The following is a 72,089-nucleotide window of genomic DNA, read 5'->3' on the forward strand; positions in this document are numbered from 1 at the left end:
AAACTGAGACATTTTTCAGGCAAGAAGCTGGTATGAAAAAGTGGTGTTTATTGATCTACACTGCAAATAGTAATCTTATTCTTGATATTGATGATTAATGTGCTTTTATCTTTTGTTTGCAATTATAGATAAAAATTTATTGTTTCAATTTATTAAAAAAAAAAACTGACTTTTTTTTCTGTCTTGCTTGTTCATACAAGACTCTACTCTCTTCCAAATGTGCCTGCAATTGTTTGCTCTCTAGATCCTTTAAACAGCATTAATTTTGTTTTTTAATTTGTATGATTTCTTATTTATTTATTTTTTAAATTAATGTGTTTATTTTAATTGGAGGCTAATTACTTCACAATATTGTAGTGTTTTTTGCCATACATTGACATAAATCAGCCATGGGTATACATGTGTTCCCTATCCTGAACCCCCTCCAACCTCGCTCCCCATCTCATCATTCAGGTTCGTCCCAGTGCACCCGCCCTGAGGATCCTGTCTCATGCATCAAACCTGGACTGGCTATCTATTTCTCATATGGTAATGTATATGTTTCAATGCTATTCTCTCAAATCATCCCACCCTCACCTTCTCCCACAGAGTCCAAAAATCTGTTCTTTACATCTGTCTCTTTTGCTGTCTCACATATAGGGTCATCATTACCATCTTTCTAAATTGCATAAATAGCCATTAATATACTGTATTCGTGTTTTTCTTTCTGACTTACTTCACTTGTATAATAGGCTCCAGTTTCATCCACCTCATTAGAACTGATTCATATGCATTCTTTTTAATAGCTGAGTAATATTCCATTATATGTACCACAACTTTCTTATCCATTAATCTGCCGATGGACATCTAGGTTGCTTCTATGTCCTAGCTACTGTAAACAGTGCTGTGATGAAAATTGAGGTACATATGTCTCTTTCAATTCTGGTTTCCTTGGTGTATATGCCCAGCAGTGGTATTGCTGAGCTATATGGCAGTTCTATTTCCAGTTTTTTTTAAATCTCCACACTGTTCCCCATAGTGGGTGTACTAGTTTGCATTCCCACCAACAGTGTAAGAGGGTTCCCTTTTCTCCACACCCTCTCCAGCATTTATTTTTTGTAGACTTTTTGATAGAAGCCATTCTGACTGGCATGAGCTTGTACCTCATTGTGGTTTTGATTTGAATTTCTCTGATAAACAGTGATGTTGAGCATCTTTTCATGTGTTTGTTAGCCATCTGTATGTCTTATTTGGAGGCATGTCTGTTTAGTTCTTTGGCCCATTTTTTGATTGGGTCATTTATTTTTCTGGAATTAAGCTTCAGAAGTTGCTTGCATATTTTTGAGATTAATTTTTTGTCAGTTGCTTCATTTGCCATTATTTTCTCCCATTCTGAAGGCTGTCTTTTCATCTTGCTTACAGTTTCCTTCATTGTGAAAAAGCTTTTAAGTTTAATTAGTTCCCATTTGTTTATTTTTGCTTTTATTTCCATTACTGTGGCAGGTGGGTCATAGAGGATCCTGCTGTGGTTTATGTGAGAGAGTGTTTGCCTATGTTTTACTTTAGGAATTTTATAGTTTCTGGACTTACATTTAGATCTTTAATTCATTTTGAATTTATTTTTGTGTATGATGTTAGAAAGTGTTCTAGTTTCATTTCTTTTACAAGTGGTTGACTAGTTTTTCCAGCACCATTTATTAAAAAGATTGTCTTTTCTCCTTTGTATGTTTTGCCTCTTTTTATCAAATATAAGGTATCCATAGGTGCATGGGCTTATCTCTGGGTTTATCTGTTTTGTTCCATTGATCTTTATTTCTGTCTTTGTGCCAGTACCATACTGTCTTGATGACTGTAGCTTTGTAGTATAGTGTGAAGTCAGGCAGGTTGATTCCTCCAGTTCCATTCTTCTTTCTCAAGATTGCTTTGGCTATTCAAGGTTTTTTTTTTTTTTGAATTTCCATACAAATTGTGAAATTACTTGTTCAAGTTCTCTGAAAAATACTGTTGGTAGCTTGATAGGGATTGCATTGAATCTATAGATTGCTTAAGTAGTATACTCATTTTCACTATCTGGATTCTTTCAATCCATGAACATGGTATATTTATTCATCTATTTGTGACATCTTTGATTTCTTTCATCAGTGTTTTATAGTTTTCTGTATATAGGTCTTTTGTTTTTAGGTGGATTTATTCCTAAGTATTTTATTCTTTTTGTTGCAATGGTGAAAGGAGTTGGTTCCTTAATTTCTCTACCTATTTTCTCATTGTTAGTGTATAGGAATGCAAGGCATTTCTGTGCATTAAATTTTATATCCTGCAACTTTACTATATTCATTGATTAGCTCTAGTAATTTACTGGTGGTGTCTTTAGGGTTTTCTATGCAAAGGATCATGTTATCTGCAAACAGGGAGAGTTTTACTTCTTTTCCAATCTGGATTCCTTTTACTTCTTTTTCTTCTCTGATTGCTGTGGCTAAAACTTCGAAAACTATGTTGAATAGTAGTGGTGAGAGTGGGCACCCTTTCTTGTTCTTGACTTTAGGGGAAATGCTTTCAATTTTTCACCATTGAGGATAATGTTTGCTGTGGGTTTATCATATATGGCTTTTATTATGTTGAGGTATGTTCCTTAAATTCCTGCTTCTGGAGCATTTCTATCATAAATGGATGTTGAATTTTGTCAAAGGTTTTCTCTGCATCTATTGAGATAATCATATGGCTTTTATCTTTCAATTCATTAATGTGGTGTATCACACTGGTTGATTTATGAATATTGAAGAATCCTTGCATCCCTGGGATAAAGCCCACTTGGTCATGAAGTATGATGTTTTTAATATGTTGTTGGATTCTGTTTGCTAGAATTTTGTTAAGGGTTTTTGCATCTATGTTCATCAGTGATATTGACCTGTAGTTTTTTGTGTGTGTGTGTGTGGCATCTTTGTCTGATTTTGATATTAGGGTTACAGTGGCCTCATAGAATGAGTTTGGCAGTTTAACTTCCTCTGCAATTTTCTAGAAGAGTTTGAGTAGGATAGGTGTTAGCTCTTCTCTAAATTTTTGGTAGAATTCAGCTGTGAAGCCATTTGGTCCAGGGCTGTTTTTTGTTGGAAGATTTCTGATTCAGCTTCAATTTTTGTGCTACTGATGGGTCTGTTAAGATTTTCTATTTCTTCCTGGTTCAGTTTTGGAAGTTTATGGGAATCCCTTTGTGTGTTATTTGATGCTTTTCCCCTGCTGCTTTTAATATTTTCTCTTTGTGTTTGATCTTCATTAATTTGATTAATATGTGTCTTGGGGTGTTTTGCCTTGGGTTTATCCTATTTGGAATTCTCTGGGTTTCTTGGACTTGGGTGGCTATTTCCTTCCCCATTTTAGGGACGCTTTCAAACATTATCTCCTCAAGTATTTTTCATGACCTTTCCTTTTGTCTTCGTCTTCTGGGACTCCTGATTCGAATGTTGGGGCATTTAACATTGTCCCAGAGGTCTCTGAGATTGTCCTCATTTCTTTTTAATTATTATTTTTTTCTTTTTTCCTCTCTGCTTCATTTATTTCCATCATTCTATCTTCCACCTCACTTATCCTATCTTCTGCCTCAGTTATTCTACTGTTGGTTCCCTCCAGAGTGCTCTTGATGTCAGTTATTGCATTATTCATTATTGATTGACTCTTTTTATTTCTTATAGGTCCTTGTTAAACATTTCTTGCATCTTCTCAATCCTTGTCTCTAGTCTATTTATCTGTAACTCCATTTATCTCCTTTTTTGTTTGGTTTGGTGGGCATTTATCATGTTCCTTTACCTGTTGAATATTTCTCTGCCTTTTCATTTTGTTTAGATTGCTGTGTTTAGGGTTGCCTTTCAATATGCTTGAATTTTGTGGTTCCTCTTTATCATGGAGGTTCCTCCCTGTGGGTGGATTTGGGCAAGTGGCTTGTCAAGGTTTCCTTGCTAGGTAAGCTTGCATCGGTGTTCTGGTGGGTGGAGCTGAATCTCTTCTCTTTGGATTGCAGTGAATTGTCCAGTAGTGTTTTGAGGTGTCTATGGCTTTGATGTAACTTTTGGCCACCTGTGTTTTAATGCTTAGGGTTATATTCCTGCGTTGCTGAAGAATTAGTGTGGTATATCTTGCTTTGAAACTTGTTAGCTCTTGGGTGGAGCTTGGTTTCCATGTACCTATGGAAGTATTTTGATGAGATCTTATCGATAAACGTTCCCTGGAGACAGGAGTTTTCTGATGTTCTCAAGTTTTGGATTTAATCCTCCTGCCCATGGCTTTCAGTCTTATTCTTACAGTAGCCTCAAGACTTCTGCATCCATACAGCACCGATGATAAAACATCTAGGTTAATGGTGAAATTATTCTCTACAGTGAGGGACACCCAGAGAGGTTCCTAGAGTTACATGGAGAAGAGAAGAGGTAGGAGGGAGATAGAAGTAACCAAGATGAGAAGAGGGAGAACCAAAAGAGGAGAGACTAATCTAGCCAGTAATCAGTTCCCAAAGTGCTCTACACAGCCCAGAACACACAGAGAATTTATCAGAATGATGTAGAGAATAGAATGGGGAGGGAAGAGATAGAGGTGACCTGGGGGAGAAAAAAGAGAGTAAAGGGGAGAGAGCAGTCAAGGCAGTAATCACATCCCTGCTAACAAAGGTCCGTCCAGTCAGGGCTATGGTTTTTCCGGTGGTCATGTATGGATGTGAGAGTTGGACTGTGAATAAATCTAAGCACTGAAGAATTGATGCTTTTGAACTGTGGTGTTGGAGAAGACTCTTGAGAGTCCCTTGCACTGCAAGGAGATCCAACAAGTCCATTCTAAAGGAGATCAGCCCTGGGTATTCTTGGAAGGAATGATGCTAAAGCTGAAACTCCAGTACTTTGGCCACCTCATGCAAAGAGTTGACTCATTGGAAAAGACTCTGATTCTGGGAGGGATTGGGGGCAGGAGGAAAAGGGGACGACAGAAGATATGATGGCTGGATGGCATCACTGACTTGATGGATGTGAGTTTGAGTGAACTCCGGGGGATGATGATGGACAGGGAGGCCTGGGGTGCTGTGATTCATGGGGTCACAAAGAGTCGGACACGACTGAGTGACTGAACTGAACTGAACTGAAGTAAAAATGGATACTGAAGATTCAGTTCTTAAAGGTACAAAATTGATAACAAATACCAAAAAGTAAAGATTAAAAATCTAGAGTAGAGGTTAGACTTTCAAACATACAATAATAAAAATACAAAACAAATCACAAAATTATATATATATATATATATATATATACACACACACATATATAGATGAAATTTGCTTCAAAAAATAGGGACCTTTTTTTTTTTTTTTTGCAAGGCACGAGTGTTACAAAAATGAAAATTAAAGGAGTAATAATAACTTAAAAAAATTTTTTTAAATCATAATAGTAAAATATATCCAGGAATTTCTCTGGAGCTCTTGAGGGCAACCTGGAGTCAGTTTAGTTTCAGATAGTTCCTTGTTCCAGCTTATACTTCTCCTCAAGGTCTTTCAGTTCAGTTCAGTTCAGTCACGCAGTCGTGTCTAACTCTTTGTGACCCATGAATCGCAGCACGCCAGGCCTCCCTGTCCATCACGAACTCCCAGAGTTCACTCAAACTCATGTCGATGGAGTCAGTGATGCCATCCAGCCATCTCATCCTCGGTCGTCCCCTTCTCTTCCTGCCCCCAATCCCTCCCAGCATCAGGGTCTTTTCTAATGAGTCAACTCTTCACATGAGGTGGCCAGAGTACTAGAGTTTCAGCTTTAGCATCATTCCTTCCAAAGAACACCCAGGACTGATCTCCTTTAGGATGGACTGGTTGGATCTCCCTGCAGCCCAAGGGACTCTGAAGGGTCTTTTCCAACACCACAGTTCAAAAGCATCAATTCTTCGGCGCTCAGCCTTCTTCATAGTCGAACTCTCACATCCATACATGACCACTGGTAAAACCATAGACTTGACTAGACAGACCTTTGTTGGCAAAGTAATGTCTCTGCTTTTCAATATGCTATTTAGGTTGGTCATAACTTTCTTTCCAGTGAGTAAGCATCTTTAAATTTCATGGCTGCAGTCACCATCTGCAGTGATTTTGGAGCCCAGAAAAATAAAGTCTGACACTGTTTCCACTGTTTCCCCATCTATTTCTCATGAAGTGATGGGACCAGATGCCATGATCTTAGTCTTCTGAATGTTTAGTTTAAGCCAACTTTTCACTCTCCTCTTTCACTTTCATCAAGAGGCTTTTTAGTTCCTCTTCACTTTCTGCCATAAGGGTGGTGTCATCTGCATATCTGAGGTTATTGATATTTCCCTGGCAATCTTGATTCCAGCTTGTGCTTCTTCTAGCCCAGCATTTCTCATAATGTACTCTGAGTATAAGTTAAATAAGCAGGGTCTTTAGGCCCTTTCCAATGCTTAGTCAATGCCAACTACAGGGTTTTAATCTGTTGCACCTGTCACTTCCAAAGTGGTCCCCTCTTTTTTGTTTATTTTGGCTTCCTCTATTTGTAAGTCTCTTCAGTGTCTAATTTCCACCCTGACACAAGGGGGCAAAAGTGGTCACTTATTTAGGCTTACTTGTTCAGTTGTGCTTTGGGGAAAGAGGAACACTGAAAACAAATATCACTGGTGTGTGTGGACCACGCTGGGTTTGTCCCAGCCCATGGCACATGTGCTTTCCTGGTCTACACTGCTTCAGCTCCATGTTGCTCTGCAGGGTACTGTCCAAAGAGGGCCCTGGGTTCCATGCACTTCCCAGGGCTAAGCTCCTCAGGTTCAGGTTTTCGAGGACTCCACAAAGGTACAGACTGAGTTGGGCATGCGTTTTGTGCCATTCCCAGGTCCTAGCAGCTCAGGCAACCAGATGCTTGGTGATCACACTGTCCCAGGTGATCTGTGTGTCTTAATCTCCTCCCTGGTCTCTGCCACTTCTTTTCCTGGGTGAGCCACAAGAGCGCTGTCTCAGGTGTGCCATGTGTCTCCTCTGGGGAGCTGATTTCTGGTTGCGACCCTCCTGGCAGATGTCAACCATCCAGGATCTCAGGAAGAGTTGGTTAGCAACTGGGAGCCTGCTCACAATTTGGTGGAGGATGCTATCTCTGGGGCCGAGATTGCCCCTTGCCTTCCTGCTTTCACCTGCCTGCCTCTCTGCCTCTGGCAGGGGGATGGGCTGGTCCACAGCTTGCTAGCTCTCCTCTGGTATTCACTCAATCCTTTGTTTTTTGAGCAGGCCAGGCTGTGCCTTAAGTTAGAGCTTTTCACAGAAAAGTTCTCTCTCTCTCCCCACCCCCTTCTCTGTGACTATCATACAGTTTGGGTTGCTATCTCATGTTAGCTCCCTCAGATTGTCCTCAGGGCATTCAGGCCCAGTCCTTACCCTAAGCATGCAACCTGCGACTCTCTGTTCAGCCCCCTCTCGCTGGTATGTGAGCGTCTGGGCTACTTCTCCACTGGGAGTTGTGATTAGGCCCATATTCTGTGGGTTTTGTTGTTGTTTTTCCTCCTGGTTATGTTGCCCTCTGAGATACAAAACTCCCCACAGACCCACTGGTGACAGAGTTTCCTTGTGTTTGGAAACTTCTCCTCCTTCACAACTCCCTCCCCAGGATAGGTCCCCATCCCTAACTCATTTGTCTCTCTTTTTGTCTTTTATATTTTGTCCTACCGCCTTTTGAAGAGAATGGGCTGCCTTTCTGGGTGCCTGGTGTCCTCTGCTAGCATTCAGAAGTTTTTTTGTGGAAGTTGCTCATCATTCAAATGATTTTTTTGATGAAAGTAATCTCCCCCGGCTTATTCCTCTGCCATCATTTTTTTTTTTAATTTTTATATTAAGTGCTTTTCCATATGTGTGGGAGAGTCAGTCTGCTGGCAACTTTCTCTGCCACACCAGAGATGTAACTCACATTTAGTGATGTTATATTAATATATGATCCTGTATAAATACCTGTCACAACTTTCATTGGATTCATTTGTAGACACTTGATAATTTTAATTTGAGTAATTTTCATAAAGTGAAATAAAAACACTATCTCCAAGAATGGCAGATCTCATTGGTAACCATGGCTTTTGCTTAATGCTCTTCAAGAAAAGAATCTCTGTCTTATTTAGAACCATACATCAAATGAAGATTTATTGCCTGGAATATTAAATACTCTTGCTATTTTTAACTAAAATATATAGTATATTCTGATGTAATTAGTTGGTGATTTTCCCTCATGTTTGGATCCTTGGAAGAACTGCATTGTATTAGGGCACATAACTCATAGCTACTGATCCTTCCCTACGCAGTGATTTCCAACCTTTCCTTCATAACAATATCACCCACAAACACATTAAACAACAATACTGATGCCAGTCTTCACCATAGACCAGTGATACTGGAAATGGAATTCAAGTATCATTATTTCTGAAAATCTTCCCAGATAATTCCCATATGCATTCAGGTTTTGGTTCTTGGTTCCATTTAAAGCCAACCACCTAGGTCTTGCTTGTTTGAAGATTCTAAGGCTATAAACTGTGAAAAAAGAGCCAGATGGTGAAGACAAAATCACGCATGGGCAATTTTCTGTTCTTCCAAAATTTTACAGCTTTTACATGTATGGAAACTATTTTCTGCATTCTGACTCATACCTAAAAATGTACTGGGTAGGCCCATTGGAACCTAATATTTAAAAATAATAGTGAGATGAGGAACTGTAGATAATAGTGTTAGATTATGGGGGTTCCACATCTCAGATCATATTTTCAGACCAGGCTCCACTGTGAAGATTCTGATCAGAGTAATTACACACACACACACACACACACACACACACACACACACACACACACAGTTTGGAGAAGAATAATTGGCAGTGATTGATCAAGTTTATCAGATAAAACCTACAGGCAGAGTTAATGCACACAAACTTGGAACTACAAGCTGTTAGGTTTATTATCATTGGTGAAGCTTGTTTTCGAACATTTTTAGACCAAAACTTCCTAAGTTGCTTGGAGAAAGAGAGAGTAAAATGTGTGCTTCTGGAGTTTTAATGTTACTCTCTTTGTTCATTCTGCAGTGTATCAACCTGGGTAGGACCTTGACTACACCTTCCCCCTTGAGAGTGGCCTCTGACACCTCTCTTCCTTATTTCAGGAACTTAAAGGCTACCTAATCTTCTGGGGATGAATCTCAAGGGAGGAAACACTATGAAGTAGTTGAAGACACATCTGTGTATACTGAAGTCTTATTAGGAAACTATTCACTCTCTCTTTTCTTAGTTAAACACATTATTGTGAAAGGAGTAATAACATGAATCCTACAGATTTAGTAAGCAAATCTGTTCAACAAGTCATGCCTTTGATTATGTCACCAAAGACATACCCTGTCTTTGTTTAAAGGCATATGTTGTCAGGAAGTGTTAAACCCTATAAGATATTGCTTTAGATTTTAGATAAAATGTTGTCAAATCTGATTGTGTTGATGCTATTTTTTAGTTTTCTGTGATTCTTGGTACCTTTCAAAAAAGTCAAATTTTTCTGGTTAGCACTTGAAATTTAGATTTGTTTTTCTTGCCTGAAATCCTGCTAACTGCTCACTCATCCCACATCATCCTCTGCTTCCTAATGCAGAGACAGCCATATCATCTATCTAGGGATAATATTAGTTTCTGAACTTTTATAACCACAAGTAAATTGAACATATTTTATAAGCACATATGGATGAGAATTTGAATATCAGAATTATTTTAACAAAAAATAATTAGGCCTTCTATCCTGATTTCATATTACTAATATAGAAAGCTGAAAAGTTTTACTTTATACTTTACTCATTTAATACTTAAAAGTGTTTCAGTTAAATGAAAGATTTTTAAATCATAAACAAGTATTTCTCTTACTTGTAAAAAATGTGCTCATTTAATAGAATGTACACTGATTATCTCTCATTTTATTATAGGAGACAATTTTAGTCTCATCTGTCAGCAACATCAATATGGATGATATGTGGCTTCATAAAATACATGTGCAAGTTTGAAAGGCTAATAGCTTAGAATACATAACCACAACAACCAAACTACTGAACATATCTATCACTTCCAAAAATGTATTGGTGTTCCTGTGTGTGTGTGTGTCTTTGTGTGTTTGTTTTCTCCATAGTGTTCATCTTGAGACTAAAGGCCTGGCCTTTTGTATTACTCTCTTGCAGGCAGCTATAGGCTGAGTTCTGTAAACATTGGGGTGATAGCAGGGCTATTCTCTGTGGCATTTGGCCAGAGGCAACTCTTCAGAGAAAGGACCATAGTGAATTATCAACCAAAACTCAGGGCAGGTGTAGTGAGTGCATGGATAAGGGGAGTAATGAAGAAAAGTGTAAGACCCAAACAGTTTCCATTAAAGTCATATATTCATATACTTTCTTCTTTGGTATATATTATTTCTTCTTACCTGTCTGCCTACCTCTGTTATGAATTCTATCACTTGAAAGTGAAAGTTGCTCAGTCATGTCCAACTCTTTGTGACCCCATGGACTCTACAGCCCATAGGATTCTCCAGGCCAGAATACTGGAGGAGGTAGCCTTTCCCTTCTCCAGTGGATCTTCCCGATCAAACCCAGATCTCCCTCAATGCAGGCAGATTCTTTACCAGCTGAGCCACAAGGGAAACCCAAGAATACTGGAGTGGGTAGCCTATCCCTTATCCAGGGATCTTCCCGCTGAGGAACTGAACCAGGTTCTCCTGTATTGCAGGCAGATTCATTACCAACTGAGCTATCAGAGAACATGGCAAAAGGGAAAGAGGGAAAAGATCTAGCAATGCTGGTTGGTGATTGGCACCAAGCCATTTCCTATCTTTGTCTACAAGCCATGATTTCCCATATCCTAATAACATCTGTTAGAAACCTTTACAAAATGGTCATACTGTTCCTGTGCTGTTACCATGAAAGCCATGCTAAACGTTTATACTTCAGGATCTTGTGCACAGGTAATCAGATGGTTAGAATTAATTAAATCAGATACCTTTAGCTCCCTACTCAGAAAATTTGTAGTGTTTACTATTTTCTTGCTAGTACTTAGAACAATTTAATTCATCAGACAGAAAGGAGTGATTTTAATTAAAATAAGCTCAACACTGTGTCATTTTGTCATTGTTCCACATTCCAAGAATGCTTTGTTTTATGATCAACCATTTAATACACTTTCATGGTCAATTTCACTGACAGTGGTGCAATAGCATAATAAATAACCAAGCAAACCAATCAACTCACCCCTCCCCACTTTTTTAAAGCTGGTTGAGGGAGGAGTGTAAACTAAGAAATTTTAGAATAACTTACACATAAAATGCAGTATATAAACAGATATCTAAATGTTGATTAAAAGTCTTGGCCTTCAAAACATTGCCTCTCACTTTATAATAGTTTTAGCATTGAGGGGAATTAAAGAAGAAAGGAAGAGATCAAGTGCTTGAAATTCACATGCCAGCAAATATTTTTCTGGTTTTAATACCCTTGAGATTATTATTTTTTTTCTTCACCCTTAGAGTCTAGGGAAACACACAGCACATGCAGGACATATAAAGCAGTCACTTTCCTCTAAGACTTAAGACAAAGGATTATGTATGTTGATCTTGCTTTACTTTCTTCGGGAAAACAGCTCACATACTTAAAATACAAGGACAAGGAACATTAAATAAATCTTTTATTTATATTCCTTTTGGATGGCCAGAGACTTGGTGCTTTGTAACTAAAAGCTTCTGCAAATTGCCCCATTAGATAAATATTTTAACTGTAAAGTAGCAAAAATAATACAGGAATGGTACTTTTGAGTTCTGGCGAAGATTCTGGATATATTTCATTCTCAAATGACTTGACAGTCAGAATTCATTAAAAAATGATTGAAATGGGCTTAATGCAAAGCTAGTGGTGGTGAAACAGTTTCTTGAGTAACATGGGAATCCTCTGTACTTATCCCAAGCTGGCACTACCCTGGGATGGATGAGATGGTTGATCACACACAGTGGTCTGTCTACAGGACTGTATCAGTCTTCATCTGGCCCTAAAATATATCTCTCTTCATTTTATTATGACAATAATAGTAACAATAATAATTGCTAATTTACTGAAATATTATATTCAAGCCACTAACTATATACTTTATAAATATCCCAGTTAATCAAGGACTTTAGGGGGATAATATTCACTTCCTTTTACAGATGAGAAAACACATGGTCAAATGGTTAAATGGACTGAATACAGTCATACAGTGAATGAACACAAGTCATAATTCTGAACTGACTCTGCACACCTGAATGTCTATGCTATATGTGTTTCTCTTCTTGCTTGCAGTTATATCTTTCTATCTTGTTTAAAATTCCCTCTGTTGGAATCATTAACTGTGTTGTTTCTGGTACTTTGGTTAGCAATAAGCAGTATTCATTTGGCAGAATAGACGTTTCAATCAAACTTCAGATATTGTACACCTCAGATCCTTTATAAATCATATACATAAACGTAATGCATCCTTATGTAGAATATTATTGCCTTCAGAAGCAGTAGCAACTTAAGAGCACTCACTGGTGTCCCCTCAGCGTATCCAGATAGCCATGGTGAAAATCTACATGAGAACTTATAGAACCTATAGCCTGCTCTTCCTCTCTTGTTCACACTGTCACACAAGTTATTTTGCCAATTAATCTGCAGGCTTACCCTTAGATTTTAAGATGAGAAAAGACAAAGCTGATTAAATATTCAGTGAGAATTGTTTCGGGGGTAACTGAGTATATAATGAGAATGGTAGTTGGATGTTTTCATGAGGGTCCACAAAGCCAGAATTAGATAGAGAGTCAGTGCACAAATCCTGGGGCATGATAGACATCAGCTGACACTGACCACCACTCTGTTGTGAGCTTTGACTGTGGGGAATGGGTGGGTTCTACTCGGATTAGTTTCTTCTATAAAAAGCTACTAGTATTGGTTTATTGTACCAACAAATAACCCACTCCAGTATTCCTACCTGGACAATCCCCATGGACAGAGGAGTTTGAGGGGCTACAGTCCATAGGTTGCAAAGAGCCGGACATGACTGAAACTACTTAGCACGCACGCATACTAACAAATATTAATGCTACCCACTCAAATGTTGCAAGTGTTGAATGCAAACACTACTCAGGTCTCCATGATTTATGGAAGAAGAAAGGAAGGATTCACAGAGCCATGAAGACCAGTTTGTACTGTCATTCTTTAATTTCTGAAGTATATTTTTACAAGAGTAAGCTCTGCTTTCTGTAAGTTTGAAACATTGATCCATGCATGGGCAATTCCAGAAGTAAATGTTTTCACTCCCACTACAAACAAAATCTATTGATTAATTGGAAAAAAAAAATGTTAGTTGCTCAATTCTGTCTGACTTTTAGTGACCCCATGGACTGTGGCCTTTCGGTTCCCCACCAGGCTCTTTTGTCCCTGAAATTCTCCAGGCAAGAATACTGGAATTGGTAGCCATTCCTTTCTCCCGGGGATCTTTCCAACTTAAGGACTGAACCCAGATCTCCTGCAATTCTTTACTGTCTGAGCCACCAGAGATTTAGTTGATTCTATGCTATGCTAAGTCACTTCAGTCATGTCTGACTCTGTGTGACCCCATAGACGGCAGCCCACCAGCCTCTACCTTCCCTGGAATTCTCCAGGCAAGAACACTGGAGTGGGTTGTCATTTCCTTCTCCAATGCACGAAAGTGAAAAGTGAAAGTGAAGTTGCTCAGTCGTGTCTGACTCTTAGTGGCCCCATGGACTGCAGCCTACCAGGCTCCTCCGTCCATGGGATTTTCCAGGCAAGAGTACTGGAGTGGGGTGCCATTGCCTTCTTCGAGTTGATTATATGTAAATCACTTAAAGTCACTCCCAAGAGAAGACTTAGTGAACAACTGAGTGGATCTGAGGTCAAATGTAAAAATTGTCTGATGATCTGACAGACTAGCTGTTTAGATGTTTGTTTTACTGTCAGGAATTTATTATAACATAGGCCATATTTTTAAATACTTATTATCTTATAGATGTGTCCTCTGAAAAGGTGGAAATCTTCCCTTTTTTGGTGGTTTGTTGTTTTAAAGACTTTTAGAATAAAAGTGACTGAGAGTGACATCATTACAGAGAAGGTGACTGAAGAAAGTGAGTGCTTTAAGAAAGCAAGTCCAGGTGCTAACCCTTTACTTGTAGGACTGTGAGAGTGAACATATCTTTAATATTTTACCCTAGGAGCCTGTCTAGCCTCACATAGTCCAGGCCCATGGACTATGGGTGGCTCAGGACAGTTTGGGACAGTCTATTTTTCTGGCTTAATTAATGAGAGTGCTTTTCATTTTCAACATTTTTTGAATGATAAATTGTACATTCATCATAGTTATAGGAATTTTTAAAATCAATATTAAAGTAGAAAATTTGAAAACATTAGATAGTTATTTCTTACATTTTGTAAATTACTTCTGTCCAAATTGAAAAAGATTAAAAACTTCTATGCTTTGAGATGGGGAAACAGTGGAAACAGTGTCAGACTTTATTTTTCTGGGCTCCAAAATCACTACAGATGGTGACTGCAGCCATGAAATTAAAAGACGCTTACTCCTTGGAAGGAAAGTTATGACCAACCTCTGCATATTCAAAAGCAGAGATATTACTTTGCCAACAAAGGTTTGTCTAGTCAAGGCTATGGTTTTTCCTGTGGTCATGTATGGATGTGAGAGTTGGACTGTGAAGAAGGCTGAGTGCCAAAGAATTGATGCTTTTGAACTGTGGTGTTGGAGAAGACTCTTGAGAGTCCCTTAGACTGCAAGGAGATCCAACCAGTCCATTCTGAAGGAGATCAGCCCTGGGCTTTCTTTGGAAGAAATGATGCTAAAGCTGAAACTCCAGTACTTTGGCCACTTCATGCGAAGAGTTGACTTATTGGAAAAGACTCTGATGCTGGGAGGGATTGGGGGCAGGAGGAGAAGGGGACGACAGAGGATGAGATGGCTGGATGGCATCACTGACTCGATGGACGTGAGTCTGAGTGAACTCCGGGAGTTGGTGATGGACAGGGAGGCCTGGCGTGCTGCGATTCATGGGGTCTCAAAGAGTCAGACATGACTGAGCGACTGATCTGATCTGATCTGATGCTTTGAGATATCAGAGTTGAAAACTTCTGTTCTAGGCATTTAACAGAAGTGAAAGACTCACTCTGGGCTAATGCAGACTTGAAAAATGTTATAGAATATATAAGGCCTAAGCTGATGCATGATATATAATGCTGTTTATATATGATAAATAGTAAAATGTATATACTTTCAGGGCTTTCCAGGTGACTCAGTGGTTAAGAGTCCCTCTGCCAATATAGGGGACTGGGATTCCATCCCTGAGTTAGGAAGATCCTCTGCAGAAGGAAATGGCAACCCACTCCAGTATTCTTGCCTGGAAAATTCTATGGACAGAGGAATCTGGAGGGCTACAGTCTGTTGGATCATAAAGAGTCAGATATGACTACATGCACACACATGCACACACACACACACACACACACTCACACATCTATACTTTCAGGTTGGAAAAACTGATAAATAGTACATAAGTGTCACAGGAATTCACTTCCAGGTGGGGAAATGTAAGGTAAATATCTTAAATTTCTATAGATAAGTAGGTTATACATATAATTTTATTTTCAGTCAGTTTTTTTAATTCCTTAGTCCATGAGGCTTACAATGATATACTACATAAACAATAGTATTTTTAAGTTAGTAGCACCTTAAATTTGAACACATTTCAAGGCTTTGTCCTTTTACTTACCCCTCCCACATGTTGCACTTTTGGTGAGATGTTTTATGTACATTTTTTTTTTAGTAATTTAAAGAGATTTGTTTAATAATAATAATTCTTAAACAAAATTTGTAACACAATTTTTAAAAATCAATTAATATATAAGAAAATTATATATCACTTTCACTTCACTTACACTTTTCACTTTCATGCATTACAGAAGGAAATGGCAACACTCTCCAGTGTTCTTGCCTGGAGAATCCCAGGGACAGAGTAGCTGGTGGGCTGCCGTCTCTGTGGTTGCACAGAGTCGGGCATGACTGAAGTGACTTAGCAGCAGCAGCATTACCTTTATTAAATTTTTACCTATTCCACTGAGATTTTAATTGTTTATGTTTTCTTGTTATTACGTAGTGCCTTTCTTTTCAGTTTAGATAAGTCTCTTTAACATTTTTTGTAAGGCTGTTTTAGTGGTGATTAACTCCTTAAGTTTTTTCTAATGTCTTTGTCTCTCCATTCATTCTGAATGACAGCCTTGCCGATAGAGAATTTGCGGCTGGAAGTTTGTTCTATTGTTTTTCTTTGTTTGTTTATTCATTTTTTTTTTTTCAGTGCTTTATTGTCGAGACCAGCTCGAAAAGAAGGGTTTCCGAAAGCGCAATAAGGCAAGAGAATGAGAAACGAAACACAAGAATTCAGAGAAAAGTGAGGATCAGGGGACTAACAATGCTCCAAGGTGAAGGTGTCAAAACTGAATCCAAGCCAGCTTTATTATACTTTCAACTGTGAATTAAATAATATGCAGGGAGTTAAACTAAAACTCATGTGGCCTTCAGTTCCAAAGAACAAAAGGATCATTAACCATTGAATGACTAAGAAGCAGTAATCAATAACAAATCAGTAACTAAGACTAAAATTCTTATCTATAGATTTTCCACCAGATACATAAAACATGATTCGGAGATGCCTTATTGCCAAATTCAGATTTAAATTGAAGAAAGTAGGGAAAACCACTAGATAATTCAGGTATGACCTAAATCAAATCCCTTATGATTATACAGTGGAAATGAGAAATATATTTAAGGGACTAGATCTGATAGACAGAGTGCCTGATGAACTATGGATGGAGGTTCGTGACATTGTACAAAAGACAGGGATCAAGACCATCCCCATGGAAAAGAAAAGAAAAAAGCAAAATGGCTGTCTGGGGAGGCCTTACAAATAGCTGTGAAAAGAAGAGAAGCAAAAAGCAAAGGAGAAAAGGAAACATATAAGCATCTGAATGCAGAATTCCAAAGAATAGCAAGGAGAGATAAGAAAGCCAGGTTTGATGCATGATAAAAGATGCTCAGGGCTGGTGCACTGGGATGACCCAGAGGGATGGTATGGGGAGGGAGGTGGGAGAGGGGTTCAGGATGGGGAACACGTGTACAGCCAAGGTGGATTCATGTTGATGTATGACAAAACCAATACAATATTGTAAAGTAAAAAAAAAAAAAAAAAAAAATCTATAAATAAAAAAATAATAATAAGATTAAAAAAAAAAAAAAAAAAGCCTTCCTCAGATTTCAATGCAAAGAAATAGAGGAAAACAACAGAATGGGAAAGACTACAGATCTCTTCAAGAAAATCAGAGATACCAAGGGAACATTTCATGCAAAGATGGGCTCGATAAAGGATGGAAATGGTATGGACATAATAGAAGGAGAAGATATTAAGAAGAGGTGGCAAGAATACACAGAAGAACTGTACAAAAAAGATCTTCATGACCCAGATAATCATGATGGTGTGATCACTCACCTAGAGCCAGACATCCTGGAATGTGAAGTCAAGTGGGCCTTAGAAAGCATCACTATGAACAAAGCTAGTGGAGGTGATGGAATTCCAGTTGAGCTATTTCAAATCCTGAAAGATGATGCTGTGAAAGGGCTGCACTCAATATGCCAGCAAATTTGGAAAACTCAGCAGAAGCCACAGGACTGGAAAAAGTCAGTTTTCATTCCAATCCCAAAGAAAGGCAATGCCAAAGAATGCTCAAACTACCACACAATTTCAGTCATCTCACATGCTAGTAAAATACTGTTCAAAATTCTCCATGCCAGGCTTCAGCAATATGTGAACCGTGAACTTCCTGATGTTCAAGCTTGTTTTAGAGAAGGCAGAGGAACCAGAGATCAAATTGCCAACATCAGCTAGATGATTGAAAAAGCAAAAGAGTTCCAGAAAAATATCTATTTCGGATTTATTGACTATGCCAAAGCCTTTGACTGTGTGGATCCCAATAAACTGTGGAAAATTCTGAAAGAGATGGGAATACCAGACCACCTGACCTGTCTCTTGAGAAACCTATATGTAGGTCAGGAAGCAACAGTTAGAACTGGACATGGAACAACAGACTGGTTCCAAATAGGAAAAGGAGTATGTCAAGGCTGTATATTGTCACCCTGTTTATTCAACTTATATGCAGAGTACATCATGAGAAACACTGGGCTGGAAGAAGCACAAGCTGGAATCAATATTTTCGGTATAAATATCAATAACCTCAGATATACAGATGACACCAACCTTATGCAAGAAAGTGAAGAGGAACTAAAAACCCTTTTGATGAAAGTGGAAGAAGAGAGTGAAAAATTTGGTTTAAAGCTCAACATTCAGAAAACTAAGACCATGGCATCTGGTCCCATTACTTTATGTGAGAAAGATGGGGTAACAGTGGAAACAGTGTCAGAGTTTGTTTTGGGCTCCAAAATCACTGCAGATGGTGATTGCAGCCATGAAATTAAAAGACGCTTACTCCTTGAAAGAAAAGAAAGTTATGACCAACCTAGATAGCATATTCAAAAGCAGAGACATTGCTTTGCCAATAAAGGTCCGTCTAGTCAAGGCTGTGGTTTTTCCAGTGGTCATGTATGGATGTGAGAGTTGGACTGTGAAGAAAGCTGAGCACTGAAGAATGGATGCTTTTGAACTGTGGTGTTGGAGAAGACTCTTGAGAGTCCCTTGGACTGCAAGGAGATCCAACCAGTCCGTTCTAAAGGAGATCAGCCCTGGGTGTTCATTGGAAGGACTGATGCTAAAGCTGAAACTCCAATACTTTGGCCACCTCATGTGAAGAATTGACTCATTGGAAAAGACCCGGATTCTGGGAGGGATTGGGGGCAGGAGGAGAAAGGGACGACAGAGGAATAGATGGCTGGTTGGCATCACCCACTCGATGGACATGAGTCTGGGTGAACTCTGGGAGTTGGTGATGGACAGGGAGGCCTGGCATGCTGCAATTCATGGGGTCGCAAAGAGTGGGACAGGACTGAGTGAGCGAAGTGAACTGAACTGGGATGCCAGTTAAGAAACAGTCTGGGTTCGGTTTTCCAACCCCACGATCATATCTTGTTTCAGGATTATTAACTGTTCCCTCTCTACTTGTTCCAATTGTCTCATGCCTTATAGCATCCAGTTCTTCAATACTTATAAATTTCTTTTGCGGCCCTTGCCAGGGCTTGCTTTTCTTTTATTCTTCCTGTCTCCTACACTTTATCCCATGTCACTCTTTGGCCTATAAAGTTTCCGTAGAAAAACTGCTGATGGCCTTATGGAATTTCTGTTGTCCATAGCAAGTTGTTTTCCTATTGCTGCTTATAGGAGCCTTTATACTTAAATTTTACTTTTTAAATTATAATTTGTCTTAGTGTCTGTTTCCTTCTTCAGCTTAGAGAACTTTTTAGCCTCTGTTTCCCCCAAATAATTTTTTCTAGCTCTTTTTTCCATCTTCTCCTCCTGAGACCATTATAATGGTCCTCATACATTATAAATAATACACTAAAGATATCCTCACTTTCTAAATTCTTTTTTTCTGTTTTCATTTTGCTGATCTGTCTGAATGAGTTCCATTATTTTGTCTTCCAGCTCCCTGATTCATTCTCCTACCTTATTCATCCGCTGTTGAAACTCTATTCTATTTTTCAATTCAACTAAAACTTCTGTTTAGGATTTTCTTATATTGCTTATTTTAAATAAAGGCAGAATAGTATTATGCAATACTGAAATTTATGGACTAGTAATCCCTAATTAGGCCAACCTCCGGCTTCCTTTAGGTTTTATCCTGGCTCTTTCACTCACATGGAAAGTTCTCCATATAGATCTTGATTACATCTTTCAACATTCTTCTCTCTTGTCAATTGTCATTTTCTCATAAAAGTCTTTCTTTCCTATACAAACTAATATAGCTTTTCACATTTTGATAATCATTATTATTATTAAGCTTTTTGTTTTGTTTTTAGCATTTACTAATATATGCCTAATATTATTTGTTCAGGAACTTGTCCACTTGTAGATGGCAGAAAGGAAGAAATTAACACTTCTCCTCCATGAGGCCTCAATTCTAGGAGATATTTGCAAAATTAATGGCCTTTTTACTTTGTTTCCTCACCTTCCTCCACCTCTGTTCTGTAAAAGAACCTTGAATTTAGACCTGATAAGATGGTTATTTTGAGACATTAGTCGGCCATCTTCTTGGTAAGCCAGCTTTCAGAATATAATTATATTCTTTGCTTCAGTACCTCATCTCTCAGATTTATTGGCCTGTCATGTGGTCAGTAGAGCAAGCTTGGACTCAAACTTGTAACAGAATCAACTACAATGTTGTTCTGAACCTGAGAAAAAAGAAAAAGAAAATAGTAAGACTAATCTTGGGGATGTTTTACATTGTATTATTTTCTTCATGGTTTTTCTTTTTCTTTTTTGTATTAATTTTCACTTTTAAATTTAGAATTGCCTTATTTAGCAAATGAAAACATAGGGCAAAGTTGAATTTTAATATGAACAGCAAGGAAAAAAATTTGGTATACATTTTATATGTAGTATTTGAATTTTGGATGAACTACAACATGAAGTACACTTAAAAAAATGTGTTGTTCTTCTAGAATTCAAATTTAAGATCTTATATTTTGTCTGGCAACCATAACTGAAGTACTGTTTGTCTTGAAAATGGATTTTTGCCACCTAACACTTTAATTTTACAACCCCCTAAATTTTGTACCTGAGGAGAATATTTATTCACTGAGGTGGGGGAGGCACGAAAGAGTTACAAGCTGGATAGCACAATAAGGACACTGACAGCAAGGAAACACTAAAATTACCTACCTGCTTATCTAAAGATCAATATTATTTGTTTGACAATATCAAAGTGGGCAAGTTGTCCTAATTTTAGCTAACTAATCAGAGGTCAAATATTATCACCTGAAAAGAAGTATTGTAAGAAACATAAACATACAAAAATGTCTGAAAGTAACGTTTTGCTCTGTTTTAAGGTTTAAACCAAAATTGTTCCAGCAATATTGTCATATCCAATTTCAGTTGAATAAATCAGATATTAAATAAATCTCTAATTGTTAATAAGCTCTCTTACTAATATCTAATATATTTTTAGCAGAATCAGCAATATAACTGATAATTGTCACTTGTTTACACCAGACAGTTTTATCAAATGGAGAAGGAAAGCAGCATTTAAATATTCCCAGATAATAATTTATAGGGAGGCATACTTACTTATATATGTTTCTTTGTTTTTCTTCTTCTTTTTTTTTCTTTTCATTTGTTCCCATTAAATGAAAAGTTCCCATTACATTCATTCTGGGTATGAATGCATTAATATATACCATGAAGTAACATTTTTCCAGGGAAAAATCATGCTCTAGAGATATTAACTGCATAATATAAAGGAGAAACATTTGTAAAGTGTTGACAGGAAATACCATAGTCTAATCATTTAACTATAATCTGTAGGAAAAATGGACTTTAAAAAAGAAAAATAATCACTATAAATTGATTCAGTTACTTCCATAAAGGACATTTTAAAAAATAGAATATAGTAGGTGCAGAGAATGCAAGGTTTAGCACTAGGTTTTTTTAAAGTGAATCCTGTTGTTGCATAGTAGTTTAGTAGTGTCTGACTCTTTAAGACCCCATGAACTGTGGCTGGCCAGGCTCCTCTGCCCATGGGATTTCCCAGGCATGAATACTGGAGTGGGTCACCGCTTCCTTCTCCTGTAAAGTGACTATAAGAAAGTGCATATAAAAAATGATGGACTTTATAGTTATTTAATGGGAAATGAGAAGGAAAAAAAAATCTCGAGAGTCTTATGGCAATTCCATTCACTGAGTTTCAGAGTTAGAAAGGCCAATATTTTATGGTTGTGTGTGTTTGTGTGTGTGTGTGTGTGTGCAAGAGAGAGAGAGAGAGAATGAGATCATTTAGGACTTTGGATTTGTTTAAATGGGGAGTTGTAGCTACAATGAAAATGAAAACTTTTACCCACATCACTATTTTACCTCCATTAACAATGATGTCTCACTATTTCTGACTCTGGGATGAAAAAGTAGTCATCATCTCATCTGCAATAACAAAGAAACAAAGTAATGAATTGCACCTTTGTTTGTACATGGCTGTTGTAATTTGAATACAGTTCCTTCCATGTCACTAATAATTCACATTTACCTGGAACCTCAGCAGCATATGGCCATATTTGGAAATAGAGCCTTTGCAGGCATAGTTAATTCAGTACTTTGAGTTAAAATAATCTTGCATTTAGTGAAAGTGAAGTCACTCAGTCATGTCCAACTCTTTGTGAACACATGGACTGTAGACTAGCAGGCCCTTCCATCCATGGAATTTTCCAGGCAAGAGTACTGGAGTGGGTTGCCATTTCCTTCTCCAAGGGCTCTTCCTGACCCAGGGATTGAACCCGGGTCTCCTCCATTGCAGGCAGACTCTTTACCATCTGAGCCACCAGGTGTGTGCTGTAAATCCAATGACTGATGTCCATATATTAAAAAAAAAAAAAAGAGCAGGACACAGAAACATAGAGAAGATCACAATGAGAAAGAGCAAGGTAAAAACTGGAATAAGCATTTACAAACCAAAGAATATCAAAGATTGCTGACAAGCACCAGAAGCTATGAGAGAAGCATGGGATGCCTTCTCTCTCAGAGACTACAAAAGAAAGCAACCCTGCAGACCACTTGAGTTTTGACTTCTGGTCACCTGTACTGTGAGGATTCCCTGATAGCTCAGTTGGTGAAGTATCTACCTGCAATGCAGGAGACCCCGGTTCAATTCCTGGGTTGGGAAGATCCACTGGAGAAGGAATAGGCTACCCACTCCAGTATGCTTGGGCTTCTCCTGGCTGAGCTGGTAGAGAATTCACATGCAATGTGGTAGACCTGGGTTTGATCCCTGGGTTTGGAAGATCCACTGGAGAAGGGAAAGGATACCCACTCCAGTATTCTGGCCTGGAGAATTTCATGGACTGTATTGTCCATGAAGTCACAAAGAGATGGACATGACTCAGCAACGTTCACTTTCACCTGTACTATGAGGGAATACACTTATGCTGTTTCAAGCTATTCAGTTTATGATAATTTGTTATAGTAATCTAAGAAAACTTCTGTCACAAATAATAAATGAACAGCCATTCAGTTAGCCTATACAGATGGGTGATACATTTTAGGGCAGTACATCAAACTAAAAATTCATGCAAAATATCTTGAAATCTTGTTATTTGCAGATTCTGTTTCACTGGATGACAGAAAGGACCAGAGCTAACAAATTCCTAGCAAGCTACCATGGGTGTGTGCTCAGTTATTCAGTCTTGTCCAACTCTATGATCCCATGGACTATAGCCTACCAGGCTCCTCTGTCCACGGGGTTTTTCAGGCAAGAATACTGTAGTGAATTATTATTTCCTTCTCCAGGGGACCTTCCCAACCCAGGGATTGAACTCACATCTGTTGCATCTCCTGCATTAGAGGCCTGATTCTTTACCACTGAGGCACCTGGGAAGACCCAATGAGCTACCAGTTGATGCCTATCAGCTTGAATGAAATTTTTAGTTTCAAAGCCATAATAGTTTACAAAAAAAACTCAAATTCATAAATATTATTTGTATGGAGCTTGCAGTCTATGTAGAAAGGTAAATTATATTGATGTGAGAAATTAATGAGCAACTGAAAACATACATGATATATAGTCAATTATCAAAGAAAATAAATATTAACTTAAGAAAAGTGAGTCACCAATGTGAGTTAGAGTGATAGAAGACTTTGATGAAAGGGACGGCAGATTTGAGTTTGGGCAGGGAAATTAAAACAAAAAGAAGTAGTAACAGTAGACCAGTCAGTGCAAATTGTCATAGACAACAGCAGAGAAATTTATGAGAGAGTCTCGGTGTTAAGGGAGTGCAGTATTTTATGGTAATATAATTATTGCTTAACCACTGCATATGTCAGAAGCTTGTAGTAAGCAAAAACCAATGAAAATGTGGCTATGTTTGCAAATATTTATAGGATGAAATACTCTCTTCCAGGTCACAACAAGTAACAAAAAGCAGAATATAATGTTCTGTAAATAAAATTATTATTACTGTAAAAATATCAAATAGTGTGGGAGACATTGAATTTATTAAGATGGGATCAAAGTATGTGGTTTTTGTTTTGTTTCTTTTTTATTTCTACTGTTTCTTTTATTGTTGTCAATTCTGGAACTACTATTTCAATAGCCAGAACCTTTGGGTCTTGTACTGAAATATAGAATACAGATGCCAATTTCATTCACAGGCTCATGGGGGATTTTCCAAATATTAGGATATCTGCCATATAAGGCTAACAATGCCTTCAACATATGCCAAGGGATGCATTTGGATCAAAAGTTATATAAGTAGCAAAACACATTTCTTGGAGTAATAATTTACAACCCTTTAAAGCTTCTACTCTTAGCAGCAATGCCATGACAAAGAGCAGGAGCATTATGAGGAGAAAGTGGAAAAGGAACTTTATTCTAAATTTATTTTCTAAGTTTGTTCCTCTGGTGAATTTTCATCAGGGTATAAAAGGCCAACACTATCAATGAGACCTGAAAATATTTGATGGAGCTGAGCATTGCATCCTCTGCTCTGGTTAGCACCAATAGCACTACTCAGACATCAAACAGACAAAGAGCAGTAACATGTTCTATATAAAATTTAGATGTGAGCTGTCACTATTTAAAAAAAAAAAGATAGCTCTCTTTAATAAAGAAATATATGTTGATAGAGTTATGACAAACATAGACAGCATATTAAAAACCAGAGACATCACTTTGATGGCAAAGATCTGTATAGTCAAAGGTATGGCTTTTCCTGAAGTCATGTACAGATGTGAAAGTTGGACCATAAAGAAGGCTGAGCACCGAAGAATTGATATTTACAAATTGTGGTGCTGGAGAAGACTCTTGAGAGCCCCTTGGACTGTAACGAGATCAAATCAGTCAGTCCTAAGGAAGTCAACCCTCAATATTAATCAGAAGGACTGATGCAGAAGCTGAAGCTCCAATACTTGGGCCATCTGATGTGAAGAACTGACTCATTGGAAAAGATCCTGATACTGAGAAAGACTGAAAGCAGAAGAAGGGGATAACAAAGGAGGAGATGGTTGGATGGCATCACTGACTCAATGGGCATCAACTTGAACAGCTTTGGGAGAGTGTGAAGGACAGAGTAACCTGGCATGCTGTAGTCCATGGGGTCACAAAGAGTTGGACCTGACTTAAGGACTGTACAACAACAAGAAAGAAGCCAGCAAGAATGTCGAATCCTGGATACTACACATATATTAATATATCACTCTTGCTGTAGATGGTTTGTGTCTCCCCAAATTCACATATTGAAACCTAAGCCCAATGTGATGGTATTTGGTCTCTGGGAGGTAATTAAGTCATGAGGGTGAAACCATAAATGGAATTAGTGCCTCTTGTAAAAGAGACACCAGAGAGCTCCCTCACCCTCTCCACCATGTAAGAATACAACAAGAGATGGCAGTCTGTGAACCAGAGAATAGCATCTCACCAGACACCAGTTATACAGGTACATTGATCTTCTACTCCCCAAGCTTCAGAACTATGTGAAAGTTTGTGGTTTAAGTTAGTAAATCTACAGTATTTTTGCTGTAAAAACCCAAACAGACTAAGATGACTGTCTATCCCATTAATTGAATAGGGCTCTGCATATATATCCTCCTCTATTTTCAACCTAAATTTTTCCCCTATAGAATAGATGTTATTATTGATTGTACAGTTAAAATTTTGAAACTTGTTTTCAAATAGGAGATAGATATGCCCAACCAGTGCATTTATAAACAAAACAATAAACCACCAATGAAAATATGAACTTTTAAATATAGTTACAGTCATTTGAATAGGCACACTAGTCTAGCAAGTTTATTAAATGCAAGGCAAATATATGTAGTTTGGATATTGATCAGTGCTGCTAGTTATGCAAGAGAATCGGAATCATTCTAAATTTATGTATTGTTTTAAAAATGAGATATTACCTTTTATGAGTACACACTAAAATATTTATGTTTGAAGTTACATGATTCTTTGTATGCAATTTACTTCAAATAATAAAGCAAAAGACACGTAGGTGGGGTATCCTAGTATTTCTAATTTTTAGGTATGTTCAAGATTCTTTGTAATAAAAACAGGAAGCTATTATCTACAAAAAAAATCTTCTTTAGTGTCTCAGTCACACTCCATACTTTGTACTCTTAAGAAAAAACTTAGAATATTCTATTGCTATTGTTTGTCTTTTATGCTAGACTATAGGTTTCATTGGAGAAGGAAATGGCAATCCATTCCAGTACTATTGCCTGGAAAATCCCATGAACAGAGGAGCCTGGTAGGCTACATTCTGTGGGGTCTCAAAGAGTCAGACATGACTGAGCAACTTCACTTCACTTCACATAGGTTTCATAGTGGAAAGAGCTATGTTAATTTTGCTCATTCATGTGTGTGTGCTCAGTTGCTCAGTCATGTTCGACTCTTTGTGATCCCATGGACTGTAGTCCACCAGGCTCCTCTGTCCATGGAATTTTCCAGACAAGAATACTGGAATGGGTTGCCATTTCCTCCTCCCGGTGACCTTGTGAACCCAGGGAGTGAACCCATGTCTCCTGCATGTCTTGTACTGGCAGGTGGATTCTTTGCCACTGAGCCACCTGAGAAGCCTGCTCACCCATGTACGCACAGCAATTAGCATGATGACTATGAAAATTTGGGGGCCTTACAAAATATTGATTGTTTTAATACATTTATGAAAAATCAATATAAGTACAATAATTTTTGATGGGGTCCTTGACATTGAAATTTGAAAACAGATATATGGGATGATGGACTTAACATTGTCCCAAGGAACAGCCTTACTTCTCCTCTTTGCCAACATTATATTAGAGACCACATCAAATGTGACTGGTTAAAACTCAAATAAACCAACAGTTGGTTCTGTTTGTACTACCCTGTGGAAGCAATTCCAAAATGGCTCTTATTTCTTGTCAATATTTATTTTATATTATAGCAAGTATTGCATCTTCAGACCATAGTATCCTGCCTCTTTAAATACTGAACAATCTTTGTCTCATACAAACTGTAAAACCTGATAAATAGCCTGGTTCCATGCAGAGGCCCACTTTCACAGATGATTCGTAGAAGGACAGACTTTAGAAACTGGTCAAATAAGGCAGCATTGAGGATTCCAAATTTCCGCTGGCCCTTTAATAAATTAAGCTTTTAAAAAAAATTTTTTTTTTTTTTGTATTGATCTCAGTAACTTGGCAGAATTTCCACCCCATTTTTTCACTTTTTCCTTCCTTTCAGTAAAGCATCAGGGATTCTTGCCCGATGTTAAGTATAGAGTTATGATAAATACATTAAAATTTCAATGCTCATTTCCCTTATGGTTTATAACTCAAAGATCTAGGCAGAAGGATTAGATATAATCTTGGCAATGTGAGGGACTTTAAGAGGCAAGTCATTGAATCTTTCTGAAAACCACACTGCCCCTAATAGGACACTTCTTCACTCTCTATTCCAAATAAAATCACTTCCTTCAGGGAGAATTTTTTGTCCTTTATGTCCACTCTCTCCTATACACAATTTCTGAGTTACTACTCCAACAACACTGACCTAGAATTTTGCCTCTGCAACATGGAGCTGGGGGGATGAGGAAGGCTGCTTATTTTGCCCTCCTGGAGAGATATTGTAGCCCTTGACTGAGACCTGAGAAGAGAGGAAACTACAATCTCTTGACCACATCTTCCTAAAATGGAGCATATGCAGAGAGAAATAAACAGGAGGAGTGAATATTGGTGATGAGTCACATATTAATGTCCTTCTTATTGATAAGTTACCATGGGGTTGGCCAAAAGCTCTTTTGGATTTTTCCATTACATGGTATGAAAAAACAGAATTAACTTTTTGATCAAACCAGGTAGATTTTTTTCCCCATAATTTGGTTCATCTGTAGATATAAATAAATATTTTCACCAGTTATGACTATTTCAATTGAGAACTATTTTACAGAGCACCAAATACTCCATTGTCTGGAACAGAATCTCCAATCAGTGATGGATCGATTACCGTCTGGTCCTTCCTTTAACCTAGGGACAAACTTTCATTAAAAGTAGTTCACAAAGCCCTAACTGTGTAGAAATATAAGAAAAAAAAAATTATGGAATAGCACACTGCTTGACTCTAGTTATTTATTAAATTTAAAATAAGTTTATTTTCATCACATATTTCCTGATTTCCCACAATGGCTTCAATTGCTGGTAGTATACACACTTCTTATTTCTTATGGTAGTGATCATTTTTCACTTTTCTTTGTTGTTATTATTTAATATTTAATTTTGTTCATACCTGAATGGTCTAGTGATTTTCCCTACTTTCTTCAACTTAAGTCTGAATTTGACAATAAGGAGTTCATGATCTCAGCCACAGTCAGCTGCCAGTCTTGTTTTTGATGACTTTATAGAGCCTCTCCATCTTTGGCTGCAAATAATATAATCAATCTGATTTAGGTATTGACCAACTGATGATATCCATGAATAGAGTCTTCTCTTGTGCTGTTGGAAGAGGGTGTTTGCTATGACCAGTGTGTTCTCTTACGAAAACTATGTTAGCCTTTGGCCTGCTGTTTTGTATTCCAAGGCCAAATATGCTTGTTACTCCAGGTGTTTCTTGACTTCCTACTTTTGCATTCCAGTCCCCTATAATGAAAATGACATCTTTTTGAGGTGTTAGTTCTAGAAGGTCTTCATAGATCTGTTCAACTTCAGCTTCTTCAGCATTACTAGACAGGGGATAGACTTGGATTACTATGTTACTGAATGGTTTGGCTTGGAAATGAACAGGGATCATTCTGTCGTTTTTGAGATTGCATCCAAGTACTGCATTTCAGAATCTTTTGTTGACTATGATGGCTACTCCATTTCTTCTAAAGGATTCTTGCCCACAGTAGTAGATATAATGGTCATCTGAATTAAATTCACCCATTTCAGTCCATTTTAGTTCGCTGATTCCTGAAATGTCAATGTTCACTCTTGCCAACTCCTGTTTGACCTAATAATCCAGGTTCCTATGCAATATTGCTCTTTAGAGCATTAGACTTTACTGTCATCACCAGTCACATCCACAACTGGGTGTTGTTTTTGCTTTGGCTCCATCTCTTCATTCTTTCTGAAGTTATTTCTGCACTGTTCTCCAGTAGCATATCGGGCACCTACCAACCTGGGGAGTTCATCGTTTAGTGTCTTAACTTTTTGCCTTTCCATACTGTTCATGGGGTTCTCAAGGCAAGAATACTGAAGTGGTTTGCCATTCCCTTCTCCAGTGGACCACATTTTGTCAGAACTCTCCACCATGACCATCCATCTTGGGTGGCCCTCCAAGACATGGCTTATAGTTTCATTGAGTTAGACAAGGCTGTGGTCCATGTGATCAATTTGGTTAGGTTTCTGTGATTGTGGTTTTCATTCTGTCTGCCCTCATATGGATAAGGATAAGAGGCTTATGGAAGCTTCCTAAAGAGAGAGACTAACTGAGGGAGAAACTGGGTCTTGTTCTGATGGTTGGGGCCATGGTCAGTAAATCTTTAATCCATTTTTCCCTTGATGGGTGGGGCTGTATTCCCTCTCTCTTGTTTGGCCTGAGGCCAAAATATGGTGAAGCTAATGCAGATAACAGTGACCTCTTTCAAACAGTCCCATGTGCCCACTGTTGCGCTCAGTGCCCCTGACCCTGTAAACAGGCCACCTTCGACCCATGCCTCCACTGGAGACCCCTAGACCCTCACAGGCAAGTCTGGGTCAGTCTCTTGTGGGGTTACTGCTCATTTCTTCTGGGTCCTGATATTCATAAGGTTCTTTCTGCCCTCCAAGTTTCTGTTTTCCCCATCCTGTCTATATTCTGGAGACTTAATGGAGGGGTCAATGGTGACCTCCTCCAAGACAGCTTATGCTATATCCAGGTATGCTTCACCCAGAGCCCTTGCCACTGTGGCTGGCCACTGCAGACCCATACCTTTGCAGGAGGCACTCAAACACAGTTTGGGCTCAGTCTCTGTGTGGGGTCCCCGGGTTCTGGTGTGCACAAGGTTTGTTTGAGCCTTCTGAGTATCTCTGGAGGGTAAAGAGTTTTATCCTAAACTTGATTTTGCCCCTCCTACCATCTTCCTAGGGCTTCTCCTTTGTCCTTGGATGTCGGGTATATTTTTCAGTGGAATCCAATGTTCTTCAGTCGACAGTTGTTCAGCAGTGAGTTGCAGTTTTGGCGTTCTCACAGGAGAAGATGAGCACACATCCTTTTACTCTGCCATCTTACACCAAACGAAATCCCTTACGATTATACAGTGGAAGTGACAAACAGATTCAAGGGATTAGATCTGTTAGACAGAGTGCCTGAAGAACTATGGATGGAGGCTCATGACGTTGTACAAGAGGCAGTGATCAAGATTGGGTACTTACCAACCTGGGGAGTTCCTCTTTCAGTATCCTATCATTTTACCTTTTCCTACTATTCATGGGGTTCTCAAGGCAAGAATACTGAAATGGTTTGCAATTCCCTTCTCCAGTGGACCACATTCTGTCAGACCTCTCCACCATGAACAGTCCGTCTTAGGTGGCCCCACATGGCATGGCTTAGTTTCACTGAGTTAAACAAGGCTGTAGTCCGTGTGATCAGACTGGCTGGTTCTCTGTGATTATTGTTTCAGTTTACCTGCCCTCCCACATCACCTACCATCTAATTTGGGTTTCTATTACCTTGGAGGTGGGGTATCTCTTCACAGCTACTCCATTAAAGCACAGCTGCTGCTCCTTACCTTGGACGAGTGGCCCCTCCTGACCTTGAATGTGCAGTAGCTCCTCTCAGCCCTCCTGCACCCACGCAGCCTCCATTCCTTGGACATGGGGTTGCTCCTCTTGTCTGCAGCCCGTGACCTCAGACATGGAATAGCTGCTCTTGGCTGCCATCCCTGACCTCAGACGTTGGGTTGCTCCTCTCATCCATGAATCAAGGCAAATTGGAAGCGGTCAAATGAGATGGCAAGAGTGAACATAGACATTCTAGGAATCAGTGAACTAAAATGGACTGGAATGGGTGAATTTAACTCAGATGACCATTATGTCTACTACTGTGGGCAGGAATCCCTCAGAAGAAATGGAGTAGCCATTATGGTCAACAAAAGAGTCCAAAATGCAGTACTTGGATGCAATCCTACAAAAGACAGAATGATCTCTGTTTTTAAGGCAAACCATTCAATATCACAGTAATCCAAGTCTATGCCCTAACCAGAAATGCTGAAGAAGCTGAAGTTGAATGGTTCTATGAAGACCTACAAGAACTTTTAGAACTAACACCCCAAAAAGATGTCCTTTTCATTAGAGGGGACTGGAATGCAAAAGTAGGAAGTCAAGAAACACCTAGAGTAATAGGCATATTTGGCCTTTGAGTACAGAATGATGCAGGGCAAGGCTAATAGAGTTTTTCCAAGAAAATGCACTGATCATAGCAAACACCCTTTTCCAACAACACAAGAGAAGCCTCTACACATGGACATCACCAGATGGTCAACATTGAAATCAGATTGATTATATTCTTTGCAGCCAAAGATGGAGAAGCTCTATACCATCAGCAAAAACAAGACTGGGAGCTCACTGTGGCTCAGATCATGAACTCTTTATTACCAAATTCAGACTTAAATTGAAGAAAGTAGGGAAAACCACTAGATAATTCAGGTATGACCTAAATCAAATCCCTTAGGATTATACAGTGGAAGTGAGAAATAGATTTAAGGGACTAGATCTGATAGAGTTCCTGATGAACTATGGACGGAGGTTCGTGACATTGTACAGGAGACAGGGATCAAGACCATCCCTATGGAAAAGAATTGCAAAAAGCAAAATGGCTGTCTGGGGAGGCCTTACAAATAGCTGTGAAAAGAAGAGAAGGGAAAAGCAAAGGAGAAAAGGAAAGATATAAGAATCTGAATGCAGAGTTCCAAAGAATAGCAAGGAGAAATAATTAAGCCCAATGGCACCCCACTCCAGTACTCTTGCCTGGAAAATCCCATGGACAGAGGAGCCTGGTAGGCTGCAGTCCATGGGGTCGCTAAGAGTCGGACACGACTGTGGGACTTCACTTTCACTTTTCTCTTTCATGCATTGGAGAAGGAAATGGCAACCCACTCCAGTATTCTTGCCTGGAGAATCCCAGGGACGGCGGAGCCTGGTGGGCTGCCATCTATGGGGTCACACAGAGTCAGACACGACTAAAGCGACTTAGCATAGCAGAGCATAACAGTGATCAATGCAAAGATATAGAGGAAAACAACAGAATAGGAAAGACTAGAGATCTTTTCATGAAAATTAGAAATACAAAGGGAACGTTTCATGCAAATGGGCTCCATAAAGTATAGAAATTATATGAACCTAGCAGAAGGTAATGGCACCCCACTCCAGTACTTTTGCCTAGAAAATCCCATGGACAGAGGAGCCTGGTAGGCTGCAGTACATTGGGTCGCTAGAGTCGGATATGACTGAGCGACTTCACTTTCACTCTGCACTTTAATATATCGGAGAAGGAAATGGCAACCAACTCCTGTGTTCTTGCCTGGAGAATCCCAGGGACGGGAAGCCTGGTGGGCTGCCATCTATGGGGTCACACAGAGTCAGACACGACTAAAGCAATGCAGCAGCAACAGAAGCAGAAGTTATTCAGAAGAGGTGACAAGAATACACAGAAGAACTGTACAAAAAATCTTCATGACCAAGATAATCATGATGTGTGATCATTCACCTAAAGCCAGACATCCTGGAATGTGAAGTCATGTGGGCCTTAGAAAGCATCACTACAAACAAAGCTAGTGGAGGTGATGGAATTCCAGTTGAAATATTTCAAATCCTGAAAGATGATGCTCTGAAAGTGCTGCACTGGTATGCTAGAAAATTTGGAAAACTCAGTAGTGGCCACAGGACTGGAAAAGGTTATTTCAATCCAATCCCAAAGAAAGGCAATGCCAAAAGAATGTTCAAACTACCGCACAATTGCACTCATCTCACACGCTAGTAAAATAATGCTCAAAATTCTCCATGCCAGGCTTCAGCAATACATGAACCCTGAACTTTCAGATGTTCAAGTTGCTTTTAGAAAAGGCAGAGATCAAATTACCAACATCCAGTAGATCATCAAAAAAGCAAGAGAGTTCCAGAAAAATATTTATTTCTGCTTTACTGACTATGCCAAAACCTTTGACTGTGTGGATCCCAATAAACTGTGGAAAATTCTTCATGAGATGGGAATACCATACCACATGACCTGCCTCTTGAGAAACCTATATGCAGGTCAGGAAGCAAAAGTTACAACTGAATGTGGAACAACAGACTGTTTCCAAATTGGGAAAGGAGTACGTCAAGGCTGTATATTATCACCCTGCTTATTTAACTTATATGCAGAGTACATCATGAGAATAGCTGGGCTGGAAGAAGCACAACTGGAATCAAGATTGCCTGGAGAAATATCAATAACCTCAGATATGCAGATGACACCACCCTTAAGGCAGAAAGTGAAGAGGAACTAAAAAGCGTCCTTTGACGAAAGTGAAAGTGGAGAATGAAAAAGTTGGCTTAAATCTAAATCTTCAGAAAATGAAGATCATGGCATCTGGTCCCATCACTTCATGGGAAATAGATGGGGAAACAGTGGAAACAGTGTCAGACTTTATTTTTTTGGTCTCCAATATCACTGTAGATGGTGATTGCAGCCATGAAATTAAAAAAAAGGAAAGTTATGACCAACCTAGGTAGCATATTAAAAAGTAAAGACAACCATTGTCAACAAAGGTCCGTCTAGTCAAGGCTATGGTTTTTCCAGTGGTCATGTCTGGATGTGAGAGTTGGACTATGAAAAAAGCTGAGCACCGAAGAATGGATGCTTTTGAACTGGTGTTGGAGAAGACTCTTGAGAGTCCTCTGGACTGCAAGGAGATCCAACCAGTCCATCCTAAGGGAGATCAGTCCTGCGTGTTCATTGGAAGGACTGATGTTGAAGCTGAAACTCCAATACTTTGTCCACCTCATGTGAAGAGTTGATTCATTGGAAAAGACCCTGATGCTGGGAGGGACTGGGGTCAGGAGGAGAAGGGGATGACAGAGGATGAGATGGCTGGATGGCATCACTGACTCGATGGACATGAGTTTGAGTAAACTTTGGGAGTTGGTGATGGACAGGGACACCTGGCGTGCTGCGATTCATGGGGTCGCAAAGAGTCAGACACGACTGAGTGACTGAACTTAACTGAACTGATCAAGATTATCCCCCAAAAAAGGAAATGCAAAAAGGCAAAATGATTGTCTGAGAAGGCCTTACAACTAGCAAAGAAAAGAAGTGAAACAAAAGGCAAGGAGAAAAGGAAAGATATACATATTTGAATGCAGAGTTCCAAAGAATAGCAAGGAGAGATAAGAAAGCCTTCCTCCATGATCAATGCAAAGAAATACAGGAAAACAATACAATGAGAAAGGCTCTAGATTTCCTCAAGAAAATTAGAGGTGCCAAGGGAAAATTTCATGCAAAAATGGGCACAATAAAGGACAGAAATGGTATGGATCTAACAGAAGTATAAAACATTATGAAGAGGTGGGAAGAATACACAAAATAACAAATCAAAAAAAGATTGTGATCCAGATAATCATGAAGGTGTGATCACTCACCTAAAACCAGATATCCTGGAATGTGAAATGAAGTTGGCCTTAGGAAGTATGACTATGAACAAAGCTAGTTGTGGTGATGGAATTCCAGTTGAACTATTTCAAATCCTAAAATATGATGCTGTGAAAGTGCTGCACTCAATATGCCAGCAAATTTGAAAAACTCAGCAGTAGTCACAGGACAGGATAAGGTAAGCTTTCATTCCAATCCCAAAAAAAGGCAATGCCAAAGTATGTTCAAACTACTGCACAATGGCACTCATCTCACACACTAGGAAAGTAATGACCAAGATTCTCCAAGCCAGGCTTCAACAGTACCTGAACCATGACCTTTCAGATGTTCAAACTGGATTTTTAAAAGGCAGCGGAACCAGAGATGGAATTGCCAACATCCTCTGGATCATCAAAAAAAGCAAGAGAGTTCCAGAAAAACATCTACTTCTCCTTTATTGACTATGCCAAAGCCTCTGACTATGTGGATCAGAACAAACTGGAAAATTTTTAAAAAGATGAGAGCACCCGACCACCTGATCTGCCTCCTGAGAAATCTGTATGCAGGTAAAGAAGCACAGTTAGAACTGGACATGGAACAGCAGACTGGTTCCAAATAGGGAAAAGAATACATCAAGGCTGTATATTGTCACCCTGCTTATTTAACTTCTATGCAGAGTACATCATGCAAAACGCCAGGCTGGATGAAGCACAAGCTGGAGTCAAGATTGCTGGAAGAAATATCAATAACCTCAGATATTAAGATGACACTACCTTAATGGCAGAAAGTGAATTAGAACTAAGGAGCCTCTAGATGAAAGTGAATGAGGATAGTGAAAAAGTTGGCTTAAAACTCAACATTCATAAAAGTAAGATCATGGCAAATAGATGGGAAAACAGTGGAAATAGTGAGATACTTTATTTTCTTGGACTCCAGAATCACTGTAGATGGTGACTGCAGCAATCCAAATTTAAAGATGCGTGCTCCTTGGAAGAAAAGTAATGACCAAACCAGACAGCATATTAAAAAGCATAGACACTAATTTGCCAGCAAAGGTCCATCTAGTCAAATCTATGGATTTTCCAGTAGTCTTGTATGGATGTGAGAGTTGGACTGTAAAGAAAGCTGAGCATCTTGGAAGTTGGAAGTTCAGTCCACCAACTGGGCACAGTTGGAAGTTCAGTTCAGTTCAGTCACTCAGTCGTGTCCCACTTGTTATGACCCCATGAACCATAGCATGCCAGGCTTCCCTGTCCATACTCAGTTCCTGGAGTCCACCCACACCCATGTCCATTGAGTCGGTGATGCCATCCAACCATCTCATCCTCTGTTGTTCCCTTCTTCTCCTGACCTCAATCTTTCCCAGCATCAGGGTTTTTTCAAATGAGTTAGCTCTTCACATCAGGTGGCCAAAATATTGGAGTTTCAGCTTCAACATTAGTCCTTCCAATGAACACCCAGGACTGATCTCCTTTAGGATGGACTGGTAGGTTCTCCTTGCAGTCCAAGGGGCTTTCAAGAGTCTTCTCCAGAAAATGGTGGAGAAATAGGATGGGAAGATCACTTTCTCCCCCACAAATTCATCAAAAGAACATTTGAATGCTGATGTTCAATTCCACAAAACAGCTTCTGAATGCCAGCAGAGGACATCAGGCACCCAAAAAAGCAGCCCATTGTCTTCAAAAGGAGGTAGGAAAAATATAAAAGACAAAAAGAGAAACAAAAGAGGTAGGGATGGAGTTCCATCCCAGGAAGGGAGTCTTAAAAAAGAGAGACATTTTCAAACACCAGGAAACACTCACTGCTGAGTCTGTGGTGAGCATTGGAACCACAGAGGGCAACATAACTGGGAGGAAAAATAAATAATTAAAACCCAGAGATTACATGACCAATGGTAACTCCCCCATTGGAGAAGCAGCACAGATGTCTGCATTCGCCACTAGCAAGCAGGAGCTGGGCAGGGAGGCGCAGGCTGCATTGCTTAGAGTAAGGACTGGGCCTGAACGCCCCAAGGGCAATCTGAAGGAATTAACTTGGGCTAGCAAAACAGGCTGTGGGATAGCTACCACAGAAAAAGCCCTAACCTAAGATGCCACCAGGCCTGCTCACAGAACAAAGGACTGACTAGAGCTACATGAAAAGCCCTAACCTAAGACACCATCAGGCCCACTCACAGAACACAGGACTGAGCAGAGCTAGCCAGCTGCAGACCATCCCCCTCTGGTGACAGGTAGCCAGAGCCAGAAGAGGGCAATTGCAACCCCAGAGAGGCATTATCTACCAAACTGCAAGCAGGCTTTGTTGCTAACTAAGACTTCTTGGGATTCTGGATGGTCAACATCCGCCTGAGAAGGTGTGCCAGTTTTACACCCAGAAAACCAAGCAGCAGAGAAGGGAGAGACGATAAGTCACAGCAACCATGCTCACCAAACACCTGGTCACCTGAGCTGCTTGGACCTGGGAAGGGCACAAAACGCAGGCCCAACCAAGTCTGCACCTCTGAGGACTACCCGAGTACCTAAACCTGAGTGGCTTAGACCTGGGAAGTGCATACAACCCATGGCCAGCCTCAGACAGTTCCCTGCAGAGCAACCTAGAGCCTAAGCAGTGTTGACAGGAAAAGCACACACGCCATGAGCAGGGGCAAACCCAGTGTGGCAGTGACACTGTGAGCACACACCAGTGTTATTTGCTTGCAGCGTCCCTCCCTCCCCACAGCACGACTGAACAAGCGAGCCTAAAATCTGTCCACCAATGCCCCCTTGTGTCAGGGCGGAAATTAGACACTGAAGAGACCAGCAAACAGATGAAGCTAAAACAGAGGGATCATCGTTGAAAGTGACAGGTGCAATAGATTAAAACCCTGTAGTTAGTACCAACTACACAGGAAGGGCGGAGAAGGCAATGGCACCCCACTCCAGTACTCTTGCCTGGAAAATCCCATGGACGGAGGAGCCTGGTAGGCTGCAGTCCATGGGGTCGTTGAGGGTAGGACATGACTGAGCGACTTAACTTTCACTTTTCACTTTCAGGCATTGGAGAAGGCAATGACAACACACTCCAGTGTTCTTGCCTGGAGAATCCCAGGGAGAGGGGAGCCTGGTGGGCTGCCGTCCATGGGGTCGCACAGAGTCAGACACGACTGAATCGACAGGCAGCAGCAGCAGCACACAGGAAGGGGCCTATAGATCTTGAGAAATATAAGCTGGATCAAAGAACTATCCAAAAATGGACCGACCCCCACACTGCCCACAACAACACCAGATAAAGTCCTAGATATATTTTTATTATTTTTACTATCATTCTTTATTTTTTTAAGTCCTCTATTACTCCTTTAACTTTCATTTATATAACCTACTATTACTTTGCAAAAAAAAAAAAAAAAAAAAGAGAGAGAGAGACCTATTATTTAAAGCACACTTCATATATATAATATATATATATATATATATATAATTTTTGTGACTTTGTTTTTTTTATTTAATATTGTATTTTTGAAAATCCAACCTCTACTCTAGATTTTTAATCTTTACTTTTTGGTGTTTGTTATCAATTTTGTATCTTTAAGAACCCAATCTTCATTACCCATTTTTACTTGGGAGCTAGATTACTGGCTTGACTGCTCTATTCCCCTTTGGACTCTCCTTTTTCTCCACCAGGTCGCCTCTATCTCCTCCTTCCACCTTCTCTTCTCTACCCAACTCTGTGAATCCCTTTGTGTGTTCCGGACAGTGGAGAACACTTAGGGAACTGATTACTGGCTGGATCTGTCTCTCTCCTTTTTATTCCCCCCTTTATCTTCCTGGCCACCTTTGTCTCCTTCCTTCCTCTTCTCTTCTCTGTATAACTCTGTGAACATCTCTGAGCAGTCCAGACTGTGGAGCACACATAAGGAAGTGATCACTGGCTAGCTTGCTCTCTCCTCTTTTGATTCCACCTCATCTCATTTGGGTCACCTCTACCTCTCTCCTCCCACTTCTCTTCTCCATGTAACTCTGTGAACCTCTCTGGGCATCCTTCACTGTGGAGAAACTTTTCATCTTTAACCTAGATGTTTTATCAACAGTGCTGTATAGATGGAGAAGTCTTGAGGCTACTGTAAAAATAAGACTGAAAACCAGAAGCAGGAGGCTTGAGTCCAAATCCTGAGAACACCAGAGACCTCCTGACTCCAAGGAACATTAATCGACAGAAGTTCATCAAATAGCTCCATACCTACACTGAAACCAAGCACCACCCAAGGACCAATAAGTTCCAGAGCAAGACATACCACGCAAATTTTCCAGCAACACAGGAACACAGCCCTGAACTTCAATATACAGGCTGCCCAAAGTTACTCCAAACCCACTGACATCTCATAACTCATTACTGGACACTTCATTGCACTCCAGAGAGAAGAAATCCAGCTCCACCCACCAGAACACTGACACAAGCTTCCCTAACCAGGAAACCTTGACAAGCCACCAGTCCAACCCCACCCACAGCGAGGAAACTCCACAATAAAGAGAACTCCACAAACTGCCAGAATACAGAAAGGCTACCCCAAACACAGCAATATAAACAAGATTAAGAGACAGAGGAATACCCAGCAGGTAAAGGAACAGGATAAATGTCCTCCAAACGAAACAAAAGAGGAAGAGATAGGTAATCTACCTGACAAAGAATTCTGAATAATGATAGTGAAAATGATCCAATATCTTGAAAACAAAATGGAATCACAGATAAATAGCCTAGAGACAAGGACTGAGAAGATGTTAGAAAGGTTTAACAAGGACCTAGAAGAAATAAAAAAAGAGTCCATATATAATGAATAATGCAATAAATGAGATCAAAAACAGTCTGGAGGGAACAAATAGTAGAATAAGAGGCAGAAGATAGGATTAGTGAGGTAGAAGAAGAATGGTAGAAATAAATGAATCAGAGAGGAAAAAAGAAAAATGAATTAAAAGAAATGAAGACAATCTCAAAGACCTCTGGGACAATGTTAAACACCCTAACATTCGATTCATAGGAGTCCCAGAAGAAGAAGACAAAAGAAAGACCATGAGAAAATACTTGAGGAGATAATAGTTGAAAACTTCCCTAAAATGGGGGAGGAAATAATCACCCAAGTCCAAGAAACCCAGAGAGTCCCAAACAGGATAAACCAAGGCGAAACACCCCGACACATATTAATCAAATTAACAAAGATCAAACACAAAGAATAAATATTAAAAGCAGCAAGGGAAAAACAATAAATAACACACAAGGGGATTCCCACAAGAATAACAGCTGATCTTTCAATAGAAACTCTTCAAGCCGGGAGGGAATGGCAGGACATACTTAAAGTGATGAAAGAAAATAACCTACAGCCCAGATTATTGTACCCAGCAAGGATCTCATTCAAATATGAAGGAGAAATCAAAAGCTTTACAGACAAGCAAAAGCTGAGAGAATTCAGCACCACCAAACCAGCTCTCCACCAAATGCTAAAGGATCTTTTCTAGACAGGAAACACAAAAAAGGTGTATAAACTTGAACCCAAAACAATAAAGTAAATGGCAACGGGATCATACTTCTCAATAATTACCTTAAACTTAAATGAGTTTAATGCCCCAAGCAAAAGACAAAGACTGGCTGAATGGTTACCAAAACAAGACCCCTATATATATTGTCTACAAGAGACCCACCTCGAAACAAGGGACACATACAGACTGAAAGTGAAGGGCTGGAAAAAAGATATTCCACACAAACAGAGACCAAAAGAAAGCAGGAGTAAAAATAATTATATCAGATAAAATAGACTTTAATACAAAGGCTGTGAAAAGAGACAAAGAAGGACACTACATAATGATCAAAGGATAAATCCAAGAAGAACATATAACAATTATAAATACATATGCGCCCAACATAGGTGAACCACAATATGTAAGACAAACGCTAACAAGTATGAAAGGGGAAATTAACAATAACACAAAAATAGTGGGAGACTTTAATACCCCACTCATACCTATGCATAGATCAACTAAACAGAAAATTAACAAGGAAACCCAAACTTTAAATGATACAATAGACCAGTTAGACCTAATTGATATCTATAGGACATTTCACTCCAAAACAATGAATTTCACCTTTTTCTCAAGCACACATGGAACCTTCTCCAGGATAGATCACATCCTGGACCATAAATCTAGCCTTGGTAAATTAAAAAAAAAAAAATGCAATCATTCCAAGCATCTTTCCTGATGACAATGCAGTAATATTAGATCTCAATTACAGGAGAAAAAATATTAAAATTTTCAACATATGGAGGCTGAACAACACGCTGCTGAATAACCAACAAATCACAGAAGAAATCAAAAAAGAAATCAAAATACGCATAGAAACCAATGAAAGTGAAAACACAACAACCCAAAACCTGTGGGACACTGTAAAAGCAGTGCTAAGGGAAAGGTTCATAGAAATACAGGCATACCTCGAGAAACAAGAAAAAAGTCAAATAAATAACCTAACTCTACACCTAAAGCAACTAGAAAAAGAAGAGATGAAGAACCCCAGGGTTAGGGGAAGGAAAGAAATCTTAAAAATTAGGGCAGAAATAAATGCAAAAGAAACAAAAGAGACCATAACAAAAATCAACAAAGCCAATAGCTGGTTCTTTGAGAGTATAAACAAAATTGACAAACCATTAGCCAGACTCATCAAGAAACAAAGGGAGAAAAATCAAATCAATAAAATTAGAAATGAAAATGGAGAGATCACAACAGACAACACAGAAATACAAAGGATCATAAGAGACTACTATCAACAATTATATGCCAATAAAATGGACAACTTGGAAGAAATGGACAAATTCTTAGAAAAGGACAACTTTCCAAAACTGAACCAAGAAGAAATAGAAAATCTTAAGACCCATCACAAGCACAGAAATTGAAACTGTAATCAGAAATCTTCCAGCAAACAAAAGCCCAAGACCAGACAGCTTTACAGATGAATTCTACCAAAAATTTAGAGAAGAGCTAACACCTATCCTACTCAAACTCTTCCAGAAAATTGAAGATGAAGGCAAACTTCCAAACTCATTCTATCAGGGCACCATCACCCTAAACCAAAACTTGACAAAGATGCCACAAAAGAAGAAAACTAAAGGCAATATCACTGATAAACATAGATGCAAAAATCCTTAACAAAATTCTAGTTATCAGAATCCAACAACACAATAAAAAGATCATACATCATGACCAAGTGGGCTTTATCCCAGGGATGCAAGGATTCTTCAATATCTGCAAATCAATCAACATAATACACCACATTAAAAATTGAAAAATAAAAGCCATATGATTATCTCAATAGATGCAGAGAAAGCCTTTGAAAAAATTCAACATCCATTTATGATAAAAACTCTTCAGAAAGCAGGAATAGAAGGAACATACTTCAACATAATAAAAGCTATATATGACAAACCCACAGCAAACAATATCCTCAATGGTGAAAAATTGAAAGCGTTTCCCCTAAAGTCAGGAACAAGACAAGTGTGCCCACTTTCACCACTACTATTCAACATAGTTTTGGAGGTTTTGGCACAGCAATCAGAGCAGAAAAATTGAAAAAGGAATCCAAATTGGATAAGAAGTAAAACCCCCACTGTTTGCAGATGACATGATCCTCTACATAGAAAACCCTAAAGACTCCACCAAAAAATTACTAGAGCTAATCAATTAATATAGTAAAGTTGCAGGATATAAAATCAACACACATAGATCCCTTGCATTCCTATACACTAATAATGAGAAAATAGAAAGAGAAATTAAGGAAACAATTCCATTCACCATTGCAATGAAAAGAATAAAATGCTTAAGAATATATCTACCCAAAGAAACAAAAGATTTATATATAGGAAACTATAAAACACTGGTGAAAGAAATCAAACAGGACAATAATAGTAGAGAAATATACCATGTTCATGGATCAGAAGAATCAATATAGTGAAAATGAGTATACAGCCCAGAGTTTCTCATGATATACTCTGCATAATTTAAATAAGCAGGGTGACAATATACAGCCTTGACATACTCTTTTCCTATTTGGAAACAGTCTGTTGTTCCACGTCCAGTTCTAACTTTTGCTCCATGACCTGCATGCAGGTTTCTCAAGAAGCAGGTCAGGTGGTCTGGTATTCCCATATCTTTCAGAATTTTCCGCAAGTTATTGTTATCCACACAGTCAAAGGCTTTGGCATAATCAATAAAGCAGCAATAAATGTGTGTGTATGTGTGTGTGTGTCTGTGTGTGTGTTTTCTGGAACTCTCTTACTTTTTCGATGATTCAGAGGATGCTGAAAATTTGATATCTGGTTTCACTCCCTTTTCTAAAACCATTCTGAACATCTGGAAGCTCACGGTTCATGTATTGGTGAAGTCTGGCTTGGAGAATTTTAAGCAAAAATTTACTAGCGTGTGAGAAAAGTTCAAATGTGCGATACTTTGAGGATTCTTTGTCGTTACCTTTCTTTGGGATTGGAGTGAAAACTGACCTTTTCCAGTCCTGTGGCCACTGCTGAGTTTTCCAAATTTTCTGGCATACTGAGTGCAGCACTTTCACAGCATCATCTTTCAGGATTTGAAATAGCTCAACTGGAATTCCATCACCTCCACTAGCTTTGTTCATAGTGATGCTTCCTAAGGCCCACTTGACTTCACATTCCAGGATGTCTGGCTCTAGGTGAGTGATCATACCATTGTGATTATCTGGATTGTAAAGATTTTTTTTTTTTTTTGGTACAGTTCTTCTGTGTATTTTTTGCCACATGTTCTTAATATCTTCTGCTTCTGTTAGGTTCCTAATATTTCTATTCTTTATTGACCCATCTTTGCATAAAATATTCCCTTGGTAACTCTAATTTTCTTGAAGAGATCTCTCGTCTTTCTCATTTTATTGCTTTCCTCTATTTCTTTGCATTGATCGCTGAGGAAGGCTTTCACAAACAATAAATAAGCCAAGAAAGAGGATGAGAGTGGCTACAGATATGTTGGCTTAATCAGCTGGAGTGTTGGTGTTGTCAACAATTGAGATGAATCTCAGTTTAAGGCGTACGCCTATTAAACATTAGTATGCACCTATTATAGAGAATGAGGTGTAATAACAATAATTTAAAAGGGGGACTGTGGAAGAAATACATAATTTTGGGACCATTGGTACACAGATGACATTTAAAACTATGAGAATTTAAGAGATAATCTAGGTAGTGGATAAAATAAAAATAAATAAACAAACAAAGAGAAGTTTAAAGAATAAGATGGAGTATTTCAAGGAAAATATTTTTAGGGATAAGAAACGTAATCAGAAATATAAACAAGATAAAGGACTCTTTTGAAATAAGAGAATCAAGAGAATGCTATGTTGTAGAAATCAACTATTGAGGAAGGCTTTCTTATCTCTCCTTGCTATTCTTTGGTACTCTGCATTCAAATGGGTATATATTTCCTTTTCTCCTTTGCTTTTTGCTTCCTTTCTTTTCACAGATATTTTTAAGGCCTCCTCAGACAGCCATTTTGCTTTTTTGCATTTCTTTTTCTTGGGGATGGTCTTGATTCCTGTCTCCTGTACAATGTCATGAACCTCCATCCATAGTTCATCAGGTACTCTATCAGATCTAGTCCCTTAAATCTATTTATCACTTCCACTGTATAGTCATAAGGGATTTGATTCAAGTCATACCTGAATGGTCTTTTGGTTTTCTCCACTTTCTTCAATTTCAGTCTGAATTTAAGGACTGGTGCTAAAGCTGAAACTCCAATATGTTGACCACCTGATGTGAAAAATTGACTTGTTGGAAAAGACCCTGATGCTGGGGAAAATTGTAGGCAGGAGTAGAAAGGGAAGACGGATGATGAGATGTTTGGATGGCATCACTGACTCAATAGACGTGATTTTGACTAAGCTCTGGGAGTTGATGGATAGGATATCCTGGCATGCTGCAGTCCATAGGTCACAAAGAGTTGGACATGACTAAGTGACTGAACTGATACTGATTATTTAACATAGTCATCCTGTGCTAGATTGAAATTTTCATGAAGAACAGATCCAAGGAGTTTTGTTTCTCATGGTTTTAGTTTTGATGTGTTTTGTTGTTGGTGGTTATATCATGTTACCAACTAATATGGAAAATATATCTAAAAGATCTGAGTAAATATATATTAAAAGAGTGAATGAGTAAATGGAGAAAGCAAATCTCTGACACAGTTGTTTATAAGTTGCCATAAAAGTTGGTTTTTGAAGTTAGTTTAACCAGTTTTATAATCCTAACCTAGACAGTGTATTAAAAAGCAGAGTCATGACTTTCCTGACAAAGGTCCATATAGTCAAAACTATGTTTTTTCCAGTAGTCATGTACAGATGTGACTCACATGTACAGATGTGAGTTTTGAACCATAAAGGAGGCTGGGCACCAAAGAATTGATGCTTTCAAACTGTGGTGCTATAGAAGACTCTTGCATTCCTTGGACTGCAAGGAGATCAAACGAGTCAATCAAAACAGAAATCAACCCTGAATACACTTGGGAAGGACTGATGGTGATGCTGAAGCTCCAATATTTTGGCTACCTGATGCAAACAGCTGACCCATTTGAAAACACTCTGATCCTGAGAAAGATTGAGGGCAGGAGGAGAAGTGGGCAACAGAGGTTGAGGTAGTTGGATGGCATCATTGACTCAATGGACATGAGTTTGAGCAAACTCTGAGAGACAGTGAAGGAATAGGAAGCTTCCATGCTCCCATCTATGGGGTCTCAAGGAGTCAGGCATGACTAAGCAACTGAACAACAAATAATCCTAATAGTTAAAACCAACCAAGCTAAAATTTCTCTCTCTTCCTGCCTGTCTCCGTTTGTCTTTGGTGTTAAAAGAAATGGAAACTTGTCTATCTTTGAGACACAAGAAAACAAAGTGAATTATTTGAATCAGATCTATACTAGATTCTTAAAAAAGATTTAACCTTTTCAAGGAAGATGGATGTTTTCTTTTGGCTCACATCTTTAATCTTCACCCTGGGGTGAATAGGAGCTTTACTGGGCATGTGGAACCAGGATGAATAGGGAGCACAGTGAGTATCTTCTCAAGGGTTTCTCATAGTGTCCAATTCTAGGTCTATGATTCCCCATTTAATGAGTATTGAAATGATGTGTAGTGTGTTGGAGAGAAAAGTTAGACAGAATATGGTTATAAATTGTTAATCAGAATAATGCTAATCAGGGTAGAAAGATAAGAAGTATCACATATAAGTCATATTATTTTGTAATGGCCAAATGTATACAGTGTGGGTATAATAATTTTTGATATACATTTGCAAGATGCCTGACCCAAGTCAGGAAAGAATTAGTTTGGGTTTTTGGATCAAAAACAATGCTCAGTGTTTGAAGTTTGTTTCAATACTGTTTTACAAGTTCATGGTGAGACTTGTGTTGTTTTCTACTTAAATACTAAGTCATTAACTAAACTCTGTTTTGCTTTGTTTTTCCCTTTACTTTTAAATTGTCTTAAAGTATCTTTCCATGATTTGCTTATTTATATTTTTTCCAGTGATCATGTATGGATATAAGAGTTGGACTGTGAAGAAGGCTGAGCGCTGAAGAATTGATGCTTTTGAACTGTGGTGTTGGAGAAGACTCTTGAGAGTCCCTTGGACTGCAGGGAGATCCAACCATTCCATTCTGAAGGAGATCAGCCCTGGGTGTTCTTTGGAAGGAATGATGCTAAAGCTGAAACTCTAGTACTCTGGCCACCTCATGTGAAGAGCTGACTCATTAGAAAAGACCCTGATGCTGGGAGGGATTGGGGGCAGGAAGAGAAGGGGACGACCGAGGATGAGATGGCTGGATGGCATCACTGACTAGATGGACGTGAGTCTGAGTGAACTCCTGGAGTTGGTGATGGACAGGGAGGCCTGGCATGCTGCGATTCATGGGGTCGCAAAGAGTTGGACACGACTGAGCGACTGAACTGAACTGAACTGACTGATATGTTGCCAGGGTCCAGCCCCGGTGGATTCAGGGAATTTGAAGCAGGGACGGCGTCGGTGAGGATTAGGAAACAATTGCTTAATTAAACGTTAATTAAGGATATAAAGAGTGGTTAAATAAGGATAGATCAGCAGGAAATTCAGTGGAGAAAAGAGGCTGAATAATTCAACCAGAAGGTGAGAGAAAGAACGACATGGGGAGACCAAGCTTTGGTGAACAAGGCCCACACTTTATTTTCCAAAGTAGTTTTTATACCTTAAGTTGTGCATAGGGGATAATGGGGGAAGGGGCAGAGTCAGCAGTAAGCCAGGCTTTCTTCCGGCAAACTTATCATATGCAAAAGTTTAGGTGATTTACATCATCTTCTGGCCCAGAAGCCTGTTAACATTTTAAGACCCTTTCTTCAGAAAACTTATTTTTCTCTGAAGGTGATTAGTCAGGCACCACCCGCCGAAAGCATTAGATAAAGTTGCATTCCTATAGGGCAAAGGTGTGGTGGGCTATAACAAGAAAAATAATTAACTCAAGGGTCCAAGGTTACAAACATTAAAGCTACCATTTACATTCCTATACACCAATTATATTAATCAATACACTGCCAGGGACACAGTAGGTAAGGGATATGGAAACTTAGCAGCAAACATTGGCCCAACAAGTGAAAAACCCTTCACCAATACAATTTCAAATCAATCTTTTAACTGCTCAAAGGAATCTGTATTTAGACAGTTTAGAACATCTCATGGCTCTCACAGTTGGGAGGCACTGAACAATCACACGTGGCGGAAGAACCTATTCAGGCAGGCTAGAGGACTTCCAAAGGAGTTTGTAGATTGAAACACAAAGTTCCTCGGTGTGATAGTGGAGCTGTAAGTTAACTCTTTTTTCAGAGAGAGGTAGTGGGGGACAGCCCCCAGTAAAGTCAGAGGTGTAGGTGAGAGCACAAAGCAGAAAGCAGGCAGACTCTGGTTTTGGGGGTAAATGCTCAAGAATTTCCAGGGGAATTCCTGAGGCTCGATCCCGCCTTTGCGTATGCCGAGCCTCCTTCTTCATGACCTTTGCCATGGGCGGAGTTCCTCATGCTGGCTCCCGGCAATATGTCTTTAAAAAATTGCCCCATAATCTACATTGAAATTTTTGATGGAAGAGGGATGATTTACTATTTTATAAAAAGTAAGTTTTATTAATGTAATTAATGTAAAAATTCTGTTATCACTTAACTTTGAAAACAACAGAAATCAAGAGGGATGAGAAAAAGGGTGCTGGTCTCTGAATGTTTACATGGTGATTCTATCTACAATTAAGAAAACCATACTGAGGAATGGAATAGAAAATAACAAGCAGGTTACTATGTCTTCATCTGAATTAAAGCTTTATTCCCCCTTCATTTTCTTAGAGGGCAATTATTGCTACTTCCTACAAAATATTCTTTTGTTAGAAAAAGAAGAGAACTGATTTTTATTTTATTCCCAATGAAATATGCAGGCATACAGAATAAAAGCACGGGCAAAAATGAGTACAATTCTGAATTCTTTCAGAGTAATTATAATACCTTAAAATTCTTATTAATCAAGGATACAAGGCATTGAGATATGTTTCCATGTTAATTTCAGCATCTAAAAATTAGCAAAAAACTCACCATATCAGACCAGAGAAATTCCCTAAGGAGACAAATTACACAGTTTTTGGTTATCTCCATTAAGCTCAGGACCATAGTTCTGTTAATTTATTACTCATAATCAAGATAAAATGTCTTCACAGCCTTCTATAAAGAACCTGGTTAAATCTCAAGTCTGGTTCTGCTAACTTGATCATTTAAATCTAAAGTTTGTTCATGTTCTTCCCTTTTCAGCCATTATTTAATGAAACTAACCTCAGTGGGACATCTTATCACCAAAGCTTAATTGCTTTGAAATTTATAGGGATACATTTAGAAATATCTAGCTCTAAGGAATTAATAAATTACTGGGAATAGCATAATTACTATTGGCATATTTTTTTTCTTTAAAGCCTGTAGCAAAAACTATATGAGCAAGTCAAATTTACCAAAATGCAACATATTTTTTAAATAATTCAGGTTAGATAATGATGCCATCTTTAGAAATTACATGTGTCAAAATTTGCACTTTATCTGCATAGTTACTTTATTTCCTGATCAGAATCACTAGGGATTTTCTTAAATATTTAGATTTGCAAACTGTGTCTTGAGATTTTCATTCAATAAAATTGTTAAGAACCATCATATTTAGACTTCAGAAAGAATTCCACTGATGACTTTTAGTCCAGGAAAGGTGGCATAGACCCATTTCTCCATATCTCTTCCCATTAATGCATGTATAATCCCTGAGAATGGAGAATTTGACAATGGAGGAAAAACCTTGAAATGTGATTAGAAGGAGAACTGATTTGGGACCCTGAGAAGGTATCTTGTATCCACCTCACCGAATAGAGGATGGCCACTCAGACCCAACATTTCCTGACTTTAAACCAAGCAATAGAAAAGTAACACAGGTACATTCATTCCTTGCCATGGATTGAATGGAATGCCCCCTGAAAGCATTAGATGAGATTAACACCAGGTAAGAGAAATAGATTGAAAGCCTTTCAAAAATAAGCAGACAGGGGAAGCACTTTCATTCTTGGCCAAGCCTGAGACTCCCCTTTTTCACAAGTGAACTGAGGTGGCTAAACAGAACCACTACAAGAGCTGCAGCTACAGCAAGTGGCTTGGGGAAGGAAGACTTTTAGATGTTTCTTCTGTCCTCAGAAAAATCAGGACAAGCAAGAAGAAAAGGGGAGTCAGTCATGGCAAGTTTGGTAACTGGTAGAAACAGCAAAGTGGCATCATTATAAAAAATGGCTCAGTCTGGGAAGCTTCTTAACCTCAGCGGGCTTGAGGCTTTTCTACCCTACTTAGAGACACGTGGGCAGCCTAGGGGTATTTGTCAGGGGACTGTGTCACTCTTCTTCATCAAGAGTCATTTAACCTTGCTCCAAGATGCATTCTAATATTGAGACAGGATGGAAACCTTTGCTGCAGTGTTGCAATGCCTGCACCTTGATACACCTCGCCTGGGGCAACAAACTATGAGGAAACTATATGGGACTAAAAATAACTGCATGCATGCACAGTTGGGACAATTTCTGGACAAGAGATAGTAAGAGACCAAAAAACTAAGCTGCCACCTATGAAAATACTAGAGCAATAGCAGGGTGCAACTCATGTTCCTTGCATACACCACCACCTAAGGGGTGGTCAAAATACCTAAGCCTCTCCCCAGCCAAATTGCTGGACACACCCTCACTGCATATAAGGAACAAGCGCACACCCCTCTAGGAGAGCTAGCAAGCAAGGGAATTTTTTGTTTGTTCTTGCTCCTCTCTGTGCCAGCAGTGGCCCCAAGAAAGCCTTGCCTGAATTTCTTGTCTTGTCTCTGGTCAACTTCTATTGATTGGAGAAATTCAAGACTCCTTGTCAATAACGACATCACCCATCCTACCATATACCAAGAGAATCACAACTCGAAAGGAATGGAAATCAACTGTTAAGTATTAAAGTAAACAAGATAATGGAAGTATATCACAAGGATTTTAAAGGAAATGTTATAAAAAATATTCAACAGTTAAAAACAAATTTTATTTAAAGTAATAAAGAAAACCCCAGCAAATAAATGGAATTTATAAAAGAAACAAATGAAAATGATAGAATCGAAGAAAACAATAATAAATAATAAAATGAAAACAAAATCTCTCTGGACAGGTTAAATGATAAAGTGGATATGTAGATGATAGATACAAAGGACTTAATAAAATAATATAAAATTAACCCAAACTGGAAAACAGAGGTAATACCTTGGGGGAGGGGTGGGAAGCAAATAAAATTCTGTTTTTGTAGTCCTTACATCTGTAAGGAGTTTGGAAGTTACCACTGTATAACAATAAGCAAAAAGCTGAACAGACTGGAAAATCAACAACTATTCTTTAGTCCATAGAAGAGGGGAGGACTCAGGGCAAATCCATGCCCCTTATATTGGGGAGATTGATAGGTGAATGCAGAGAGCAAGGATTTTTCAGAGCAGAGAATCAGGAGTAGAAATAGCCCTGGGAATAAGAACCAGGGAAAGAAAACGTAAGCTATAATCGACAAACTGCTGGAGGCTTAAAGTGAAAAATTTTGAGATTAAAACTTCAGGAAGACGCAGCCATCAGGGAACCTCCCCTACCCCAACAATATATTTAGACTTGATCAGGTTTACACAGTAAATATCAGAAAACAAAAATCCCCTCATGCTTCTGAAAATGCAAAGGAGAACTTTTGAAATTCAATAGAGCAGTTTTTCTTAACAAATATTTCCCTTAAGAGAAACTATTAATAGTTGAACAGAGCCTAACTTACTGGAGTATTATATGAACCTAAATGACCTGAGGGGGCGAGGGGAGGGTTATATCCAACTTTTAGCCTCCTCTAGCATTCCACTTGGGAGAAAGTAAATAGCCAACTCCAGTAAATGCTTTCTATTCTGTCTCATCTAAGAGGGCAGAAAAATATTGAGAAATACTGGAGAAGCTCATAGTCCAGTGGCACAGATTCTGTAAAAACAAACTTGGTCCGAACTATGGAATGCTTTCCCATGCCTACATCCCTACACACCTCAAAACATTACTGAAGGCCTATTTATGGCTATTCTTTTCATTCAGTACATATCTGGCTACCAAGAAAAATTAAAAGGCATTCTAAAAGGCAAAAAGAGACAGACAAACAAAACCCACAAAAACAAAAATGCAATTTGAAGAGGCAAAACAAGTATCAATACCAAACACAACAGGGTTATTGGCATTATCAAACCAAGAATTTAAAATTATGACTAGGGACTTCCCTGGCTATCCAGTGGTTAAGACTTTGAGCTTCCACTACAGAGGGCACAGATTCCATCTCTGGTCTCTGGTCTGGTAGCTAAGATTCCACCTGCCGCACAGCATGGCTAACACGACTAATATGTTGATATTTCTTGGATAAAATAGACAACATGTAAGAACAGTTGAACCATGTAAGCAGAGCAATGGCAATTCTTGCAAAAAAAAAAAAACTGAAAAGAAATGATAGAGATCAAAAACACTGTGACAGAAATGAGAGGGAATATCTAATGGGTTGATTAGTAGATTGAACATGAATGCAGAAAGAATCTCTGAGCATCAGCATACTTCAGCAAAAACTCTCAAAACTGAAACAAAATATATGCAAAAAAAAAGAAAGAAAGAAAAGAACAGAATAGCTAAGCACTATGAGGCAACTACAAGAAGTATGACATGTGTTATGAGACTACCAGAAAGAGAACAGAAAATAAAAAAAATATTTGAAGCAATCAACAGTGACTGAGAAATTTCCCAATTTAATGTCAGACAGCATATCACAGATCCAGGAAGCTGACAGTGCCAGAAAAGCTATACCTAAGTATATTGAATACTGGAGTGGATTGCCATTTCCTACTCCAGGGAATCTTCCCAACCAAGGGGTGAAACCTGTATCTCTCACATCTCCTGAATTGGCAGGAGGGTTCTTTACCAATAGTGCCACCTGGGAAAACCGTATCAATTTTACAGGATATTAAAGATTAAAAAAAATGAAAGTCCTGAAAGAAATCAGATGGAAAAATGCTTTATCTAAAGAGAAACACAGATAAGAATTACATCTGACTTCTGCACACAAGCAAAAAGAAAGTGGAGTCAAATAGTTAAAATATGGGAAGAAAGGAATAGTCACCAGTCCAAAATTCTGTATGTGATATTATCTCTCAAAACTTAAAGAGAAATATTTTATCAGATATGCAAAAATTGAGGAAATTCATTGTCAGTAGACATGTCTTGCAAAAGATGTTTAAAAAGAGTTCTCTAAAGAGAAGGAAAGTAAAACTCAGTTCTATTTGAGGAAAGAGGTCAAAGAAAGCATAAGTGAAGGCAAATAAAACTTTATTTAAAAAAAAATCCAGAGTACAATCCTAGTTAAAAATCCTCAGTGGTCTAAATTTAAGATCCTATTCTTGTTTCTCTTAAATACTCCTGTTTCTTCCTTTTTGTCTATGTCCTTGCATTAGTCAGAGTTTTCCAGAGAAAAAGAAACAATGGGAATCAATAAATATATATTTCTTTATATATATATTTTTACACATATACATATATAACATATGAAATGTGTATATAGTACTTGTATATTCCATTATATACATATTGGATGTATATACAGATGTATATTATATATTGTGTGCTAAGTTGCTTCAGTGGTGTCTGACTCTGTCACTTATGGACTGTACCCGGCAAGGTTCCTGTGTCCATGGGATTCTCCAGGCAAGATTACTGAAGTGGGTTGCCATGCTCTTCTCCAAGGGATCTTTCCAACCCAGGGATCAAACCCATGTCTTTTATGTCTTCTGCACTGGCAGGGGGATTCTTTACCACTTGTGCCACCTGAGATGCCCCATATTGTATATTACTAACACATATAATGCATAATACGTATAATATCCCCTTTTCTGTGTCCCTCACATAGGATTTGCTGATGCAGTATTGAGACAGATTTTTTTTTTTTTCTGTAGAAACCTCAGCTTTTGCTTGCTGTTAATAAGATTTCAATTGATAGAATGAGGCCCACACAATGTGGAAGGTAACTGACTTTATTGAAAAGATTTTTTCAATGATAAAACATTTATCATTCAATGATGATAAATGTTAATCATATCCATAAAATATTTTAATGTAGTACCTAGATTCACATTTGATAAAATCACTGAGTACTGTAACTCTACGTGGTTCTGTGCTCACGTCTCTCCAAATTTCAAGTCCTCTCAGAATCTGTGAATGTGATCTTATTTGAAAATAGTCTTTTACAGACATAATCAATTTATTATAAACCCATAATGGATTAGGAATGGGTTAGGGTGGGCCCTAAATCAAACATGACTGTCATTGTTATAGAAGAGGGGAAATTTAGACACAAAGCTAGAGGTACACAGAGACACAGAGTAAAGATTGGTACGTGAGGATGGAGACAGGGATTGGATTTATGCTTATTGCCAAATGCCTGGGCTGCCAGAAGCTGGAAGAGATCCTCCCATTCAGGTTTTAGAGTGAACAATACTTTTCTGACACCTTGAATTTGAATATTTTGCTTCCATAACAATGAGATAATAAATCTACGCTGCTTTCAATCACACAATTTGTGTTAGTTTGTTACAGCAATCCTGGGAACCTAATACAATAGTCTAGCCAGGTTAACAGATAAAGCTAACCACCACAATGCCATCTACTTTTCTAGTTTTTAAGGTGAAAGTTGCTCAGTTGTGTCCAACTCTTTGTGACCCCATGGACTATACAGTCCATGGAAATCTCCAGGCCAGAATACTGGAGTGGGTAGCCTTTTCCTTCTCCAGGGGATCTTCCCAACCCAGGGATCGAACCCAGGTCTCCTGCATTGCAGATGGATTCTTTACCAGCTAAGCCATAAATGAAGCCCAAGAATACTGGAATGGGTAGCCTATCCCTTCTCCAGCAGATCTTCCTGACTCAAGAATCAAGCCGTGGTCTCCTGCATTGCAGGCAGATTTTTTTCCAACTGAGCCATTAGGGAAGCCCCTAGCTTTTAATGCATCTGCCTTATCAAGTTTTTGCTAGCTTATTGATTTTTTTAAATAATAATAGTAAAAAAACTGACTCATTTTTCTTGATGTACCCTTTTATTTCAAATTCCATATCATGTTACAACCTATCATGTTCTATTTATCATATATATGATTTGTAATTAATACCCTTTGAAGTTCATACTATTTGAGTTAAGAATCGTGAGTTAGTATTTTTTTCTGGAACCACAAAGCTACTTATGCTCTGAGCTCTTTGATTTCAATTCACCAATTCAGTCATACGAACCCTAACACTCTGTTCACTCGCAATTTTCCTCCTAAAAATCTTGAATGAAATAAATGAACACCTGCTTAGCTCTTCTTCCTCTCTTTCTGAAAAGATAATGCTTTATCCTCAAAGGATTTTTTTTAATTTCAGATGTAAATATTTATTATACTCTCAAATTTATGAAGAAATTTTTTTAAATTTTATTTTATTTAACTTTACAATATTGTATTGGTTTTGCCATACATCAAAATGAATCTGCCACAGGTATACATGTTTAAAAATGAGTGATAAATTGGTGAGGAAAGATGTTGTCAGATCCTATCTTCCATATACGCTTATATTTTACCCATGTTCAGCATCAGCCTTATAGTTTTCTTGAAAGTCATTCTACTGAATGAAGGCATTTTAATCTACTGACAGAGTGATGACAGTGTATTTTAGCTATGGGTAAAAAGAAAAAAAAAAAAAGCAGAGTGTCAATGGAAAGCTAATTTTCTAATAAATTGGAGGGTGTAGGCCACCTCTTTACCTTCCAGCTCCATGTTGTTGGCCTGGTCAATGCAAAAGGCAGTCACAAAAATGGATCCAGAGGGGCTGTCTTTGATAGAAGATATTTCTTCAATTGATATTAATATTGTCAGTGACATTTTTATTTATTTATTATATACATTTTTGTGCAAGGAGTTAATCAACTTGTTTGAATTGAGTCTTCCTAGGAAAACAGCATTAACATATGGAAATCCAATACTTAAATATACTTCTGTGTCTAGAAAAGAATCAGGGTATAAAAATGAGAAAGTGGAATCAAAATATATTATAAGGACACATTCAGAAATAGAATCTGAACAGGAACAAACAATTCAGACAAAGAATAATTGCTATGAAAGCACTGTGCAGCTTCACAGTTCATATTCCTTGGTAGCTGCATGCTACTACTTTATGCAGCCTTAAAGATAAAATGTCAAGATGAACTCCAAATACACCCACAGTAAGTTTTGCCCACAGCATCATACTAATTTTACAACATTTTGCTAATGATACCCTATAACATTTACTAACCCTTCAGACACTTAATTTTGCCAGATTATAATATAGTAGTAAGAGCACTGTGTTTTGGATTTTAATCTTAATTTTGTCTCATTCTTGGTTTTACTCCTTCCTTATAGGATAATCGGTACAAGTTCAAGCTATGTTAACGTCTGTATTGTCATCTACTACAAGGAGGATCACCATGTTCTAAGGACTGCATGAGGGTCAAAGGAGATTATACACCTAAATCCACATAAATATGAGGACTGAGTTCACTACAGAACTGGCCCTGTAAAGAGTCCTGTTCAGTTCAGTTCAGTTCAGTCACTCAGTTGTGTCCGACTCTTTGCGACCCCATGAATCGCAGCACGCCAGGCCTCCCTGTCCATCACCAACTCCCGGAGTTCACTCAGACTCACGTCCATCGAGTCAGTGATGCCATCCAGCCATCTCATCCTCTGTCGTCCCCTTCTCCTCCTGCCCCCAATCCCTCCCAGCATCAGAGTCTTTTCCAATGAGTCAACTCTTCGCATGAGGTGGCCAAAGTACTGGAGTTTCAGCTTTAGCATCATTCCTTCCAAAGAAACCCCAGGGCTGATCTCCTTCAGAATGGACTGGTTGGATCTCCTTGCAGTCCAAGGGACTCTCAAGAGTCTTCTCCAACATCACAATTCAAAAGCATCAGTTCTTCGGTGCTCAGCCTTCTTCACAGTCCAATTCTCACATCCATACATGACCACAGGAAAAACCATAGCCTTGACTGGAAAACCTTTGTTGGCAAAGTAATGTCTCTGCTTTTGAATATGCTATTTAGGTTGGTCATAACTTTCCTTTCAAGGAATAAGTGTCCTTTAATTTCATGGCTGCAGTCACCATCTGCAGTGATTTTGAAGCCCCAAAAATAAAGTCTGACACGGTTTCCACTGTTTCCCCATGTATTTCCCATGAAGTGATGGGACCAGATGCCATGATCTTTGTTTTAAATGACTGTAAAATGTAAAGAGCACATTGTAACCATTCAGTTTCAGTAACCATCCATGTTTCAGTCCATGAAATTCTCTAGGCCAGAATACTGGATTGGGTAGCCTTTCCCTTCTCCAGGGGATCTTCCCAACCCAGGGGTCAAAACAAGGTCTCCCACATGGCAGGCAGATTCTTTACCAGCTGAGCCACAGGGGAAGCCCATGATAAAATTTAACTTGGTGATTAAGGTGAGCTGGTCTTGGTACTTACCACTAACAAAAAAGACCAAACTTCAATGCTTTAAAATTACAAAGATTTGTTTTGTAATTATATTACATGTCCATTGGAGAGTGTCTATGTTCAAGTGCAATACTAGGAGAGATCACCTAAAATAAATGATGTGTGTTATTATTTTCATTTATTTATTTTTGTGTGTGTTATTATTTTTAATCCTTAGTGATGGCTGTTAAAAAGAAAAAAAAAAAAAAGACAAAGAGAAAAAGTAGAACAATATTAGATGATGTGGAACGTATTCAGGAAGGCCATTTGAGGATGTACAAGTCCAAGCCAAAAATTGCTTATAGGAGGCTGTGTTAGCAGAAAATATTCTGCTATTTGTTATTGTTGTTAGTGATAATGCCTTCTGTAGATCATGTCCTTCAGAAGCCAGCCACAAGAATCTATGAGGCAATATAGTAGCAGAAAACAGTAAGCAAAACTTGCAAAGCCTGGAATGTACTTATTTTATTCAAGAATTATCAAGACAGTCAGTGTGGATAAAATTGAATTTGAAAAGTGGAGTGGGTAGGAAGTGAGGTCAGAAAAAGAGCCAAGGACCAGATAACAGAGTCTTGTAGACTCAAGATTTTCATTAAGGACTAGCATTTCATTTTCTTTCTATTGTGATGCGGATTGATTAAAAATTTGAGAAAGGGAATAAATATTTTATAATTAAGATTTTTAAAAATCTCTTTGGTTTTTTTGTGTAAAGTTATTTTCTCTCTGTGACTAATTTTCATATGAACTGAAACACTGGACTCTCTTACTCTCTGAGATTTTAAAATTTTTTTAGATTTTTTAAAAAATGTAGACCATTTTAAAAATATTTAATGAATTTGTTACAATACTGCTTCTGTTTTATATTTTGTTTTCTTGGTTTTTGTCTGTGAGACACATGGATCTTAACTCCCCAACCAGGGATTGAAACTACATCCCCTCACTGGAAGGAGAAGTCTTAACCACCAGATCTCCAGGGAAGTCCCTCTATGAGCTTAAAGACAAAGATGAACTCTCATTTTAATGCCTCCACCACTGCTGTTAGGTAGGAAGTTAGGCATGAGCAATGAGGGTGGCCTAGCTAAAAATGGTTCAAGCTGATCTCTGCTGCTGCTGCTGCTGCTGCCGCTGCTGCTAAGTCACTTCAGTTGTGTCCGACTCTGTGCGACCCCATAGATGGCAGCCTACCAGTCTCCCCTATCCCTGGGATTCTCCAGGCAAGAACACTGGAGTGTGTTGCCATTTCCTTCTCCAATGCATGAAAGTGAAAAGTGAAAGTGAAGTCGCTCAGTAGTGTCCGACTCTTTGCGACACCATGGACTGCAGCCTACCAGGCTCCTCTGCCCATGGGATTTTCCAGGCAAGAGTGGGGTGCAATTGCCTTCTCCGAAGCTGATCTCTAAACTCCACCCAAACATACCCCAATGCATCCCAGGAGAGCTCATAGATGTGCTACAAAATAATAACAAAGACTTTTCAAATTCAACACCTGCACTCTAGTCAATAGCCAATACACACTAACCACAGGGACTTCTCCAACTCTGGCACATGCCACACGCACCCTTGAGGCATAGCTGTTGTCCTCAAGTTCCCTTAGGCAGCCAGGAGCCCCTTAAGGGTTCATAAATATTCTATACATATATATGATTATAACAGACTGAATTATGGGAAAGATATGTTCAATAGAGCTGGTTGCTATGTAACTTGTACATGTCAATCAAAACTGTCAGTCCACACCCACCTAGATGAATACATAAAAGCCCTTTCTTGAAAATCTTCATACTTCATCATTCCAGTGTCAGTCCCACCTCTCCCTTGAGGTGTTCTTTCTGCTCTTTCTTCAGTACAGTTTTTATTTTCCAATCTCTAAGAAATGCAGTGCCAAAGAATGCTCAAACTACCGCACAATTGCACTCATCACACGCTAGTAAAGTAATGTTCAAAATTCTCCAAGCCAGACTTCAACAATATGTGAACCAAGAACATCCAGATGTTCAAACTGGTTTTAGAAAAGGCAGAGGAACCAGAGATCAAATTGCCAGCTTCTGCTGGATCATCACAAAAGCAAGAGTTCCAGAAAACACATCTATTTCTGCTTTATTGACTATGTTAATACCTTTGACTATGTGGATCAAAACAAACAGTGGAGAATTCTGAAAGAGATGGGAATACCAGACCACCTTACCTGCCTCTTGAGAAATCTGCATGCAGATCAGGAAACAACAGTTAGAAATGGACATGGAACAACAGACTGGTTCCAAATAGGAAAAGGAGTATGTCAGGCTGTATATTGTCACCCTGTTAATTTAACTTATATGCAGAGTACATCATGAGAAAGGCTGGGCTGGATGAAGCACAGGCTGGACTCAAGATTGCCAGGAGAAATATCAATAACCTCAGATCTGCAGATGACACCACCCTTATGGCAGAAAGTGAAGAAGAACTAAAGAACCTCTTGATGAAATTGAAAGAGGAGAGTGAAAAAGTTGGCTTAAAGCTCAACATTCAGAAAACTAAGACCATGGCATCCAGTCCCATCACTTCCTGGCAAATAGATGTGGAAACAGTGGCAGACATTTTTTGGGGGGGGCTCCAAAATCACTGCAGATGGTAACTACAGCCATGAATTAAAAGATGCTTACTCCTTGGAAGGAAAGTTATGACTAGCCTAGCAAGCTAAAATTCAGAGACATTACTTTGCCAACAAAGGTCTGTCTAGTCAAGGCTATGGTTTTTCCAGTAGTCATGCATGGATGTGAGAGTTGGACTATAAAGAAAGCTGAGCACTGAATAATTGATACTTTTGACCTGTGGTATTGGAGAAGACTCTTGAGAGTTCCTTGGACTGCAAGGAGATCCAACCAGTCCATCCTAAAGGAGATCAGTCCTGGATGTTCATTGGAAGGACTGATGTTCAAGCTGAAACTCCAATACTTTGGCCACCTGATGCAAAGAGCTGACTCATTGGAAAAGACCCTGATGCTGGGGAAGATTGAAGGCGTTTAAAGATGGGGATGACAGAGGATGAGATGGTCGGATGGCATCAATGATTCAATGGACATGAGTTTAGGTAACCTCCGGGAGTTGGTGATAGACAGGGAGGCCTGGTGTGCTGCAGTCCGTGAGGTCTCAAAGAGTCGGACATGACTGAGTGACTGAACTTAAGACCTCAGATTCTTCTTTGTGTTCTTACTAAGATCCAAGGCCTGTGAAGAAGGGTCATCTACAACTCTCCCTATCTACTAACAGTACAACTAGAGAAAAGTGTATAGAAAACATTATTGATCCTGTAAAGAAATTGACAGAATTTACATTTTCTTGGATCAAATCTGTCAAACTCATTTCACACATTAATCAGCTTTCTAGCTGGGTTTATTCACAGGTTCCTAAGTCCAAGGGGAAAGTGGTTATCCTCTGTAAAGCACCTGTCAATATATATTCAAAGGGAATACAGAAAGAATACTAACCAGTCAAACATGCCTAATTATTAATGGATGATGAGGCAAAAGCTGGCAATCTTGAAACAACACCCATCTCTTGTGATTTAAATTGAAGATGACATATCTAAATTTTAATTACAATCAAAGTTAAAAACCAAAGGGCAGCAAGTAAAACTGGAACATCCCTCAGGCTACTCAAGACTGCCTTCCAATTTATTAAATTTAGCTAAGAACTTAGACTAAGTGTTTTGTTGTCTTTTCCATTACTCAGAGCTCATGTTAGAAAGAAAGTTAAGTTTCATTTAACTCTTGTAACACTCTGACATTGTCAGAAAACCAAGAGTGTGGAAAGGTACAGAAGTTTGAGAAACAGGTTTTATGATTTTCTCAAACATGTCTGGTAGTTTGGTTTACGCCCAGTCTTCTGAGATTTTGTTTGTTTGTTTGAGATTTTCATGTATTTGTTTGCTTGTTTGTTTTTTCTATTTGGCCACATTGCACGGCATGTGAGATCATAGTACCCTGACCAGGGATCGAACCCAGGCCCATTGCAGTGGAAGCTCACAATCTTAACAATTGAAATACCAGATCCAATCAGATCAGTCGCTCAGTCATGTCCGATTCTTTGCGACCCCATGAATCACAGCACACCAGGCCTCCCTGTCCATCACCAACTCCCGGAGTTCACTCAGACTCACGTCCATCGAGTCAGTGATGCCATCCAGCCATCTCATCCTCTGTCGTCCCCTTCTCCTCCTGCCCCCAATCCCTCCCAGCATCAAGGTCTTTTCCAATGAGTCAACTCTTCACATGAGGTGGCCAAAGTACTGGAGTTTCAGCTTTAGCATCATTCCTTCCAAAGAAATCCCAGGGCTGATCTCCTTCAGAATGGACTGGTTGGATCTCCCTGCAGTCCAAGGGACTCTCAAGAGTCTTCTCCAACACCACAGTTCAAAAGCATCAATTCTTTGGCGCTCAGCCTTCTTCACAGTCCAACTCTCACATCCATACATGACCACAGGAAAAACCATAGCCTTGACTAGGCGAACCTTTGTTGGCAAAGTAATGTCTCTGCTTTTGAATATGCTATCTAGGTTGGTCATAAGTTTCCTTCCAAGGAGTAAGCATCTTTTAATTTCATGGCTGCTGTCACCATCTGTAGTGATTTTGGAGCCCAGAAAAATAAAGTCTGACACTGTTTCCACTGTTTCCCCATCTATTTCCCATGAAGTGGTGGGACCAGATGCCATGATCTTTGTTTTCTGAATGTTGAGCTTTAAGCCAACTTTCTCACTCCCCACTTTCACTTTCATCAAGAGGCTTTTTAGTTCCTCTTCAGTTTCTGCCATAAGGGTGGTGTCATCTGCATATCTGAGGTTATTGATATTTCTCCCGGCAATCTTGATTCCAGCTTGTGTTTCTTCCAGTCCAGCGTTTCTCATGATGTACTCTGCATATAAGTTAGGGAGGTTGCTAAAATTATTAATACTATAACCATGAGTATATAGTATTCACTTTGATCCAGTTACTTTTGATCCAGTTTGTTCCTATTACTCTCACTGGTACCTCAGCTGATTCTAGGAGCTCTTAATAACTAAAAGTATGATTTAACTCAATTGTTTTCCTGTATTTCATATACTGACTCATATTTTCATCCATAATTATGTAAATACTAGAATTTTAAGGAAATTATACCAGAAGCTTATTTTATTATTTTGGAAGAGTGAAATGATTACTATGAAAAGATTTACCCGTGAAGTTTTAGATAATTTGTGAATTTTATTGAATAATACATTCCATGGCTTGTGGGTGGCTTGTGGGTAAACTATTCTAGTTAAAATGTGATGCACATTTTTTATTTTAGGAAAAAATAAAGAAACTAAAGTTAAGAATTCAACTAGAACCATGTTTTCTCTTTGATTTATTTGCTATTGTGATTAAAGCAGTTGCTTCCTATATTCTATATTTTGAATAAATGGATAGAGCTACAAGAGTTTAAAATAAATTAAGACTTCTTCATAAATTGAATTCAATGTTTAATCACAGTAAGAGAAAGAAAGGAAGGAAGGCAAACAGGAGAAAGAAAAAGCAAAAATTATGTTGTCTGATTTCATCCTGCCATTATCAAGTACAAGAAGTTCCTGACATTCACATTGAAAATAAGTGCTAAATATTTATAAAATTGCTTTTATTTGCATAAAGATTTCCCCCCGGAGAACACAACCACATTTATATTTTTTACAACATACAGTTCAGTAGAAATTTACTGGATGCATCTGTTGCATTGTGCTAGTTGCCACATAGAGTGTAAAAGTAAAGATAGTGTATTTGCCCTCACAGAGCTTAGAATAGAATTATAGATAAATTAAATATATATATATAATAATATAATATATTATTATAATAATATTATAATATTATAATTATATTATAATTATAATATTATGTTTTATAAAATTATATATTATATATATAATATTATATATAATTATATTATATTATTATATATTATTATTATATATTATATATATTATATAATAATAATATATTATTATATATTATATATTATATTATATTATGATATAATATTATATATTATTTATTATTATATAATTATATATATAAACATATATATTATTATATAATATATAATATATTATTATATATTATTATATTATATGTATATTATATATTATATTATATAATAATATATAATATAATAATAAATATAAAAATATAATATATTATTATATTTATAATATAATAAATAATATAATAAATTTAATATATATATATTATATATATAATAATAAAATATATATATATATATATTTAAAATGGTCATCAACCCAAGGAAATATCTGACTAAATATCATAGTGGAAGAAAGGGCATGTGGTAATTTACAGGAAAATGATGGAGAAGAGAGCTCTTTTAAGTTGAAAAATTCAGAAGCAATTACCTGGAGATGGTGAGGGAGGCAGAGGCCTTTTATTCTTTCTGCTTAGAGGCAACATCATTAAGTAGAAAGATGACTAACTTTCAAATCTTGGTTTCCCCACTTACAAGATGAGTGACCTTAATCTTTCTGCAACTCAATTTCATCATAAGAAAACTGAATATAGGAAACCTTTATAGCAGGGTTACAGGGGGAGAAAAGACCCATGGCTGATTCATGTAAATGTATGGCAAAAACCACTACAATACAATATTGTAAAGTAATTAGCCTTCAACCAAAGTAAATAAATTAATTACAAAAAAAAAAAAAAAATATAAGTAAAAGACCTAGCTGCTGTTGCTGCTTCTGGTAAGTCGCTTCAGTCATGTTCAACTCTGTGAGACCCCACAGACAGCAGCCCACCAGGCTCCCCTGTACCTAGGAGTCTCCAAGCAAGAATAATGGAGTGGGTTGCCATTTCCTCCTCCAAAGCATGAAAGTGAAAAGTGAAAGTGAAGTCGTTCAGTCATGTCGGACTCCTAGCAACCCCATGAACAGCACCCTATTAGGCTCCTCTGTCCACGGGATTTTCCAGGCAAGAGTACTGGAGTGGGTTGCCATTGCCTTCTTGAAAAGACCTAGCAGTGCTGTAGCAAAAAATAGATACCCTAAGAGCTCTGATGCTGGGAGGAATTGGGAGAAGGAGGAGAAGGAGACAACAGAGGATGAGATGGCTGGATGGCATCACCGACCTGATGGACATGAGTTTGAGTGAACTCCGGGAGTTGGTGATGGACAGGGAAGCCTGGCGTGCTGGAATTCATGGGGTCACAAAGAGTCAGACACAACTGAGTGACTGAACTGAACTGAACTGAAGAGCAGTTATGCTCCAGGCAAGAAGTTCAAATACATACTCAATTTACATGACTATCTCTTCTTTTATAAAAAAGACACTCTAGCTAAAATAAAACCTTTCTCATTCACTGATTTTTGTATCTTAGGACAGAGAAAGACACTTTTGTGTGCGTGCTCAGTCATGTCCAACTCTGTTATGCCATGGACTGTAGACTGCCTGATTCCTCTGTCCATGGGATTGTCCAGTCAAGAATACTGTAGTGGGTTGCCATTTTCTTCTCCTGGGGGTCTTTCCAATCTAGGGATTGAACCTGCATGTCCTGCATTGTCAGTCATATTCTTTACCACTGAGCCACATAGAGAGCTCCATTTTGTATTAGGGGGTTAACTACTTTTGGAAAGGCAGACTCAAAAGTACCTTGACTTAAATTGAAGTGAAGTAAGTACTGGAGGTATAGAGGAAATGGCAATTTTCTGGAAAGATCAGCTAAAATAGTGCAACAGCTTTGTTGTTTCAAAAACGCATTGGAAATACAGATGGCTTTTACCTGTGATACTGTACCTGTCATAAAACAAAATTGGGCCACTCAACGGAAAAGATAAAAACAGCTAAGGCAGTATGCATCAGGAAAGCAGATCATCATGTTGCGAAGATCTAGCCAGTGGATTGAGTTTCAGGACAAGCAATCCAGTTTCTGGTAAGGAATAGCCAATAAAAAATAAAACCAACATTTTGTTGAAACTTGTGCATTGAACAGAATGTAGGCAATGCAAGCATATGCCTAGCATCAGAATAAGCTCTATATAGTTGATTAAATCAGACTTTAAGGATAATTCTAGATCTCTAGGGAAAGCTATAAAGCTCAGATGTAGAAAACAAAGACAAAATCAGGAGTATATGCATACAATAGTACTGAGTCCTTAAAATGGAATATGTGGTTCTTGTACCTAAATTCTTCTTGACCAGCTCCTGGGCCTGCTCTGGGGTGGAGATGAGTTTGTTCCAGGTAAGATGAGGTTGCAGTGATAGTGCTAATACTCAGTCTTATTATTGAGAAATATTTTTAAAACCAAAAGATGCCTTGACAGGATATGAGATTTCATTTAATATTAAATATACACATCAGTCCTAAAGGAAATCAACCCTCAATGCTCATTGGAAGGATTGATGCTGAAGCTGAAGCTCCAACACTTTGGCCACCAGATCAAAAGAGCTGACTTATTGGAAAAGATTCTGATTCTGGGAAAGATTGAGGGCATGAGGAGAAGGGAGTGACAAACAATGAAATGGTTGGATAGCATCACCAGCTTGATGCACATGAGTTTGAGAAAACTCCAGGAGATAGTGAAGGACAGAGGAGCCTGGCTTGTTGTGCCCATGGAGTTGCAAAGAGTTGGCAAGACTTAGCAAATAAATGAGCTTCCCTGCTGGCTCAGATGGTAAAGAATCAGCCTTCATTGCAGGGACCTGGGTTAGATCACGGGGTAGGGGAGATCCCCTGGAGAAAGGAATGCCTACCCACTCCAGTATTCTTGCCTGGAGAATTTCATGGTAGCCTGGCGGGCTACCATCCATGGGGTTGCAAAGAGTTGGACCTGACCGAGTGACTATCACTAGCGACTAAATAACCACAATGAATCCATGTACTTTTAATAAGATAGTGATTCCATTTTAAGGAAACAAAGTTCAACAGAATTGAGGGTCACAGTCTGTTACTGAACTTGAATGAGGATGTTTTCTGTGCTTTGTCCTATGTAAAAAATATGCTTGTCTATATCAAAACAAGCATAAGAGGCATGCTGATAAGCATGATTTTGTTTTTCATTGGCAGCAGAGATGGATCACTTTAATAGCTAATATATCCTCTTTTTTATTCTAATCTCTGAAAGTCAAATGTCATCCTTCTGTGAGAAATGATCTTTATAAAGGGTTTGATTTGAAAAACTTGCACTACTCCTATAGTTAGCACATCAAACTCATTTGGGAATCAGATTATTGATTTTTACCAGAGAGGGCCATGAAGTCTAAAAAAAGAAAAGCCATTTAAAATTCAGGGATGTGAACTAAGCAGGGAACATGAAGAGAGAAAGAATGATTTTTTGTTGTTGATTTGTTTGTTTTGGTTTGGCAATGATCTTGCAAATTCATAATATTTTGAAGTGATATCTAAATTCCAACTGCTTCTTTGGAGCCAATATAACATAGATTTAAATTGATAAGTTACCTGAAATGTGTTTGTGCCCAGACTGCAAAGCTTTATTTAAGTATAAAAGGAAAGGAGAAATAAACAGATTAGTATTTTCTTATATATTCCATGGTTAGTTAAATGTTTTTAATCTTCAATCAAATAGTATAAAATATAACAAATAATAAAGATGATTTAGTTAGCCAGGTAATAAGCTTAAGGGCAGGTAAAATCAAAATAAAATAAAGCCATAAAATATGCATTATTCCATGTTATGCCAGTAAAACAACTCTAGTTGTTAAATTGTCTCTTAGTTTTAAGCAGCAGTATTACTCTAATTCACAACCTGTACATAGTTATATTAATATTCTTTATTTCAGGCTTTGCAAAGTAATAGCTATCAATCAAATTATCTATTTGGACTTGTAAAAACAATAGTCCAATTCAATAAATATCACTTACTATGTTTGACCATCTTCAAAACTTATCCTAGATGAAAAGTTGGTTCACAACCAAACAAGCAGAAAAACAATAATAGTATACTGTTCCCCTAGTAAATCTCTTATAGCCCTGTGATTGCTTTGAAAGTGTTAATCACTTTGTCATGTCTGACTCTATCTGACCCTGTGGACTATAGCTTGCCAGCCTCCTCTGTCCATGGAATTCTCCAGGCAGAACACTGGAGTGGGTAATCATTCCCTTCTGCAGGGGATCTTCCTGACCCAGGGATCAAACTGGGTCTTTCTCCTTGCCAGAAGATTCTTTAGCATCTGAGCCACCAAGGATGCTTTCAGTTCAGTTTAGTTCAGTTGCTCAGTCATGTCAGACTTTTTGCGATCCCATGGACTGCAGCATGCTAGGCCTCCCTGTTTGTTCATCACCAACTCCTGGAGTTTACTCATACTCATGTCCATTAAGCTGGTGATTCCATCCAACCATCTCATCCTCTGTTATTCCCTTCTCCTCCTGCCTTCGATCTTTCCCAGCATCAGGGTCTTTTCTAATGAGTCAGTTCCTCACATCAGGTGGCCAAAGTATTGGAGTTTCAGCTTCAGCATCAGTCCTTCCAATGAATATTCAGGACTGGTTTTCTTTTTGATGGACTAATTGGATCTCCTTGCAGTCCAAGAGTCTCTCAAGAGTTTTTTCTCCAACACCACAGTTCAAAAGCAGCAATTCTTTGGCTCTCAGCTTTCTTTATAGTCTAACTCTCACATTCAGACATGACTACTGGAAAAACCATAGCTTTTTAAGTTTAGGAATGTTTTAGCTCTACAATAATTTTTTAATATCAGTGTAAAACATAAGATAAGTTAATTTGTTTTGATCATATAAGGTAATTCATGGTCACTGCAAAAGGTCATAAAAGTCATAGATGCAGAATGCAAGAATGGAAGGGAGAGAGAAGATAGGAAAGAAGCAGAAGGATAGAATGGGAAAGGATGAGAAGAAAGAAAGAAGGAAAAAATTAAAAAACACAAATGGGAGAAGAAAGTCAGCAAAAGGAGGTAGGAAGAAGAGGAAGGAAAAAGGGAAGACCGAGAAGGTGATAGAGAAGTATTCTCTCAGCTTGAACCATACATATGAACTGTTGAGTTGGCTATTCAGACTTCATAGAGCTAGTGTGAAGTGGGATTTGACCTCAGTTTCTCCTATATGGTTATCTGGTTAATCTAGCAGTATTTGGAAAAGAGCTTGTCATTTTCTCATTGAACTGTTTCAAGTCTCTGTCAAAAGTCAATTGACTTACTAAGTATCATTCTATTTCTGACCTCTTTATTCTATTTTATTGATATTTTCCCATCTAAATCAAAAATACATTTTCTTGATTAATGTGACATTAGAATAAATCACAAAATTAAATAGTCTAAGATCTTTGAATTTGTTTTACTGCAAGATTGTTTTCACTATCTAAGTGTTTGTATTCCCATATCAGTCTTAGAATCAGCATGTAACATATATGTTATATATTAATTTATATATTAAACAACAAAAGCTCCATATTGGTTATGTGGGGTTTTGTGACTCTAAAGATCAATATGGAAATAATGGATTTTTCAAATATTGTAAATCCTTCTAAACCAAGAGACTTAAATCTCCTTACTTGTAGCTTCTTTTATTTCTCTCAAATGTGTTTTATACAATACATACAATATTTCATACACAGTATGTTATATAATTATATGTGGTGAAGATTTCTTGCTCCTAATTTCTTATACTATTGTAACTGATATTTATATTGCAGTTTTCCAATTGTTCATTACCAGTATGTCCATAACATATATCTTAATTTTTGTATTGAATATATTGTAGTCAATTTGCAAATGTAGTCATCAATGTTTGTTTTTGTCCTCTCATTGATTTTTTGGATTTACAACATAAAAAATTATGTGGCCATAAAACTCTCTGTTTCTTTACATCTACATTGTGTGTCTTCTATAAGGCACATGGTTGGATTATTTTTTTATATCCAACTTGACAAGCTCTGCCTTAAAATGTTTAGCTTATATTATTATTTAAATATGTTCTTTGATTATTTTTTATTTGACCCTTCTGTTTTATATTTTCTTTGTCTTTTCTTATCTTCTTTTAAATTAAGTGATAATTTTTTTAGTATTTGAATTTATCTCCTCTAACTATTCCTCTCTTTCATTTTTGCTTGTGGCATTTGTATTACCTTAAAGATTCCTATTTATTTTGAATTAATGTTACTTTACATATGATGAAAAGAGCTACTAACAGTATGTTCAATTTACCACCCTTCATTCATTTTGTGATTTTCATCAAATACTTCACTTCTACATGATATAGATCTGATTGTTATTTTGCTTTATGTAGTTGTGGTATCTTAAATAGTTGAATTGTCAAATCACACCCAGTCAAATTAAGCAATTGCACCAACATCAGGTTTTACTAATACTTTTATGGATAGTCAATCCTTGGCACAAAACAAACCCTTGTTGAACTTCTCACATGACCCTGCAATCCTTCCTCACAACATGGGACAAGTGCTGTCTGACCCAAATTGTGCAAGTTTCCAAAGTTCAGCTTTAGCAAGGGAAATTTATGACATTTTCACTTTTATAAATCAGAGACTTGTATATTTAATGCAACACTTTCTAATATCAGATTTCTCCCTTCCTGCTTTATTTTATTCTTCCATTCCTTCCTTTCTTCCTCCTCCCACACTTTCTTTCTTAACAAAAGTAATTATTAGCTCAAGTCACTTCCTAAGTTGATCTCACTAGAGTCATTCAGCAAATGTATCTCTGTGTGTGTATGTATACTGTTTGTTGCTCAGCCATGTTTGACTCTTTCGCAACCCCATGGAGTGTAGCCCACTGGGCTCCTCTGTCCATTGAATTTGCCAGGCAAGAATACTAGAGTGGGCTGCCATTTCCTTCTCCAAGGGATCTTCCCTACCCAGGTATCGAACCTGTCTTGGCAGGCAGATTCTTTACCACTGAGCTGCCAGGGAAGCCCCTTGTATTTACTTTTATATTTACTCTTAATTGTAGTCGCTATAGATCTGAGTTTTTAATCAGTATCATTTACCTATAGAAGTATATTCTTATGCATTTCTACTAGAATGTATCTGTGTTAACAAAACCAGCATCTTTTATTTTTCTGAAAAATTTTTGCTTGCCTTCATTTTTAAAGGATGATTGTTCTGGATATCAACTTTATAGACTGACATGTTTATATCATTTTTTTTTTTTCTATCAGCATCTACAGTTGTCTAGCGACTATTTTCTGCATATGTCTGTTTCATTAAAAAACAGTTGTATTTAATTTGTTTTCCTATAGGTAAAATTGTATGTGGTTTCCTCCTCTTTGGTCAAATAACAGATTTATCTTTATTATTGTTTAGCAGTTTATCTTTGATATAATTAAGCATGTATTATCTCTAACTCTCCAACTCTCCCTTGTTCTCAGTCTTGCTCACTCATTAAAATCTGATTTTTCCTTTTACTGCTTAGGGATTGTTAATAATCTTCAGCCTATAAATTAAGATTATGCATATTAGAAATATATTGGCTGATATCCTCCATGATTTTTGGTCTATTCCCACTTTCTTTTCCATCTAATTTTACAATAATGTTTATTTTAGAATATATGATATTATCCCCAAAGTTACTAAGGTTATAGTTCTTTTTTTCTCCAAAATATCTTTCTTCATTTTAAATAATTTGTGCTTATCCATTCCTTCAATTTACGTTTTAAATTTTCAGTAATGTTCATCCTACTGTTAAGTCCATTTCATGCTTATTTTAAATTAAAGAAAATTTATTTCTGATTATCAAATTTCCAATTACTATCTTTAATTTTAGGATTTCCACATCTCTCCTGAACTATCTTATGCCTTCTCTTATTAAACTCTTTTCCTATGAATTATTTAATGTCTATAAAATAGTTTTAAAGCTTCTATCTGTTAATTCCAAAGTTGGAGTCATTTGTTAATCTAGTTTTATTTGCATTGTTTTCTTTAGAAAAGAATTAAAGCTTCTAGATTCTCTTACAGTTTTCTACATATTTAGAGTACTGTGAAAGCTTTTGTTTTGTTTAGCTTAGTTGACATCATTTTCTTGAATTTGGTGTTTAGGAGGAGAGGTTACTTCCTTCTAGAATTAAGTTAATCTGAAACTGGGTCACACTTTACTATATTATTAACTTGAGGTTGAATCAACTTTATTAGATTAAATTGACCTGTGATTAAGCTAACCCTCGGGCTTCCCTGGTGGCTCAGCTATAAAGAATCTGCCTGCAGTGCAGAAGATGCACAAGATGTGAGTTTGATCAGTCAGAAAGATCCTGTGGAGGAGGGTGTAGTAGCCTACTTCAGTATTCTTGCCTGGAGAATCTCATAAACAGAGGAGCCTGGTGGAATATACAGATCAAAGGGTCACAGAGAGTTGGGAATAACTGAAACCAGTGAGCACACAAGATGACCCTCAGGAGATCTAGACAATGCCTTTATGACTTTTGTCAGTATTTCAGATTAAATAGTTTTAGATCTTTTTGAATTTTCTCTTTGATAGATTTTCCTCCACTGGTGCTTTGTTTTGGGGCAAATCTGAGGGAGGATACATGGGGGAAATGCCATGCCATCCAATCAAACTTTTCTTTAGGGCACTTCCACACTCCAAACTGTCATACCAACCTACACTTCTGTCACTGGCTTGGGATACTTGACATTACTTTGTTAGCAAAGTCCCCTAGAGGAGGCTTCCAGAACCCAGAGGAGAAGCCCCTTCTCAGTTATAGCTGCTGTCAACACTGTCTCCTCAAACACTGGGGGCAAAATCTCTATGGCATTCAATTCATTTAAGATTTCCTTTCATCAAGTGCTTTTGGTTCTATTTTAAAAAATCTGTGTTTGATTTTGCCTCAGTTTATTTTATGGCCACTATGGGAGCTAAAGTCTTTTGTATTGTCCCATAATCTGCATAGTAGTTAAAAATCTACCTTATATTTTCTTGTTACCTATATCCCACCAAACCCAGCTTCCAGAAGTTTTATGAAGGACCTTGGAAATGATCCTCTCCCAGTCCAGTCTTGAGATGACTTCATCCCTGGTCCACAACTTGAAGGCTGCCTTGTGAAGGACGTTGAAGCATAGGCACCCAGGTCAGCCGATCCTGAACTCCTGACCTGTGGAAAGTAAGATAAAAATTGATGTTTCTAGTTGTTAAGGT

The sequence above is a fragment of the Bos mutus genome, chromosome 11 (genome assembly GCF_027580195.1).
Source record: "Bos mutus isolate GX-2022 chromosome 11, NWIPB_WYAK_1.1, whole genome shotgun sequence".
Taxonomy (NCBI): domain Eukaryota; kingdom Metazoa; phylum Chordata; class Mammalia; order Artiodactyla; family Bovidae; genus Bos; species Bos mutus.